The sequence below is a fragment of the Muntiacus reevesi genome, chromosome 5 (assembly GCF_963930625.1).
Source record: "Muntiacus reevesi chromosome 5, mMunRee1.1, whole genome shotgun sequence".
In the NCBI taxonomy this organism is placed as follows: domain Eukaryota; kingdom Metazoa; phylum Chordata; class Mammalia; order Artiodactyla; family Cervidae; genus Muntiacus; species Muntiacus reevesi.
In genome coordinates, this window is record NC_089253.1 from 115728825 (window position 1) to 115800913 (window position 72089).

General features: G+C 38.7%; 2 protein-coding genes across 3 annotated transcripts; one reads left to right on the top strand and one right to left on the bottom strand.

The window, feature by feature from the left end:
- Positions 1-1698: 1698 nt before the first annotated feature.
- On the bottom strand, positions 1699-14847 carry TATDN3 (TatD DNase domain containing 3). 2 transcript variants are annotated; one of them, XM_065936242.1, is made up of 10 exons: positions 14714-14847; positions 13313-13345; positions 12330-12403; positions 12017-12101; positions 9337-9399; positions 8322-8431; positions 8096-8151; positions 6610-6722; positions 3680-3760; positions 1699-1978 (listed from the first exon to the last, which is right to left on the bottom strand). In XM_065936242.1, the coding sequence occupies exons 1-10, from the start codon at positions 14777-14779 to the stop codon at positions 1835-1837; spliced, it is 825 nt and encodes a 274-aa protein (XP_065792314.1). In that variant the 5' UTR covers positions 14780-14847; the 3' UTR covers positions 1699-1834. The 2 variants fall into 2 exon arrangements, with proteins under 2 accessions (XP_065792314.1, XP_065792315.1); XM_065936243.1 differs by having other exon boundaries at positions 3680-3757; positions 14714-14846.
- Positions 14848-14923: 76 nt separating this feature from the next.
- Positions 14924-54688, top strand: NSL1 (NSL1 component of MIS12 kinetochore complex). Its single transcript, XM_065936241.1, has 6 exons — positions 14924-15170; positions 20901-20979; positions 31255-31385; positions 33020-33074; positions 50589-50656; positions 53192-54688. Exons 1-6 carry the CDS (start codon positions 14937-14939, stop codon positions 53468-53470), a joined length of 846 nt encoding a protein of 281 aa, XP_065792313.1. The 5' UTR covers positions 14924-14936; the 3' UTR covers positions 53471-54688.
- Positions 54689-72089: the final 17401 nt, after the last annotated feature.

Below are 72089 nucleotides of genomic sequence, written 5' to 3' on the forward strand. Positions count from 1 at the left end.
CTTTCTCCTCAATACTTGCTCTGTGAATAGTTGTAATCTGTGTGCCTTTGAGAGGAGATAAGCTCCGAGTCTTCCTATTCTGCCATCCTGCCCTCTCGTTGACCGTCTCTGTTCACTTATTTAAAATAAGTATGTGAGAACATATGATATTGCAAACCTTGCTTCAGGACACATAGAAGATGCAAAGACAAAAAAAGTAGTTTGCCGTCAAAAGGCTTACAATCTCTGGAGGTGAAAAACATAAAGTAACCCTAACAAAAAGGATTCACGTGTTAAATATCATCAGACTGGTTTTCGTAGCGTTTCATTTTTCCTTTATTATAGTACTTCTCACATTGCTTTGACATTTGTCCACTTGTCAATCTTTACTAAACTGAGAGCTGAAGACAAGAACTGTACTGTGATTTTCTCTGTAGCCTACTGACCTAAGACTAGTGGGCAACCTATAGGAAGAGCTCAGTAACTGTGTAACAAATGAAAGAAACTGATGAATAAGTGAAGAAAATGACTACACAGTTTAGAGGGCAAAGACATGTCTAGCTGGGGTGACTGTGTAGGCTAAAGTCATGTAAGTTGGATGCTAAAGGATTTAGAGGTAAGAAGACGTTTGACAAAGGGATTGTGAGCAGATGTCAGTAGGAAACGGGCAAAAGAGATAGAGTTAAAACAGAACTCAGAAATCTAGTTTTAATACAACCTCCCACTAAATGTAGGAATTTCATCTGTCATCATGGTGATAAGTGACTGAATATCTCATAAAGGGTCCTGTTCTGCTTCTTAAGATGGTCTAACTTGATTGGGGACCCTTTATCCTCATGCCTCCATAAATGAATTCATTTCAAAATATTGAAGATTATATAAAATCTCTTTGATTTTAGGAAGTTGTTTCTCTGGCAGGTACTTTTTCCAGTGTTTGCTGCTTATAAAATTTAACAAAATTAAATACTCAGGTTTTGGTATGAATCACAATACTTTATAAACTACATTTAAGATTTTTTTTTTTAAATTGTAGCAAAGTACACATAACAAAATTTACCATCTTAATAATTTTTACCAGTATAGTTTATTGGCATTAAGTATATTCATATTGTTGTGCTACCATCACCACTATGTACAAGACTCTTCACTCCTGAGATTTTCAAAATTTAAGAATGTAAAATATTACTGTATGCAAAAATGTCAGATACATTTTTAATGAAGTCACATTTAAAATATGTGAAAAAATTCAGACTGGAACTTAAAATGAAGTAACTAAACTTTGGGGCTTGGGTGTTTAATGATGATTGTACAAACCACTGGCTTCACAAGTCAGAATCAATATAAAAACCTCGATCATTTTTCCCTTAAAGAGAGAGAGAATTCAAAACGCAAAGTTCAGTTTTGCAAACCCAGAAAAGATAGGACTTTTGCCAGGAGAAGAATCTAGCTACTCTCCTGTCACTGGATAAATCCTGTGGGATGTCAGAGAGGTGGGAGAGAATCAAACGGCGGCCTGTTCCACGCCATCACGGTAGCGCTGATTTCTTATCTGTGGGAGCCCCCCTCGCCAGAAGAAACGGCTTCAGTTCATTGGGTGGTCGCTCTCAGCAGGCAAAGTAAGAGGCAGCAGTGTCCCCATCTCCTGCTAAGAGTTCATGAACTGAAAAGCTGTGCAAGGCAGAATCTGAACCCAGGGTTTCAGGATCTAAGCCCAGTTTTCCTTCTGAGAGAAACTTCTCTCTAAAATTATAATCTTCTCTATCTTGATACTTCTCCAGTGGCTTCTCCAGTTGAGATGCGTCAGGACACTTATTTTTCTCAAACACTGCCCTCTGCAGGTGGTTTGGTTCAGAGGCTATTTTGGGAGCAGCCGCTGAAGCTTGGGAAACAGTTTCAATGCGTTCTGTGTTGTCACATCTATAACTTCTTCCACTGAGGCCCCTTTCACCTGGGCAATATATTCTGCTGAAATGGAAATGTTCCGGGGCTCGTTCCGGACCTGAAACAGAACAAAGAGACACTGAGTCAACCGTGACACTTGACGGAAGCAATCCTTGGACACCGTGGATAAAAGAGATGAAAGTGAGTATGTAACACCTCATGGGTTCTTTCTTTTTAAAATGGGGGTGGGGAGAAGGCCCTGAACTTCAGTCTGAAAGCTAAGGCGACAACACTGACTGTAAGGCTATGCTGCTCTTGAAACACAGGGCTCACAATACCCCAGGGCTGGGTGTTAACAGCTGAGGTCCCAGAACCTAGCGCGTGACGCAGTCTGCACACTGGACACTGGGGACCTGCTCCTCAGGCAAGTGCCTGTAAAGGTGGAGTTCTGCTGCGTGGCCACGACCCCCCACAGGCCGCAGTGGTGTGATTCAAGTCATGCCATCGAGTGTCTCAGGAATAAACAGATTATGCACCCATATTTCACTGATTCTACGACGCATTTCTCCCCTATCCTAACGTCTCTGAAACTGGTAAATATTTTATTGACATTCAATGGCATGTCAAAGTATAATTGCTAGTGTTTTCTCCCTTAAGGGTCACAAAATAGTGGTACATCTACAATCACCGGCATTTAGATTTGATGAAATATATTACTGTTATTATTATTTACTCAGGATGATAATGTTCAGAGGAATAAGATAACTGTTAAGAGTAAAAAAAAAATAACCTTGATAATATAGGCTGCTAAAAAAACAATGAAAAACGTACACCCAGATTTAGGTTCAAGGACATTCTTTATATTGTTAACAACACGATTTGAACTGGGTAGGTCCACTTATACATAGGTTTTTCCCAATAAAAATTACAGTACTGTACAATCCAAACTTGGGTTGAATCTGTGGATGCAGAACCATGTGAACGAGGGCTGGATCCAGGGATGTAAAACTAAAGACATGGAGAGCGGATAGATGCGGATTTTCATGGTATGGAGCAGGGCTGGAGAAGGCGTCAGTATCCCAACCACTTCGCTATTCAAGAGTCAACTGTACTCTGTTGGATACAAACAACCTACATGGCAATATCCAGTTAAATATACTCACGCTAAAATTTATAGTTATTAACCAGAATGAGGAAAAGTGTTTATTTATTGACTAACACACATGTTCACCGCATAAAAGCAAGATATGAGATGATGTGTTAAGGCTAATTCTATTTTTATGAGAAATATATTATGTGTACATATATGGATATAAAAAAGTGTGGGAAAAAAAGTGTGGAAGGGCCTAAGAACTTGCATTTATTTAGTGCTTATCATAGGCAAGGTTTTGTTCTAAGTTTTTCATGGAATTTCTCATTTAATCCTCAAAATAACTCTATGAGATAGGTACTATGATTATTACCATCCCTTTTTTACAGATAAGAAGGGATCCTAAACAGCTAGTAAACAGCCCAATTTAGGTTTCAACCTGAGCAATCTGTTGTGGTAGTTTCAGGTGTAGACACTAAGCTTTTCTACTATACTGGCCTAGATTTCAATATTACATAAATTAGGTTGTGACCCATAGCAAATAATATTCTTTGGAGCACTACAGCCATATTTGGAAAAGACCTGATGAAATTCAAGTCAATATAACCTTTCAACCTAGCACTAAAGTAAAATTCCATTGTATTTATACTGTAATGAGAAACGCAGTTAAATCGAAAATATTTCAAATGAAAGATACACTAAATAATGTAGAAATAGGAAATCATTTACCTGTTTTTCTGGTCCCAGTGCAGGGGAATCCGTTTCTAAGCAAATTGAAGTTAAAGGCAACTGTTTCACAAGTTTCTGCTTCTTAGAGAAAAGAGAAAGCTAGTAAGTTTAAAACATGAGAAGTAAAGATTAAATAAGGAGCATTAAACCTACCTGTCAATGCATTCTACTCTGCAAGAATCTAAACTTCACGCCTGAATATTCAACTAATAAATGTCCACTATGTTCTCACCATTCTACACTAACAGATTTAAAAAGAAACATTTTTGGGAATTCTCTGGTGGTCCAGTTGTTAGAACTCTGTGCTTCTACTGCAGGGGGCCCAGGTTTGATCCCTGGATGAAAAACTAAAGATTTCACAAGCACTGCAGTGTGGCCAAAAAAAAAAAAAAAAAACCACCACATAGTTTGCCAAAAATTATCTGAAGCCTCTAGGGACTCCAAGAGTACCAACCAAGAGTGAAAAATGAGGTACATCCAGCAAGAACCAAACATCTGGTATCACATGCTCACTGAAAGATCCATGGAAGAGATGTCTGTTGCTTCTCCACCGCTACCATACTCAGGGTTTCTTCCTGCTCTTCACTTTAAGGCAGTCAAGGTTTCATGTTTATAAATCCAAGTTCATATGCATATTTTGAATTTTAGATTAGGAAATACATGGTTTTATATTCTGTTTATGATCTTGCCTGGATATAAGGACTTCAATTAACTCAGTGAGTTTTACACCACGAGAAATTCTCTTGTTGCCACTGCACTTTTTAAGGTAAAAAATGGAAAGGTGATACATGATGCACAGTGGAACAATGATAAAATAAATTATTTTAAGAGTAAAAATTTCAGGCCTTCCCTGGTGGCTCAGTGGTAAAGAACCACCTGCCAATGCAGAAGACACGGTTCGATCCCTGGTCCGGTAGGATCCCACATCCAAGGAGCAGCTCAGCCCGCCCACCACAACCAGGAGCCTGTGCTCTAGGGCCCGGGACCTGCAACTACTGAGCCCGCGCACCCTAAAGCCTATGCTCCCCAACAAGACAAGCCCCGCGAGGGGGAGCCCACACACTGTAACAAAGAGAAGTCCCCCGCTCACAACCAGAGAAAAGCCAGCACAGCAATGAAGACCCAGCACAGCCAAAAAAAAGAGTAAAAGTTCAAAAGCACAGGAATATGTATGCTTATGCACTGCTGGCAGACAAAAATTAAACTGGTGTAAACTTCCTCAAAGGAAATGTGACAATTTAACCACATATTTAATGGTTAATATTTTTCTTAATGGTTCCATTTATACACAGTAACTGCAAAAGTTATGTGAACAACTGTGGACTTACAAAGCTATTCACTGAAGTGCTATTTTTAACAGTGAAAACTAGAAACAACGTAACCTTTACTTAAGGTAATGCTTAATTAAATTAAATTTCCCTGGTGGCTCAGATGGTAAAGTGTCTATCTACAATGCAGGAGACCCGGGTTCGATCCCTGGGTGGGGAAGATCCCCTGGAGAAGGAAATGGCAAGTCACTCCAGTACTCTTGCCTGGAAAATCCCATGGATGGAGGAGCCTGGTGGGCTACAGTCCCTGGAGTCGCAAAGAGTCGGACACGACTGAGCGACTTCACTTTCACTTAACTAAATTACAGTACATCCATATTGTAAAATATTATATAATCACTTTAAAGAAGAAATAGGTCTATGTTTATAGATACAAAAAGCACCCATGAAGCTAACTCAAAACAAAACAAAAAGGATATGACATCTTCATATTTTATATGAATCAGATGTTAACAATGATTGTCACAGTGGTAGGATGGGTTGGGTTGACCTGAAATTTGTCTTTTTCTGAAGTGCCTCAATTTTCTATAATGCACAAATATTATCTTTAAACTTAGAAAAAATAATAGCATTTTAGTTTTCAAAAAGAAATGATACCACTGCTAAAAAGTACTACTAAATAAGAAATTTTCCATGAATGATAAAAGTAGGAAAAATAAAAATAATCTTCGATCAACTATACTTCAATAAAAATTAAAAAAAAAACTAAGCTAAATTGGTAAATAAAAAATAATTTTGGGATTATTAATTAACTTGACCTAATTGACATTTCTAGAACATCCCACCTGAAACTCTAGAACACTCCACCTGAAAATAAAGTCCAGTGTCCCAGTATTTTGAAATAAAGTGCTTCAGCTTTACTCTTCCAGGCCTCCCCTGAGTCTCAGAAGGCTGGTTCAAGAGTTAATGATAAGGAAAACTGGTAACAACTTAAACTACAAATCAGTCATATAGGAGAGTCACCAAATTTCCAGTTTCCTGAAAGATACAGACGGAGGTCTGACACACATTCCTAAGTTGTTTTTACAGGAAGCAGACCGTCACCAGATGAAAACTGCTGACCTCAAGCATGTAGATCTCAGACCATTTGAAACTAGAAGATTGACTGACGATGCTTAAAACTTTATCTTGATGTCAACCAATTTGAGAACTGAGTACAAGCTGATGACATGCCCTGCAGCCTTCTCCCTCACACAGCCTTTAAAAACACTTTTCTGAAAGCTATCAGGGAGTTCAGGTCTTTTGAGCATGAGCTGCCCAATTTTTTGTGTGTGGATTCAATTTATCTATTTTTTTCTTTGGTGTCATGGCAAAGAAAACCACTGCCTAATTTATGGTCACAAAGACTTAGATCTGTTTTCTTCTAAAAGTTTTGTAATTTCAGCTCTTACATTTAGGTCTCTGATCCATTTATGAGTTACTCTTGATTTAAGTATGAGGTAGGGACCTAGGATTAACTTTTGTAATGAAACCAGAATAGTACACAACAGTACAGTAACGTAAACAGTACTGAACAGTAAAAGTTCACGACAGCAAAGTAAAAGTTCATATTTTAAAGTGTTATTTCACAAGTGTAGAACGAAATTTAATGAAATATTTTACCTGCCCACTTCTTACGATAGAAGGAGGAATTGAGAAGAAGTACCCAGCCTTTACTCCTTCCATGGCGACAGATGGCCGACCGTCAAACGCGTGCAGCAACACTTTGTCAGCACCTCTCAAAAATGAAGTCAGAGTTCATTTTATTTCCTTAAGGAAAGGTTTTCCCACAAATCAAATTAAACAACACAGATTTTAAGTAAATGTTGGTCACTAGAAGGTTCTGTGGTTTCTAAAGGGTAGATAAACGTACAGTGTTCAACCAGTAGAATAAAAATATAGTAAATTCTTAATCTGCAGAATAAGTAAATAAAATTGAAACAAATTTTAAACAATTATTTAAACGTCTCATACCAAACCTTCTTGAAGTTTGTGAACTCTCAAATTATTGTTCCTAACAGGTTTTTAAGTGGTCAAACTGTCCTTAAGAAGGATGCTACTGGAAATGAGGAATTGAATGATTCACAAATTCAACAGCCAGAGTAGCTTTCCCAAAAACTACTTCCAGTTCTCAAAGCAAGGCTGCTCAGCCTTCATAAAAATCATGCTCTCAGTGATCCCAAGGGATTCAGTACTCCCCACTGAGAAGTACAATGCTTTCAAGTTGTAGGCAATTACCTTTACCTCACTATTTGATATTGTTTTTTCAAATAGCAGGTGTGACATTTAGTGGGTTAGAACCGTGAGTTATGAAATCAACTTTGTGGGTCATGACTGGCCAGTGTGTGCTTATATTCAATATATACATACACATGCACACACACACACATATACCTATACACACATACATACAGATGTACTGCTACTTAAACTTCTGTCAGTTTTCTATACGAGTCTATACCGAGTTTCAAAATAAACTTCATTTCAAAATAAACTTTCAAGTTGAAAGTTTGAAACTTACAGTTTCAAAATAAACTTCTTACTGTAAGAAGAAATTTAAGAAGAAATTTTAAAAATTTCACTTTAAAATTTGAAAAGTAATCCTATGAGAAGTGTTTTTCCTTTAGGAACAATTGGTGAAGATGACAGTGCATTTTATGTATAATGGCCACAATCTGAATAATGCCACTTTCTGAAGCAGCAGCTACAAAACAGGCAAAACAGTAACCCCAATGCGATCACCCTTCTTTGCTGTGTGTTTTCCTCTTTCTCATCAATCAGCTGGTTAAGCTGCTTAAAAAACTGGAGCTGCTAATTTTTAAATGAAGGGACTAAAGATTACTTGATCCAATTTTAAAAAATTTTTATTTATTTATTTTACTTGATCTAATTTTTCATTCGGTTTATCCTGGCCTGATGAACATTACACACTGAAAACCTTGTAAATAGTAGGCTGACTTGCAAAACCATCTTAATTGATTTCCATCTCTACCCATGACCCTTTCCCTTCCCTTTAAGAAAAGAAATAAAGATGGCTTGTTCTATGAGAACATAGACTGGAATTGTCAAGTTTAAACATTAGGAACATTTTTCTCAGGAACCTACATACCTTGCTCATTTAAGAGGCTGATGGTAGGTCTTCCGGCTGAGCGTGAGTGAACATTTCTGTTTAACAACAAAAAAATTCCTTTTAAGTATTTACTATGAACATGTTATTTTTGACCTGTTAAAGTAGTTAAGAAAAAAAGAAAAATAGACCTCCATTTCAGGAGAATCATTATTTATCAATAATGTGCTTTAAAACTATTAATATAGAAAGATGACAATTAACCTACAAAGGCAAATTTAGTCTTTTGGCTAACTGGACCTGTCTGATTAGGACTTGTCTTTGCTCTTCTTTCTGTTCATCAGTGCCAGCAAATCTGGGGGAGAAATCCAGTCCAACCTATAACAGAAAAATAAAACAGAATCACGTTTATGGTTTAATGAATCCCAAAGGACAGATGATGGAGTAGTACTATCCAAGAGAAATATGAGTCATATATACAAGCCACATACACTTTACAGTTTCCAGCAGCCATATTAAAAACACTAACAAGACTGGTGAAATTCATTTTAATAATATACTTTAATTCACTATTCCTAAAACATTATCAATATTATTATAGTCATTCATATTATTATCTCAACACATAACCAATGTAAAATTATTGAGTTATTTTACATTCTTTTTTTTGAGATGCTGAGACTTTGAAATCCTCTGTGCAGTTTAACCTGACAGCACACATGAGTTTGCGCCAGTCACAATTCAAGGGCTCAGTAGCTGCATGTGGTCACCATGCTGGACAGTCATGATTATAAAGGACTGCTTCCCTTGATGCTATTTTGGCATGCACTGCTATAAGCTATATTCTGAATGTGTTACTCTTATCTTTTATCTTTACAAGTGGAATTACCAAGTGATAAAATGTTTCACAACTGTAAATTATTTAATACAAAGGTTTTAAAATTATAAACTCTAACCTATTAATATTTAAAGTATGCTTGTACATACTATTTCAACTAACCAGAGAGATGCCCTTATTTAAGCAAAAGAAAAAAAGCAAAGTATATTGAAATGTTAATAAAGCAGTTTTCTCCCATTAACAAGCCCATGGGGAGGTGTTCTATTGTTTTATCCCTAAGTGCTTTTGCTTACTGAGGAAGTACTGACAAGTTACTATTCAGTTGAGCAGGGTGAACATAATTATCTAAGTCTGTTATAATCACCAACACTGAATTAAGGACTGCTTTCATGTATCACATGGAGGTCTGGATTAGAAATCACTTGACCAGCTAGTGGATATTTACCTCTCCAATTGCCAATAACTGATCCTTATAATTCTCGATAATGGGCAAAGCTACATCCAAATCCTGGGATGGAAAAAAAAAAAAAATTCATTCAAATAGAAGGCGAGGAATTTCATAGGTTTTGTACCAACACCTATTATATGCCAGGCACTATGCTATGCTGGGGCCTTTACATACAAATCCTTTACCCAGTTGAGGAACTAGGAATGGTAATCCTATAATGGTGAGTAATTCTAGCTGGAAATTTGAGCAGAAATGTCCCATACCCAATTAGTTTCAAGAACATTACTTCTCATGAAGATTCCCACTTAAACACTTCCTTCTGTTTAGGAGGCATTACCTGGTATTTAGGAGGAGTGATCTGGATTTCCTGGAATAGCTGAGCAAGAAAGAATAAAGCCACCAGGTGGTCACCTTGGTGAGTCTGGGAGTGCACTGTTATATTCTCCTCTTAGGGTATGAATGAATGACTTGTGAATTTTAATAGTGATAATCCCAAACATCTTTTCCACTATTTTCACTGATTTCATCTTTATACTTCTATATACCCTATTTTTGTCTTAAAGTTTCAACAATATAAATACTAAATATCATGTATATGGCTGTTTGTCAACTACTGAAGTAACTGTGTACTACTAGTTTCCGTATCACTATTTCCACTTAAAGAGAATTTCCTTCAGAAAGATGGTAATGATAACCCCATATACAAGACAGGAAAAGAGACACAGATGTATAGAACAGACTTTTGGACTCTATGGGAGAAGGCGAGGGTGGGATGATCTAAGAGAATAGCATTGGAACATGTATCTTATCAAGGGTGAAAGAGATCAGTCCAGGTTGGATGCATGAGACAAGTGCCCAGGACTGGTGCACTGGGAAGACCCAGAGGGGTGGGATAGGGAGGGGGGATCGGCATGGGGAACACATGTAAATCCATGGCTGATTAATATCAGTGTATGGCAAAAACCACTACAATATTGTAAAGTAATTAGCCTCCAACTAATAAAAAATAAAGAAAAAATTTTTAAAATTTAAAAAAAGAGAGAGAGAATTTCCCCTGTAAGGGTTTTCTTGTAAGGCAAGGGAAAAACAAATATGTGGAAAATTTGCTTCTAGATATTTTAAATTACTTTGAGGATTTCAGTCTCAGAGTATATAAAGTCAAAGTACTTCTAGTGAGAATAATCAGAAAAAGAAGAATTAAGAAAAGGGAGGTAAAACAGAATTGAGGAACAGGAGAAGATGTTATAATTATGCCTCAAGAGAGAGAAAAGAAGATGAGGGAGGATAAATCAAGGCCTTACAATTCCAGTAGACTCAATGAAGAAGAAATAATATTGTCAAGAGGAGCTAAGCGTATATAACCCTAGTTACCTGTCTGACAACAGCTGAGTAGGTCAGTGTCAGGAAAAGATCTTTGGTATCAAACGTTCAAACTAATCTGTGTGTCTGGGACGTCAAAGGGTCTGGAGAAGTTGGAGAGATTACCCAGGAAATGTAGCACACTTAGAAAATCTTAAGACAAAGAAATTACACATTTGGATGAAGACCAGATATAGGGAAAAAATCTTTCTGAGGGTATATGTATTATCTATAAAAACAGGAAAACAAACTTACAATGAGACTATTTCAATTCTTCATGAAATAATTTGGAAGTTTCTGGCAAGTCAAGGATAGTAAATTATTAATAGAAATACTAATTCATATCACTAATATGTATAAATATATGTGGTCTTTAACATTTTAATACATGTAAAAATATTTCAAAAGACATCCATAGGTCTATTTCTGACTTTAGCTCTATTCCTACTTCCTCCATAAGATCTCAAGTCCCTTAATAGCTAATGGTTCTATTATGGGGTTTTTAAATAATCTATACCTTTATACTCTATGACTGGGAATACTGCAAATAATTATTTAGCATTTACACATGAGGAAACGGAAACCTGGCAAAGCTAAGTGCCATAGGTTGCAGGAGGCAGCAGGCCAAGTCTCTCTGACTTCAAAGTTTATGATGTTTCCACTATGTTGCTCAAAGAAGAGGGAGAGAGAAGGGAAGGAAGGGCAAAGGGGAGGGAGGAGAGATTTATTCTGACTGATTTAAAATAATTAGAATTGATTTTTTATTAAAGAAAATATTTAGTCTTTAGAACAGGGGTCAGGCTTTCAACAGAAATGAGTGAAGTGGGTTAAGTAGGGACAGGAGCCAATGCATGGCTCAGTGGGTAAACAGTCTGCCCAAAATGCAGGAGACGCAGAAGATGCGGGTCCGATCCCTGGGCTGGGGAAGATCCCCTGGAGGAAGGCATGGCAACCCACTCCAGGATTCTTGCTTGGAGAATCCCATGGACAGAGGAGCCTGGCGGGCTACAGCCCATAGGGTCACAGAGAGTTGAACACAATTGAAGTGACCTAGCACTCATGCACATATACCTTTAACCACATTTTCTGTAAAGTTATATTTAACATTGTAGCATCACATCTAACACTGTATAATTAACTTTATTTATGAACTGCTAGGCTGTTCCTACAAATAATGCTGTAATAAACCTCTTTGTGAAAGATGACAGAATTTCTTTCTTTTGGATTATTGCTTTAGAATAAAAATCAGAAAGAGGAGGATTACTGAGTCAAAGGGTAATACCATTTTTTTATGGCTCCTGTTTTATAAGACTATTACCTTTAATGTGACACTTCTTTGGTCTTCTGGTGAAACTCCTTGAACTGGGTGAACACCCAAGCATGGCAGGACAAACCCCTTATACCTAAAAATGTAGAATGAATTAAGAAAGCAGGATTATTAGACTAGGAGACAATGTTACTCAGAAGAACAAGTAGGAAAGGATTTTTTTTTTGGAAAGGATTTTTTTTAGGCTGTTAATGTAATTTTTTTCTTCTCATTCTCTTCAAATATGGATGATCTTTGATATTATAAACATGGCACCATAAATGCATCCTTATTAGCAATTCTATTTCCTAATGAGAAGTAGCACCTTTCTGAAAGCTGCATAATCTTTTCAAATTCTCCTGAATGTTCAGCGACCACCACAAGAGCCATAACATTGGCCTGAAACAAAAATGAATAGAAGTTAGAATCTCAAACAATATACATCCACTACAGTTAAATAAAAATTTAAAGTTTTCTGTGTTTTTAGTTATCCTTGCTCACTCACACTCCATCAATATAATCATAATGGCTATCACTAATTAGCTACTATGTTTTGGGCACTATGTTCAGTGAATATAAATATTACCCCATTTAATCTGCACACCCTTTTGACATAGGCATTGCTGTAATCCATTGTATGGATCAAGAGGCATTTGGATGGAGTCAAATAACTTGCCCAAGATCATTAGGCCTATGTTACTCCAAATACCACACTCATAATTAAATTGCAGTAGTGAAAGATGGCTATATATAAAAATGGCAACCATTTCTATAACTTTCAAGGAAGACCACAAAATGCTAGCTTTAATGAATTTCATAAATGCTTCCAAAAATTAACAATTTCCCCCAAACAACTCAAAATGTTTCAGAAAACTTTTATACTTTTTCCAAGATCTTCAGAATAAGGCTAATTTAAGAACTGACAGATGGACCAACCTGTTCTATATAGCTGGCATGCCTGGTGGCTGTGGGCGTGAGTTCTGGATTCAGACTATCTTGTCTGTATCACTTTACTAATGATGCGTCTTTGGACAAGTTAATCTAGACCTTAGTTTCCTCATCTATAAAACAGGTAACGGCTGGCTATAAAATAGTAGCTTCTTTAGAAGGTTGTTGAAAAACATTAAATGAGATAATGTACAGAGTGGGCTTAGTTCAGGGCCTGGCAAATGGCAAACAATAGATGCTGGTTATTGTTAATGTGTTTTTTTACTGAAGCAACATCAACATATTATATCTAAATTTCAAGCTATCTTAGATCAAAATTAGTAGGAACATAAAAAAGAGCATGTATAGCTATTGGCTTACTTTCTTGGCTTTCTCCAGCACATCATCCAGATCCTAAAATAAACATAAGTAATCATGATTATTTTAGATGCAACCAATGCAGTTGAGGCACCATAAAGATGACAATGATGGCAAGGAACAGGGTGGTGTGATGTGCCTAGCTGACCCACCTTCCATTTACTCTCTCAGTAAATTCTGGCTTATGTTCCAAATTTACTGGAACAGAAACTGTTATTGGTTGTTGTTTTGTTGTTGTTGTTGTTGTTATTGTTAAATATAAAAGACACTTGTCTGTCCTACTCTACCCTTCAGCAGCATTAGAAACTTCTCACTTGTCTACTCTTTTCTTCCCCAAATATTTTCTACTCTTGGCTTCTGCAAATACTTCTCTCTAGCTATCTGCTACTTATCAAGCCTCCTCGACTGGCTCTCCCTCCTCTGATTTCAGCACCGTAGGCTTCTCTCTGTGTACTTCCCGTTAGGTGATCTCATTACTATACTCATTATGCTAGTGAGTCCCCAATTTTTATCTCCAGTCTGTAATTCTCTCCTGAACCCAAGATTCACGTTTTAAAATGACCATATGACATCTCCACTTGGATGGACATTAGGTTTCAACATGTGCCAAGCATAACTATTTTCTCCCCAACAAATCTATTCCTTCTGCCTTCTCCAATCTGTTTTCCCTCATCTCAGTAAACAGCACCACCATCTCTCTGCAGCATCCTCAAGTTCTTCCTCTCCCTCTCTGCACATCCAATGCTTCTCAGTATGTACTTTAGAATCGATCTCCAAAATATAACTGAATCCATCTGCTTCTCTCCCTTGCAACTCTCCTGCAACCTCTATCATCTTTAGTCTGCAAAAGCCTCCAAACCGGTTTTCTAACTTCTAACCCTTGCTCTCCTCTATCCATTTACCCACACATCAGCAGGAAGGTTTTTAGATGGATTATCAGATCATGTCTCTCTCCTTCAACCACCCTACCGTCCGACAAACCATTTTACAGGATCCCCATTGTGATTCTAATAAAATGTGAATTCGTGCCTCACCGTTCCTACGCACACTTCTTCAGTGCGATTTTATGCTTCTCTCTTTTTAGCTCATCGGACACCACCCAGCCTTTCGAGAGCTTGAATGTGCCAAATTCTGTCCTGTCTGGAGGCCTGCGACCCGCCTGCTTTCCTCATCACCGTGCACCCACCGCTTTGTCCTTCTTCCCCAACTTAAGGGTCACCTCTTGAGAGGTGTCCGCCAAAACAGAACCCCCTCTTCTTTCTCTAATACTAGCCTCTGGCTTCCAATGTAGCAGGTAAAGCACGTTGACATTACGCGTGGAACTTCGCCCCACGGGAGGATAACTCGAAGGGTAAAGGACGGAGGCCGCCCCGCTCCCACGGGCCCGACCTCGCCCTCACGTACGTGGTCAAAGTCCGGGGCGGAGAGGTGGCAGTGACAGTCCACCATCCCTACGCCCACCGCCCCCATCTTCGCAGCCACCAAAACCCGTGGACTCGCCAGCGGAGCCTCAGCCGGAACGCTAATGCCTCGTTGCGCTAAGTTTCCGGCCGGACGGGTGCTCCTTCCTCCCGGGGAACCCGCCCTTCCGCCCTCCGAGTTCCCGCCCACAGTTTAAGTTGGAAAGATGGAGCGGGCCTTTGGGTCGGTGGCTCGTTCCCCTTCGCGGGACGTGGGGAGAGTGGCCGGGACAGAAGACAGGGCCTCGGTCCCTGCCACACACCGAAAAGACTTCCGTGTGCGCTGCACCTCGAAGCGAGCCGTGACGGAAATGCTAGAACTGTGCAGCAGCTTCGTGCAAAAACTCGGGGACGCGCTGCCTGAGGAGATTCGGGAGCCAGCGCTGCGAGATGCGCAGTGGGTACGGGCCCAGTAGCCATCTCTTGTCTTTTCACCCGCTTTCTCCACACCCCGGTCTCAGTGGTCAGGAGGAGCCCCCGGCCGGCTTGGGCAGAGTTTAACGTGCCCGGGAAACGCGAGGGAACGAGATAGATGCTGGAGGTAGCTGGGTGTTGTTAGTTAACTTAGACCAGTGCTGTCCGACCGAAAAATGCAAGGCGAGCCATGTATGTTACTTGAAATTAAAAGGAAGAAAATAGGTGAAATTAATTTTTATGATATTTATTTAACGGACTGTGTCCAAGATACCATTTTAACTTGTAATAATTTTAAAAAAGTAACAGCTAGTTTACATTCTTTGGTTCATACCAAGCTTTTCACGTTTGTCTTAAAGTTAACACCTCATGTCCTTTTCCACTAGCTACATTTTAAGGCTTCAACAGCCACAAAGGGGCTGGATTGTCCCCTGTTGGACGGTGTAGACAGACACTCAGTAAGGAGAATCCTGGAAGCCAGTCACCAGGCTAGCTTTTGGTCTTTCTTTTTGCTTGCTTTTAGAATATCTTGTAAAGAGCGAAAACATTTTCCCTACGAGTCTAAAATAGGTAAGGAAGCTTTCCATTATAAACTTACTAAGATCACACTGAGCCTTATAATCCATTTCCCCTTCCTTTCTCAGGTATTTTGCAAAGCTCTGTAGAAGATGAGGGGTGGGGGAAGACACAACAAATTGAGGGATTTGTGCCAGTCTGAAGAAAGCACACAACCTATTTATATCCAGGGGAAAATGTTAAAATGTTTGTAATGAAGTACAGTTTTACTGACCACAGTGCAAACAAAGGTTAAGTGGGTGGAGAATGTAGGAACACTCCCTGGGTTGTGATCCTCTGTTCAGTGTTGTATGCATTGACTTTTATATCATTCCCCACTTGCTAGCAAGAGAAGGATAGAGACATACCTGAGGACATTTGTAGTAGTAATTTCATGGGAGAAGACTTGTTTTCTTTGTGTAATAATCTTAGAATTTACCCCTTTCCAGGAAGTGCTAAGGTACTTAGAACATTAATTCCCCTTACAGGAAAAGAGGAACTTGGCTTAACCAAGTTATTAAAGTATTAATAATACTTTATTAATGGTGAGAAAGTAAATTTGAAGATAAAAGATGTGAAGACTTAAACTACCAAGGGAATTCACTTGTGTTTTAATTAAGAAAACAGATAAAAGGTGGAGGCTTCAGTAATGTTGACATCTCTATCTAGAACCACTTAATATAGTAACATTTTTTGTGATAGTTTTTTTTTTTAATTTATTGAAGTATAGTTGATTTACAATGTTGTGTTGATTTCTACTGTATAGCAAAATGATTCAGTTATACATATGTATGCTTTCTTTTCCATTATGGTTTATCACAGAATATTGAATATAGTTCTCTGTGATGTACATGAGGACCTTGTTGTTTATCCATTTTACACGTAAAAGTTTGCATCTGCTAATCTTAAATTTCTAATCCACCCTTCTCCCACCCACCTCCTGCTTTGTACCCACACATCTCTTCTCAATGTCTGTGACTCTGTTTCATAGACATGTTCTTCTGTGTCATATTTTAGATTCTACATATAAATGATATCATATATCTTTCTCTATCGGACTTCCTTCACTTTAATATGATAATCTACAAGTCCATCCATGTTGTGGCAGACGACTTTCTTTCCTCTTTTCTACGGTTGAGGAATATTCCATTGTATATGTGTACCACGTCTTTGTGCTTCATCTGTCGATGGACATTTCGGTTGTTTCCATGTCTTGGTGGTTGTAAATAGTGCTTCAGTGAACCCTGGGATGCGTATCTTTTTTTTTTTTAATTTTTAAGTTATTTATTTTTGTATTTGGCTGGATCTTCGTTTCTGTGCAGGGACTTTCTTTACTTGCGGTGAGTGGTAGCTACGCTTTTGTTGCTATGCTCGGAGTTCTCTTTGTGGTGACTTCTCTTGTGGAGCACTGGCTCTGGGGCACGCAGGCTCCAGTAGCTGTGGTGTGTGGTCTCAGGAGTTGCAGTTCCTCGATTCTAGAGCACAAGCTCAGTGGCTCTGGTGCATGGCATGTGGGATCTTCCCAGACCAGGGGTTGAGCTCATGTCCCCTGCATTGGTGGGCAGATTTTTAACCACCGGACCACCAGGGAAGTCCTTCATATCTTTTCAAATTTTATTTAGTACTTTTCTCCAGATATATGCCCAGGAGTAGGATGCAGATCATATGGCAACTGTTAATTTTTTGAAGAAATTCCATACTGTTTTCCATAGTGGCTATATCAATTTACATTCCCACCAATCATGAAAGAGAGTAGCATTTATAATTTGTAGACTTATTTATTTAAGGCTTTCAAAAATTAATTGGTTAATTTTGGCTGCACTGAGTCTTCATTGCTGTGTTCAGGCTTTCTCTAGTTGTGGCAGGAGGGTTTCTCGTGGCAGTGGCTTTTCTTGTCGCAGAACACAGACTTGAGGTACACCGGGTTAGTTAACCCATAGCGTGTGGAATCTTCCCAGACCAGGAATCAAATCTGTGTCCCCTGAATTGGCAGGCGGATTCTTATCCACTGGACCACTAGGAAAGTCCTGTGTATTTTTTTCTTTTAAGATTTTAATTTATTTATGCTGGGTGTGGGTAGTGGGCTGGGGACAGAGATTGAAAATAACAATCCAAAAACAACAGAGATAGAGGATGTGGACAGTGTATTCATTTCCTATTGTTGAGGTAACAAGTTCCCACACTGGGTGGCTTACAACAACAGAAAGGTATTCTCTGACAGTTCTGGAGGGCAGAAGTCCTAAAGTCAGGGTGCTGGCAGGGCTGCATTTCTTCTGCAGGCTCTAGGGTGTATCCCTGCCCTTGCCTTTCCCAGCTCCTGGAGGCTGCCCTTCTTGACTCATGGCTCCTTCCTTCATCTTCTGAGCACATCACTCTGACTTCTGCTCACACACCCCTTCCCTCTGATTTGGACACTCCTCCACCCCCCCCCCCTTTTTTTTTTCTGGTATGGACCCTTGTGATTACATTGGGCCCACCTGAATAATCAAAACACACTGTCCACATCTCATGATCCTTCATCACATCCAGCAAAATCTCCCTTTTTTTTCTGTATAAGATGACATATTCAGAAGTTCTGGGAACTAGAATGCAGACATCTCTGGGGGCCATTATTCAGCTACCATGGAATTTATTTTTTATTTGGAGGATAATTGGTTTACAATGTGGTGTTGGTTTCTGCTGTTCAACAACGTGAATCAGCCCCGAGTATACATATACCCCCTCCCTCTCGACTCTCTCTCCCAACCCCTACCCCACCAGACCACTCCCCTGCCTTCCCACCCCTCTCGGTAGTCACAGAGCACTAGGCTGAACTCTGTGTATTATATAGCAGCTTCCAGGGCATGTGAGCTCTTCCCAGACCAGGGATTGAACCCACGTTCCCTGCATTGGCAGGTGGATTTTTAACCAGCTGTTTTACACGTGGTAGGTTATGCGTGTCAGTGCTACTCTCTCAATCCATCCCATCCCCGCCTTCCCTTGCTGTGTGCACAGGTCCGTTCCTGCCCTGCAGATAGGTTCATCAGTACCATTTTTCTAGATTCCATATATATGCATTAATATATGACATTTATTTTTCTTTTCTGACTCGCTTCACTTGTATAACGAGCTCTAGGTTCATCCACCTCAGTTCAGCTGACTCGTCTGTTTGGTTTTATGGCTGAGTAATGTTCCATTGTATGTATGTACCATAACTTCGTCATCCTTTGGTCTGAAGATGGACACCTAGGTTGTTTCCCTGTCCTGGCTGTTGTAAATAATGCTACAGTGAATATTGAGGTACATGTGTCATTTTGAATTATGGTTTACTCAGAGTATATGCCCAGTAGTGGGATTGCTGGGTCATATGGTAGTTTTATTCCTAGTTGTTTAAGGAACCTCCATATTGTTCTCCACAGTATCTGTATTAATTTGCACTCCCACCAACAGTACAGTGAATTCTCTCCAGAATTTATTGTTTGTAGACTTTTTAATGATGGCCATTCTGACTGGTGTGAGGTGATACCTCACTGTAGTTTTGATTTGCATTTCTCTAGTAATTAATAAAGTAACATTTAAAAAAAAATTGATACAACTATGCAATGAATATTAAAAAGACAATTTATATTATTGGATAATTCTTGAATAGAGTTGGATAGAGTAAGGATTTTACTTTATAAAAATCTTTAAAGTATAGAATACATAACTCTAACTCATAATTATATCAGTCATCATTTGATTTAAGCTTATTTTTTCCTTTTTTAAAAATTTATTTTTAAATTGAAGGATAATTTTAAGCTTATTTTTAATTACATAAAATGTATTCTCACTATGAAAAATAGCATAAAGCAAAAATCTTTCAATTCCTCTCCACTATCCCTGTTCCTTCTTGGAAATCACTGTTTTGGAGGGTATAATCCTTCTCTTTTTTGGCTTTAAAGCTATCTCTCTGTTTTAAAAAGTGTTTTGTTTTTTTTTTTTTAATACTAATAGTGTCATGCTGATATATTGTTAACATCCTGCTTTTTGTTTAAAAAACCGAATATGTCTTTGATTATTTGTTAATATTATATAGAGATGTACTTTGTTCTTTTAGTATTGTATGATATGGGTATATTGTGTATTTAGCCATCCTCCTAGTTTTGAATTTAAATATTTTTCCCTCAATATTTCAAAATTTCAAACTGAAATAAGCATTCTCAGTTTATTTTATGTTTTTATGAGAATGGTCCTTTAGGTTATATTGATAGACATGAAATTGTTAGACTATAGGGAATGTGCATTTAAAATTTGGATGATACCATCAAATTTCTTTAGTTTTTTACTTTTTAATGTATTATGAACATTTTTAACATTACAAAAAATAGACAAGCACAGTGAGCACCCATATGTCTATCACCAAATTTAGCAGTTATCAAAAATATGTTATACTTCTGTTTTAAAGCAAATTGCATCTCTTATGTCATTTCATCATTACCTACTTCAAAGTACATCTCAAAAAAAAAAGAGTCCTAGTACTTCCCTGGTGGTCCAGTGGTTAAGAATCTGCCTTGTAATGCAAGGGATGTGGGTTCAACCCCAAGTCTGGGAAGAACTCACATGCTGTAGAGTAACTAAGCCCGAGCACCGAAACCCTGATCCCAAGTGCCACAGCTAGAGAGTCTGTGTAAGTCCGTCTGCCGTAGTGAAAGATCTCCAGTGATGCAGCGAAGATCCCACGTGCTGCAACTAAGACCCAACGCAGTCCGCCCCCCAAAAAAATACAGTCTGTTGTAAAGTAGAAATTAATTTCACTTTCTTTTAAGCCTGTGTATTTTCCCACTTGTTAACACTGACCTCATTCAGCAGCAAATGTATTACTTATACCCTTGAGATTCATTTGAGCCCAGTTTGTTAGCTTGTTTTCCTTTCATTTAAGAAGTTAATTTTTTTTTTTTTTGCACCAGTATTCTAAAACTTTTCCTCACATTTTCTTATGGGTAGCTTAATGGCTGTTGTAACTAAAATGTAGGTAGAATAATTGATTGAAATGGAATCTCACTTCATTGAAAAGCATAAGCATGCTAGTAATCTAGTCGTCTACTTTTTTATATATTCTCTATCACAAATCTGAATTGTTCAAATGTTTGAATTCAGCATTTAAAGTTATTTTCAGTGACTTGATTTTTGTGACTTTATTGCAGACTTTTGAGTCAGCTGTGCAAGAGAACGTCAGCATTAATGGGCAAGCATGGCAGGAAGCTTCAGACAGTGGCTTTATGGGTATGTGACTTCACTTTGTCCCTCTGTCATTCATTGCTGAGTTATTTTTGTAGCCATTCCATTTCATTTTCTGCCATGTCACTTCCAGGATCTTAGTTCCCCAACCAGGGATCAAGACCTATGCCCCCTGTAGTGGAAGCTCGAAGTCCTAACCATTGGACTGCTAGGGAATTCCTGCCTGTTTTCAGTGTCACCTCTTTACTGGCAGAGTTCCTTTACTGGAAGAAAAGAGAAAACTAATCTAGAAGACTATTAAGGTCATACATTGAGGCAAACAGTGTAGTGGTTACCATGATCCTTTGTATATGCTATCTGGCATTCCCACAAGACTTTCATCTCGTACCCTCATCAGTAGCTTATTGGAAGATACTATAGAACTATCGTGAGATGAAGAAGCAGGCCCAGAGAATTCCTATGCTTAATAATTTATAAGTCAAATTATATTTTTATAAATAATCCTTTGAGTAGATAGTGAAATACTCTTAGAAATGTGAAGTTAAACTGTATGAGTACCATATAAAGGAGGAGTTTAATATTTGCAGAAACCTCCTTTAAAAGACAGAATATTTTGCTGGTCCAGGCAGACTACATTGCACCCTATCTAATGAAGGTGACATATTTAAAGAAATTGAAGTTTTAATAGAAAGAAAATGGTCAGTGTAGGAAGGAAAAAAATGTAGGAGAAAAAGAATAATCAGTGTGGGAAGAGAGACAGAATTCTCCAGCAACGTCCAGGAAGAGAGCTGTCCTGACAAGAGGACTGGAGTGCCTTGCTGGTCCCCATGGTGATAGTGCAGAGATCTGACCAGCGTAGATTGATGTCACTGCTAGCCGTTAAGTTTAACCACTTATACTTCTGAGCTTATTATAAGCCCTGTAATATCTCTGTGGCTATAATTTTTCTTCTCAGCGTTAAGACAATTCTTTGCCCAGAAGACTTTACTCTCTACTCCTTGGCATTATTATAATTATCTCTTCAAAGACACCAGAGTTCACTTTGTGGTTTACATATTAAAATGAAAAAAACAACAACAGATTTTTCAACTATTATCGGAGTGATTGCCAATTAGTGGGGAAAGGCAGCATATCAGAATCACCTAGGAGTATTTTCAAACTAGACAGACTTTACTGAGTGTTTATGTGACTCTTGTTCTGTGAAGTCAGTTTGGAACTGCTGTATTGTTTGGTCCAGACTGCCTTTAGCATATGATTCATCAGTTTATAGATCAACACGTGTGTTTTATGACAGGTTGGCAGCCTTGCTGGATGGCTGAAAACTGGATATTCTTTGTCCCTCCCCGCCCCCCTCCCCCTTTTAACTCTGAGGGGAAATAGTTGAGAATACTACACTTCTACCTTCTTCCATGGGCCCTTGGTAAATGTCAGACACCATACCAAGTTCCAGGAAATAAATGAAAAGATATGATTCTTACCATTCATTAGAGGAAGGAAATAGACAAAAACACATTACTCTTCAGGAAGTGGGAGAAGACATGACAGAGTAGCTTGCTGTTAAATGCATTTAATAAATAAAAGTGTAGACAGAAAGGAGGTTGGAAGGATGTTTGAAAAACAAAGAAAAAAGCATGTGCAAAGGCATAAAGTGAAAGTCGCACAGTTGTGTCCAACTCTTTGCAACCCCATGGAATTCTCCAGGCCAGAATACTGGAGTGGGTAGCCTATCCCTTCTCCAGCAGATCTTCCCGACTCAGGAATCAAATTGGGTCTCCTGCATTGCAGGCGGATTCTTTACCAACTGAGCTATCAGGAAAGCCCTAAAGGCACAAAGGAGTGATATGTTTGGAAAATGTCAGAAGTGGATTGAGATAGATGAGGCCAAGTTGGGAGCAAATCACATAAAGCCCTGTAGCATATGCAGAGGAATCTGTACTTTGTCCTGTAGGTCAAGGGTCCCCAACCTCTGATGATCTGAGGTGGAACTGATGTAATAATAATGTGAATGAAGTGCACAGTAAATGTAATGCTTTTGAATCATCCCGAAACTAGTTCCCCACACCGTTCAGGAGTATGTATCCAGGATGTTCAGTCGATACCTGAAATCTCAGATAGTACCAAACCCTGTGTATACTATTTTTTAAAAAATTTTATTGAAGTATAGTTGGTTTACGATGTTGCTGTTCTTCTGTACAGCAAAGTGACTCAATAAGATACATATATATATTATTTTTTATTATGGTTTGTCACAGAATATTGAATATAGTTCCCAGTGCTAGTAGGACTTTGTTTATCCTATATATAATTATGATAAAGTTTAGAAATTAGGCTTAATGAAATTAACAACAATAACTAATAATAAAATAGAATGATTATAATAATATTGTGTAATAAAAGTTACGTGAATGTGGTCTCTTTCCCTCATTCTCAGAATATCTTACTGTATAAATTTAATGCCTTTTCTGTCTGAACTAAAGACTTACCATCCACTGTGGCTGTAACCTTTGCAGTTTGAGGGATGACAACAAAGGTAACACAAATTTCTATTTCCTTCTTCACAATTTCATGGAGAGAAGATTTATTCTTACTGTAGATCTTAGCAACCTCAGCCTACATTTTTTTTCCTTATTAAGTTGCAGACTTCTGCCTTTTCACTTAATGGAAGCACCTTACAGCTTTTCTTTGCCATATTTGATTTTTTTTTTTAATTCATTTATTATTTTTGGCTGTGTTGCGTCTCTGTTGCTCACAGGTTTTTCTCTATTAATGGTTGCAGTGAGCAGGGGCTGCTCTCAAGGTGTGGTGTACGGGCTTCTCCGTGAGGTGGCTTCCCTCATTGCAGAGCGTGGGCTCAGGGCTCACAGGCTTCTAGAGCTGTGGCTTGTGGGCTCTAGAGCACAGGCTCAGTAGCAGTGGGCTTAGTTGCTCTGCAGCATGTGGGGTCTTCCCAGACAAGTCATTGAATCTGTGTCGCCTGCATCGGCAGGCAGATTCTTTACCACTGAGCCACCAGGGAAGCCCTTCTTTGCCCTGTTTGAATTGCCAGCATCACAGCTCTTGTGCTCTGGAGCCGTTATTAAGTAAAATAAGGGTTACTTGAACACAGACACAGAGATACTGCAACAGTGGATCTGATAACCAAGGTGGTTACCAAATGACTAATGGGCAGGATAGGTTGGACAAAGAGATGATTTATGACTTGAGTGGGATGGAGCAGGATCGCCTGAGATTTCATCATGCTACTCAGAATGGCACACAATTTAAAACTTAGGAATTGTTTATTTCTGGAATTTTTCATTTAATATTTTCAGACTGTGGTTGACCATAGGTAACTGAAACTGCAGAAAGTGAAACCACAGATAAGGGTGCACTACTGTAACAAGAAAAAGTTTATGTTTTAGAATCTAACTGCTGGGTGTGTCAGGGACGGATTGGAGAAGGGAGAAATTGAAGGGAGAACCTCTCAGACCTTAGGAAGTTATTGCAGTAATACAGCCAAAGACGGTGAAGACCACCCTAAGAAAGAGGAAATAAAGATGGGTTTGAGAGATGTTCAGAAGATAGAATTAATAGGGTTTGTAGCTGATCTAATACATAGAAACAGTAAGTTTCACGAGGGCAGAGGCTTTTGTGTTTTGTTCACAAGCTTATTGTGCAAATGAGTGAACAAATGAAAAAATGAATATACAAGCGAAACCAACTTTCTCCCTGCCCCTCTATTCTGAGAGGGCTATCCCCCGTGCCCCAATGAAGATCAAAGAACTCTCACGCTGCAGCTGTGCCCTGGTGCAGCCAAATAAATAAATAACATTTTTTAAAAAAGAACTAAAAAGTAAGTTCGTTGAGAGCAAGGAATATATATACTTTCCTCATCACTGTGTTTTCAGTACTTGGCTTGGCACATAGTATGTTGTTGGCCAAAAGTTCCTTTGGTTTTTTAAGTAAAAAATAAAGACAGTCTTTCATTTTCACCAAGAGCTTCACTGAACAACATATTTACTGTTTTGTTCCACTACCTTCTGCCATTTTTCAGGCAACTTCATAATTCCATCTTCCCAAAACTTTTTATATTTTCAAGCAAAGAACTGTTCAGGTGCCTTTTATAGTCTTCCAGGAAACTGAAATTTTTTCCATTAAGAGAATTTTGTAAAGGCTAAAATAAATGGACACCTGGAGGTGCAGTGTCTGGTGAATATAGTGGATGAAATCAGGACTTCCCGGCCAAGCTGTAACGGTTTTTGTCTGGTCATCAAAGAAGCATGTGGTCTTGTGTTATCTTGATGGAAGATGATGTGTTTTCTGTTGACTGATTACAGACATTTTTTACCTATTACTGCCTCCAGTTGGTTTACTTGGAAGCAGCACTTGTTGGAATGAATCGTTTGGTTTTCTGGAAGGAACTCATAATAGAGGACTCCCTTTCAGTCCCACTATATATACAACATAACCTTCTTTGGATGAAGACCAACCTTCGGTGTGATTGGTGGTGTTTCATTTCACTTGCCTCATAATCTCTTCTATTCCACACTATTGTACAATATCCACTTTTCATCTCCCGTCACAATTTGTTTTAAAAACAGGACATTTTTCATTATGTTTCATTAGAGAATTGCATATGGAAATATGCTCAATAAGGTTTTTTTCGCTTAACTTATGTGGAACCTAAACATTAAGTGAAGAACATAACCAGGCTGGTACAAATGATTTTCAGTGCTAGATTTGGATATTTTGAGTATGTTGACTATCTTCTGCATGGTGTAACGTTGACTGTTCTCGATTAGTGTCTCAGTTTGATCGCTCTCAACTTCAGTTGGTCTGCCCACCCGCGGAGCATTGTCCCTTTAGAAAACTCCAGCATGAACCTTCACAAACTACTTTTGACAGGTTCAGTTGGTCACAGCATCTTCTCCATACACTGCACACATTTTTCTTTTTGTGTTTCAAGTGCGTTTTTATGTTCCTTGAAATAATAAAGTATAATATGCCGAAAATGTTGCTTTTTTTCTTCCATGGTCAGTGTTAAAATGGCTACTCAAAAATTCACCAATTGATAAGCTTTTTTAAAAAATACACACTGATATGACAACTGTCACAGTACGCTCTTAACAAAATTGTTTTGAATGAAATTAAAGACAGTTAAGCACTACTAGAGCCAGTTATGAAAAAAACCAAACAAACCTTTTGGCCAACCCAGTACACACTTGTTGAGTCACTAAGTCGTGTCCAACTTTTTTATGACCCTATAGACTGCAGTCTGCCAGGTTCCTCTGTCATGGGATTTTCCAGGCAAGAATACTGCAGTGGGTTGCCATTTCCTTCTCCAGGGGATCTTCCTGACCCAGGGATTAAACCCACATCTCCCGCATTAAGGTGAATTCCTTACCCCTGAACCAGTGGGGATGCCAGAGTAATGACAAATTCTTCCCTGCTTAAATTTATGCCATCAAATTTAGAAAACTCAGCAGTGGCCACAGGACTGGAAAAGGTCAGTTTTCATTCCAATCCCAAAGAAAGGCAATGCCAAAGAATGTTCAAACTACTACACAATTGCACTCATCTCACACGATAGCAAAGTAATGCTCAAAATTCTCCAAGCCAGGCTTCAGCAGTACATGAACCATGAACTTCCAGATGTTCATGCTGGATTTAGAAATGGCAGAGGAACCAGAGATCAAATTGCCAACATCTGTTGGATCATCGAAAAAGCAAGAGAGTTCCAGAAAAACATCTATTTCTGCTTTATTGGCTATGCCAAAGCCTTTGTGTGGATCACAGCAAACTGGAAAATTCTTCAAGAGATGGGAATACCAGACCACCTGACCTGCCTCTTGAGAAATCTGTATGCAGGTCAGGAAGCAACAGTTAGAATTGGACATGGAACAAAAGACTGGTTCCAAATTGGGAAAGGAGTACGTCAAGGCTGTATATTGTCACCCTGCTTATTTAACTTCTGTGCAGAGTACATCATGAGAAACGCTGGACTGGATGAAGCACAAGCTGGAATCGAGATTGCCGGGAGAAATATCAGTAACCTCAGATATGCAGATGACACCACCCTTATGGCAGAAAGTGAAGAAGAACTAAAGAGCCTCTTGATGAAAGTGAAAGAGGAGAGTGAAAAAGTTGCTTAAAACTCAACATTCAGAAAACTAAGATCATGGCATCTAGTCCCATTACTTCATGGCAAATAGATGGGGAAACAGTGACTTTTATTTTCTGGGGCTCCAAAATCACTGCAGATGGTGATTGCAGCCATGAAATTAAAAGATGCTTGCTCCTTGAAAGAAAAGTTATGACCAACCTAGACAACATATTAAAAAGCAGAGACATTATTTTGCCAGCAAAGGTCTGTCTAGTCAAAGCTATGGTTTTTCCAGTAGTCATGTATGGATGTGAGAGTTGGACTATAAAGAAAGCTGAGTGCCGAAGAATTGATACTTTTGAACTGTGGAGTTGGAGAAGACTCTTGAGAGTCCCTTGGACTGCAAGGAGATCCAACCAGTCCATCCTAAAGGAGATCAGTCCTGAATATTCATTGGAAGGACTGATGCTGAAGCTGAAACTCCAATATTTTGGCCACCTGATTCGAAGAACTGACTCATTGGAAAAGACCCTGATGCTGGGAAAGATTGAAAGCAGGAGCAGAAGGGGACGACAGAGGATGAGATGGGTGGCATCACTGACTCAATGGACATGAGTTTGAGTAAACTCTGGGAGTTGGTGATGGACAGAGAGGCCTGGCGTGCTGCAGTCCATGGGGTCACAAAGAGTCGGACAGGACTGAGTGACTGATCTGAATTGAAATAAATTTATACATTTCAGCTTTTAGCTTTATCATTAGGTGGTGCTAAGAAACCATTTTCTTCTCTACACAGGATTTAGCTGGGAGACTTGTTTTTGATAGCTGATTGTGAAATAGTAACAGTATTCCTTTCAGCCTAGTGATTGAGGTTTTTATTTTTTTGTGTGCGATTGAGCTTTTTAAATAGATGAATTAAAATATAGGGAAGGCTGCTCATTTAAATGAGTATTCAAAGTAATAATGACTATACTTCATAATACTCTCAGAAGAAGTAATTTAGTTGGACTTAGTGAATATTTGTTTGATGAATGAAAGGTCACACATGACCTCATTGATCTTCACCTGATATGTATGTTTATGCTGATGTATGTCAGCAGTGTCTCAAAATGTTCCCCAGTATGTATTTAACATGTTTCAGACTTGTCCGTAATGAAGCTCTCTACTCAGTAAGATAAATAGATCTATTTGTGCCATAGACTTTGACATAGCAGAACACACAGGTTGCAAAACCAGTTAAGCTGAGGACATAGCTTTTTAGTATTTTTAACTACTTAATGTTTGCTACTTTAAAAAATAATTTCCAGGAGAAGGAAATGGCAACCCACTCCAGTATTCTTGCCTGGAGAATCCCATGGACGGAGGAGCCTGGTGGGCTACAGTCCACGGGATCGCAAAGAGTTGGATACGACTGAGCGACTTCACTTTCATTTTCAACCCTCAGTTGAGACTTTCAGCTCTTGTGTTTGCTATTTTCTTGAGTTCTCAAAGACCTGTGATCATATTTTTTTTAAGTTGCCTGTTTTCTAATTGCATCACTTTACACACTGTTGTCTAATAATATGTGGTATTTAGAATGCCTTCTTAATTATTTTGAGCAGCCATTGCCTGTATTTTCTTAGCACCTCCTTGGTTTTCTTACGTGAACTCATCTGACAGGGAAATGCAGCTTTTTTGTTTGCCCTTTCTGCATACTGGACCGTCTGAGTCAGTGTTCTAACTAATCCCTGATGGTCTCTGAGCTACTGTTCTACCAGACTCAGTAGTTATGTGCTTCAGGAGTTTTTCGGTAGAGTTGGTCCTATTAGGAGACTCTTGGTGTCACCTTTGTTATCTTAAAAGCTGGTCCCTTCGCTGAGGCTCTTAATTTTTTGAAAGCCTGATGCTATTTCAGCTGAAAAAATTGGCAAGGCTATTTAAAAAATTGAGGGAAACCATTTAAGAAATTGAAAAGTAATCGCAAACAACATTGGGTAGTTGTGACTTTCAGTTCTGTATCAGTTGAATTTTTGTGCTCTTTTTCCTGTGTATGTGGTGGTTCTATTTTTCTCCAATAAAACTTTTTATTTAAAAAAAAAAATGAAAATAAATAAAAAATAATTTCCAGGGACTTCCCTGGTAGTTTAGTGATAAGAATGAGGCTTGCAATGCAGGGGCCCAGGGTTCCTTCCCTGGTCAGGAACTTAGATCCCACATGCCCTGGGGTAACTAAGCCACAACTGGAGAGCCCCCATGCCATCCTATACAGCCAAATAAATAAGTAAAAATAAAAAAATAATTTTCAAAATAAGGTTAATGTATTCCCTGCATTCATTTCATCTGAGGTGCTTAATTTCTGGACCTGATTCCAGAGACCTCTGTTGAGAATCAAAATTTCTGCCCTTCTCCTTACAAAAGAATGTGTACTGTATAATTTCATTTATATAAAATTCTAGGAAACGAAAACTAGAATATAGTGATGAAAATTTGGCGAGTGGTTGCCTGGAATAGAGAGCAGTTTGGAAGGAGCTGGAGGGGGGCATTACAGGAGAACATAAGGAAGCTTTGAGGGTGATGGTTATGTTCATTATCTTGACTGGTGGTGGTTTCAAGGGTATACACATGTCAAAACTTATCAAATTGTATATTTTAAATATGTGCAGTTCACTGTATGACAGTTATGCCTCAATATAGCTGTTTTTTTACTTCTGACAAGTCCTCCAGGTGATTATTCATCCTCCAGGAGTTTGAGAATCAGTAAAGTTGACTTTTGAACAACACAGATTTGAACTGTAAGGATCCGCTTATTTAGGGCTTTTTTTTTTTTTTTTTCTTTTTTTTACCATATATATACTACAGTACTACACGATTTGTAGTTGGTTGAATCCATAGATGTGGAAACTATAAAGTTATGTTTGGATTTTTGATGGTGTGGAGGGTCAGTGCCCCTACCTCCCACGTTGTTTAAGGGTGTACTGTATTTTAAAACATAGGAAAGCAACTGATAAGATAGCTTTAGCCAAATCAAAGAAATATTAAAATCAGATGTTAAATGCTTTCAGTGTGGCTCTTTCGTTATATTATCACCCTTCTTTCCTTATAGTTTATCCTGCAGCCATTTAGAACTTTTTCCTAAAGACTCTTGATCTTGCTGATGCTGTTTTCTCTGCCTCAGGTGCTTCTCCGTATTATTTTTCCCTACCTTTTTTTTTATGCAGTGGATTTACACTTATATCAATATTTCAAGATCCAACTCATGTTATTTCTCTTTAAAGTCTCAGATTCCCAAGGCATAGTTATTGTTCGAGTTGTTCTTTGTCCTGGTAGCATTTTGTTCATACCTCTGTTGCATTTGTGAAGTTGTTTTGCAGTTATCCGTCAGTTTCTTCCAGTGAACCATAAGCTCTTAGAGAACAGGGGTTGTGTTATGTTCATCTTTGTATTTCTCTTTTTTTCTTTTAAGTTACTTTTCTGTCTTGTCATTAAATTTTACTCTTACAGGGTTAGTTTTATGTCATTTCTTATTTGATACATATTTTTAAATTGTATTTTTATTTTTAATTTCATATTTACTAAACTTGACATTATAAACTGATAAGGCTTCAAGATACTATATTTTTCATTTTTAATCAGTAGTTCTTCAGAATATATTATTACTATATTGTTTGGAACTGACACATGTAATATTGTTATATATTCTCATTTAATATGACTTCATGAAAATTTATTTAACATAATCATAACCTTATTAATTTGTCTTAGTTTTTTACCATGATAGAAAATTCTAGATTTTTCCTTTTTGTATTTGCACAGAGAGTGCATGCTTTAAATTATTCTGTAGATTTTAGCCCACATATATTTTTGTGTGTCTTCTTTAGGCATTAGATTCTTGGATTTTGTTTTGATGCCAATCAGTATGCTGTGCTTTATACTAGAGTTTAGTTCATTTGCTTTGTACACTATAATTGATAACTTTCTTCTAATTCCTTTGTCCTGTAAGTTTTTCCTCATTGTGTCTTTTTTTTTTCTTTTTTTAATCATCTTTGTATTTCTCTGATTTGGGCTTGGATTCCCACCGGGGCCCAGTAATGATTGACTGTTAAATGAATAGATGAGTCAGTCACCAAAGTGAGGCATCCATTAACTTGCCATATTTGTTTTCCTTAAATTTTTTTAAATTTAGTTTATTTATGTTACATTTTCATATATAATATAAACTGTGTTTTAAGGAATTTTTGATATTATTTTTTCACTTGAAATAGATTCTGATATCAAAGTCCTTGAAGACCAGTTTGATGAAATCATAGTTGATTTAGCCACAAAACGTAAGCAGTATCCCAGAAAGATCCTTGAATGTGTCATCAAAATCATAAAGGCACAACAAGAGATTCTGGTAAGATGATTTACCTTTAAAATAGTAAATTTTATGTAATGTCTGTTTTACTACAGTAAAAAAGTTAAAGTGTAAGATCAAGTGGAGATAAATGACATTTTGTTTTCTTTGTTTTTCCTGCCTGAATTACTCCTGTTTGTCTGTTATAAAACTTCACCCTTCTGAGTCACACTAGGTTTTGAATACAGCTGATAATAAAATAAAGTAGAATTTGAAGATGGAAGACTGACGATAACTTATTTCTGAGTCCAGGAAGGAGAAAGAAGTTTATTTTTTAAGCCTCTTCCTTCTATTTGTGATTTGTATTTGGCACATTATTTGTATATAGGTATGTATTTTGTGAGATCCTTGTCTTCGTTATGTATTTTGGTGATGAAGATTGAGATTACCTGTTTATAACGCCAAAATTTGCTTTATGAATTGTGTGTAATTTCTTTTGCTCCAAAAATCATGACGAGGCAGGAGGTTTGCTGGAATGGCATTGCCTCTGGAGTGAGACATATATGTGGCTTTCAGCTTTGCTTAACTGTTTGTCCCTACTTTTTAAAATTAGCATACTTTCAAATATAAATTTTCCAATTGCTTCCTTTTCAGGAATTGTTTCAGAGAGTGAAAGCAGGTACTTTATCTAAAATATTTTACTTATCATTCTATGAGAAAAAAATAGTTATAAGCAAAACTTTTCTTTTTTTTTTTTTCTGTGGAAATGTCAGTTCTCCAAGAAATACTCTACTCCCATCTCCCTCATCTACTTTTAAAGTTTCCTCAGGAAAAACATTCAAAATGTATTTATTTTCCATGGATTTTATTTTATTTTATTTTATTTATTTTATTTTATTTCCATTTATTTTCCATCTACTTTAAAAGTAGATGAGGGAGATGGGAGTAGATAAAAAAGAAAAGTTTTAGTATCTTTCTCCCTATTACTACCCTTCCTCCCTGCTCCCACCTGCCCACCAAAAAACCTATAGTCATTATTACATAAAAGAAGGTTTGCTGACCTAGGTGGGGGTTGCTGTGGAAGTTTAAAAATTGATGCAGAAATGAATGGGGTGAGGATACTAAAGATAGCTTTAAAACAAACAAACCAAAAACCTTTTTGGCTCCTGCTGCTTTGAGAAAGGACACGAGAAAGGACATTTTCCACTTCCTTTTTGCCTGAATTATGGACCCTGTTCTTAGAGTTCTACTGCAGTCCCAGTGTATCACAGGTAGGCATTTGTGGGCTGGAGACTTTTAAAAACAGATTTCTGTGTGAATATGAGTTCTGAGTTCTAACCACTTGTCTTAAAATGAACTTTTCAAAAACAGTCCGTTAATAGTTTGAAAACTACTTAATACTTTATATAAACACAAGATTCTGTCACTATGCCTTTAATTTGCTTTTGCTTCTTTATGTTGCTGCATCTTAGTGTATGCAGTAGGTGGCAGTACTCTAAAAGGTATAATTCAGACTTAATTTTATCTGTTCTTTTCTCCTTCTTTCCCTACAGGATCTAATTTGGATGTTTTGTTTCATTTTTTTTGGCAAAAGAATGATACTGCTGACTAATTTTGTTTATATTAGCCAAAGAAAATGTTTCTTTAAGTCACCTAGTTGTTAATTTAAATGTTTTAATTTATTTTATATTTAGAAGCAGTACCACCCTGTTGTACATCCATTGGACCTAAAGTATGACCCTGATCCAGGTGAGCCAGTATTCATTTGTGGTAAAAATGAAGTATGAGCTTGTAATTTTTAGGAGTTCCTGATACTCCTTTAAAGGTTTTAGCATCAGGGGTATCGTCCCTTTGATGTTCTCACTCACTCCCAGTCATAAGTGTTTAGGTCTTTTTCTCACGTAGGTTTATGAGAACTAGCTCTAAACCTACCATCTCAGAATTTCTAGGATCAGGACCCAGGAATCTGGACTTCTGTTAAGCAGTCTCCTGTCCTAGAGTATTACACCTTCTCCATCTCTACCTTCTCCTATAACATCCTCCTGTCTTTAATACTATTATATTATCCATTCTTTGCATTACAGCCAAAGTTTTACTATTAAAGCACTCAGTATCTTTTCTTCGTGTGATAACCATCATTGGTTTTTCATCATTTACAGAATAAAATCCAATAAAAATATAATATTGAACTTAAGAGATATGTACACTTGTTACGCCTTTGAATTCAATTCTGTTTTCCACTTAGGTGCGTCTTGTAAAACACAAAGAAATAAAAAGGATATAAACTTTGTAAATCCAGCAACAGAACTAACATTGCTAAAAATGTGGATCATGCCTATTTTTAAATAGCTCTATTCTTACCTTTAAAAATTTGTAACAATTTTCCTAAGAGACATTTTGGAATTTACCTTTGGCACTTTAAAGTACCAATTTTGAAGTATTTGTGAAATAGTTAAGATCTTGATTTATTTTTATGGGATTTCTATACCTATGGCTTTGAATACCTCACCCTTGTTGAATTCTGGTTTACCTTCTAACATGTCCCCTGCCCTTCCAAAGTGTCCCAAGCCAATGGGATAAACAGAAAGGGAAGCAAATGTAGGCTGAAGTTGGTTAAAATCATAGCAGTCACTGTATTTGATAATAAACATTAACCTAGTAACACTTAATTTGTCATCAGTTTGGTTTGGTTCAGGTCAGTCGCTCAGTTGCGTCTGAATCTTTGCAACCCCATGGACTGCAGTACACCAGGCTTGCCTGTCCATCACCAACTCCCAGAGCTTGCTTAAACTCATGTCCATCGAGTCGGTGATGCCATCTAACCATCTCATCCTCTGTCGTCCTCTTCTCCTCCTTCCTTCAGTCTTTCCCAGCATCAGGGTCTTTACCAGTGAGTCAGTTTTTCTCATCAGTTGGCCAAAGTTTTGGAGCTTCAGCTTCAGCATCAGTCTGTCCAATGAATATTCCGGACTGATTTCCTTTAGGATGAACTGTTTTGATCTCCTTGCATTCCAAGGGACTCTCAAGAGTCTTCTCCAGCACCACAGTTCAAAAGCTTCAATTCTTCAGTGCTCGGCTTTCTTTATGGTCCAAATCTCACATGCAGTCATAACTACTGGAAAAACCATAGCTTTGACTAGACGGACCTTTGTCAGTAAAGTAATGTCTTTGCTTTTTAATACATATGTTCTAGGTTTGTCATAGCTTTTCTTCCAAGAAGCAAGTGTCTTAATTTCATGGCTGTGGTCACCATCCGCAGTGATTTTAGAGCCCAAGAAAATAAAGTCTCTCACTGTTTCCATTGTTTCCCTATCTTTTTGCCATGAAATGATGGGACCAGATGCCATGATCTTAGTTTTTTGAATGTTGAGTTTTTAGCCAGCTTTTTCACTTTTCTTCTTTCTGACGTATGTAGAGTATAATAAATCAGAGAGAATGCATACCCATGTGTACGGCAATGACTTGGCATAGTTATGTTAGGAACTTTGAGGGATATGGAGATAAACAGGACAGATTCTCCTCATAAAGAGCTTACGTCTGAGTAGAAATAAGAGATGAACATAAAGCAATATTCCTTTATGTCCTCGAGCTGATTCCTTTCCTGGTTTTCCCTATCTGAGTAAATAACACCTTCACCTCTGTATTGCTTTAGTCAGAAGTCAGCCTTGAATCTTTCCTCTCCTGAACTCTTCATATATAGTCCATCAAGAAGTCCTACAAATTATTACGTTGAAAAACAACCTCACATTCATCCACTTTGCTATTATTACCTCTAATCTAGGTCACCATCACTCTAGCTAAGATTTCTAGACATGCTTCCCTTAAGGTCTTCTGTTTCACTCTTGTTCTCTTCCAGTTCGTTGCATATCCATCAGGCAGAGTTGATTTTTTAAAAAAAACCCTTTGCAATATTTCAAACATATAGAAAATAAGGAGAATAACATAATGAACATCTTTGTACCTACCACTAATTTTTAGTCAGTTCAGTTGCTCAGTCTTGTCCAACTCTTTGCAGTCCCATGGACTGTAGCGCCCCAGGCCTACCTGTCCATCACCAACTCCCGGAGTTTACCCAAACTCATCTCCATTGAGTTGGTGATGCCATCCAACCATCTCATCCTCTGTTGTCCCCTTCTCCTGCCTTCAATCTTTCCCAGTATCACAGTCTTTTCCAGTGAGTCAGTTCTTCACATGAAGTGGCGAAAGTACTGGAGCTTCAGTTTCAGCATCAGTCCTTGCAGTGAACATTCCGGACTGATCTCCTTTAGGATGGACTGGTTGGATCTCCTTGCAGTCCAAGGGACTCTCAAGAGTCTTCTCCAACATCACAGTTCAAAAGCATCAATTCTTTGGAGCTCAGCTTTCTTTATAGTCCAACTCTCACATCCATACATGACTACTGGAAAAATCATAGCCTTGACTAGACCTTTGTTGAAAGGTAATGTCTCTGCTTTTTAACATGCTGTTTAGGTTGGCCATAACTTTCCTTCCAAGGAGCAAGCATCTTTTAATTTCATGGCTGCAATCACCATCTGCAGTGATTTTGGAGCCCAAAAGAATAAAGTCTGTCACTGTGTCCACTGCTTACCCATCTATTTGCCATGAAATGATGGGACCAGATGCCATGATTTTAGTTTTCTGAATGTTGAGTTTTAAGCAACTTTTTCACTCTCCTCTTTCACTTTCATCAAGAGGCTCTTTAGTTTTTCCTCACTTTCTGCCATAAGGGTGGTGTCATCTGCATATCTGAGGTTATTGATATTTCTCCCAGCAATCTCGATTCCAGCTTGTGCTTCATCCAGCCCAGCATTTCTCATGATGTACTCTGCACAGAAGTTAAATAAGCAGGGTGACAATAAAGAGCCTTGACGTACTCCTTTCCCAATTTGGAACCAGTCTGTTGTTCCATGTCCAATTCTAACTGTTCCTTCCTGACCTGCATACAGATTTCTCAAGAGGCAGGTCAGGTGGTCTGGTATTCCCATCTCTTGAAGAATTTTCCAGTTTGTTGTGATCCATACAGTCAAAGGCTTTGGCATAGCCAATAAAGTAGAAGTAAATGTTTTTCTGAAACTCTTGCTTTTTCAATGATCCAACGAATGTTGGCAATTTGATCTCTAGTTCCTCTGCCTTTTCTAAAACCAGCTTGAATATTTGGAAGTTCATGGTTCACATATTGTTGAAACCTGGCTTGAAGAATTTACTTACTTTTAAGGGCTATTCATATTTTGTCAAACTTGGGTCAGATCTTCTTAGGAATTAAAAGATATGGATACAGTTGAAACTTTGTTTTTACCCTTTTACCATCCCGTTCCACTCCGTCTTACTTCAGAAGTAACTACTATGCTCAAGTTGAGAGGATCCTTCCTATCCATGTTTTTATGCTTTTACTTTATATATGTATATCCATAAAGGTTGTGTGGCATTTGTTTTAAAAGTTTTACATAAGCTGTATCATACCAGTCGTATCATTCTGCAACTTTTTTTTCCCCATCAGTATTGTATACACATTATCTGCATTCATTTCATTTCTATATAATATTCTGAGCATGAATACTTCTCTGTAAGTCCATTCCTCTACTGAGGGACACTTCGTTTCTTTTTCTTTTTTTTTTTTTGGCTATTATGAGCAGTTTTACAATGAATAATTTTACACCTGTGTCCTTGTAAACTGTGGCACATTTAATGCCACAGATTTTCTGAGATAGATTTCCAGAAGCAGAATTTCTAGGTCCAGAGAGCTTGTCTGTTTTCAGGTTTATTACATTGGAGCTTTACTACTCCTCCAAAGTAGTCATATCAGTTTATGGTTCCACCACCAGGGTTTGAAAGTTCTTGCTTCTCTGCAGTTTGCCAAAAATTAATTGTCATCAGGTTTTCTGCACTTTTTTAATTTTGTCGCCAATGTGATGGGCACGTAGAAGTTTTTAAAGTGAGGTTGTTCGTCTTGAGTTACCTATTTATATTCTTTGCCTGTTCTTTGGTTGGGTTATTTGAACTTTTCCTTATTCATTTCTAAGAGTCATATACACAGGCACATGAAGATAGAAGCATGCATACACACATTATAGACATTAGTGTTATAAGCACTGTAAATATTTGCTCTCAGTTTTTGGCTTGTCTTATAACTACTTATAATGACCTTATATATACGTTTTTTTAAAAAAATAGAATTTTCTTGTGGTATAATTTACATATAATAAAAGTACGTCCATTTTACGCATACAGTTTGAGTTTTGGCAAACGTATACAACTCTGTAACCATGACCACAATTGAGATACAGAAGTTTTCATCATTCATGAAGTTCCCTTATGCCCCTAAATTTTATGCTTTTTGTCTCTTAACTCTGCTAATGTGGTAAATTAATGTTGACAGATTTTTCTGATGGTTATCTTTGCATTCACAGAGAAAACCCCACTTACTCTTTAGTATATTTTTTCTTTTATATTCTTGAATTAAATTTACCTGTATTTTATTTTTATTTGTATACTGTGTTAAACTATAGTATATTTGCATCTGTAGTCACACAAAAAATAAACGTGTTTTAAAACATACTGTCCCTTTCCAATTTTGTCACCAAGGTTATGCTGCCCTCATAAAACAGTTTCTAAATGTTAGAGGATTTTTGGTCTTTGAAGAGTTGGTAAGATTCATGTATAAAACTGTCTGAGCCTAGTTATAAACTGACTTAGTATATCTAATGGTTATTGGTTTCTTCAGGTTTTTTATTTTTTCTTAAATTAATTTTGGTAATATTTGTTTGAAAAACAGTCTGTTTCATCCATGTATTCAGTATATTGGCATGAAACTTTATGGTAGTTACTTATATAATTTTAAAAATTTCTGTTCCACATATACTTATTTCTTAATGTTGTTTTTGCTTTCTCTTTTTTCTTGATATCTTGCTCTAGATTTCTTTGTTTTTAATTGGTCTTTTCAGAGAGTCATCTTTTTAGTTTTGCTGAGTTTCTCTATTGTTTTTCACTTTTCTGGTTCCTTGAGTTCTGATCTTATCTTTAGTGTGGTCTTCCTGCTTTCTTGAGTTTTATGTGTTATTTTTAACTTCTTGAATTAAACAGTTCATTAGTTTACTTCAGTCTTTAGTAAATAAGTCTACAGATGTATCTCCAGGTCCTGTGTTAACCATATCGTCAAGACTCAATATGTAGAACTCTCATACCCCAAATATTTTTTCATTTCCAAATGTAGGAGTCTTACTTATTTTCCTCTTTTTTGCCATCTGCCATGTTGATAGATTTTTCTTTGTCTCTTATTTTCCTTTTTTTCTGGTTTGAAAGCTATCTGCTATGCTGCTTTTCCTTTAGTGTTACCTGTTAAAATTTTAGCATACTGTAGTTCTAAAATTATCTAACATAGTCAGGAGTTATACAATATTTCAGGTTCCCTCCTAGGCAAGAAAAGGACTTTATTATACTTTACCCACTGAATAAGCACATCCCTCCCTCAATTTTCCTTCTTATTTGTGTCTAGAACTTTATAGCACTCATCTGCTTTTTGTCTCTACAGATTTGACTATTCTAGACATTTCATATAAATTAAATCATGTAATATGTCATCCTTTAAGAATGGCTTCTTTGAATTGGCATAATGTTAAAAGGTCCATGTTATAGCATGTATCAGTATTTTGTTGCTGATGTAAATGGAGTTAAAAAATAGTTTGTTTGTTTATTGCTACTGTATAGAAATTGGATTGATGTGTATATCTTGATCTTGTATCTTTCAACCTTGCTGATCTCATTTATTAGTTCTAATAGTTTTTTAGTGGGTTCTTTAGAGTTCTCTACATAAAAGATTATATCATGTGATCGACAGATCAGATAGTTTTACTTCTTCCTTTCCAGTCTGGAGGCCTGGTACTCATAGTTATTGATAAGTCTTCTCAGAGACTAATTGTCATTCTTTAATGGATAATCTGTATTTTCTCTCCTGATTTTTCATAATTTTTTGTGTGTATTCTTAATGTTCTACAGTTTTAGCACAATATGGTTAGGTGTTTATTTTTTATTTATCTAACATGGTGCTTAGGGTGCACTCTTTTTAACAATAAATAACTTTCTTGCTTTTTCTCCATTATATCAAAATGCATTCACATTCCAAAAGTATTAAGAGCATAAGAAATGAGTTTAAATCACATGGAATCATGTACTCTAGATAACCACTATTAACATGTTTATAACCAGTGACTAGTATTATAATATATTGCTTATTGCTACCTCTTCAGTCCACCTGCAGTTCTCGCTGCCTTGACCTTGCAAACATTTCAATTTCAACTACTTCCTATCAGATCCATCTCTGCCACTGCTGTCATTGTCTCTGTACTCTCTTAGTGGGGCTGCTGCAGTAGTCTGCTGGTCACCTTCCGTTTCAGTTTGCCACATGGCATCCAGGGGATTCTTTCTGAAGCGTAATCAGGGTGCATCAGTCCCTGCTCAATACTCTCCAGTGGCTCCCCATCATACTTCCCTTGGTCTGCAGGTTCTCTCTGACCTGGTCCCTGGCTGCTCCTCAGGTTTCATCTCTGACCCTCGTTTCTCAGCTCTCTCACCTTTGTCTGCTGAGCTCCACCCGCACCGGCATGCTTTCTGTTTCACCCAGGATGTGCCAGACACGCGCTGGCCCTGTGGTTTTCACACTTGTTGCTCCCTGGTTCCTATCTGAAACTACCTGCCTGATTCTCACTTCATTCAGCTCTGTTCAAAGCATAACCTCATCAGAGAGGTCTTCCCTGACACTCTGTGTCAAATCCTTCCTGACCCTCTTGGTCATACTCTGTCACCCTAATCTGCTTTATTTCCCCCACTACTTACCTACATTATGTAATTTCTGTTTATTTTATTTTCATCCCTTCCGTCACTGTATTATAAACTCCCTGTGAACAAGGGCTTTGTTTTGTCCACTTCTGTATCCCTTAGCTTTAAGATCATTATCTGACATAGTACATACACTCAGGAAATATTTATGAAATAAGTACATAATTATACATGTTCTTTTAAAAATTTTAAAAATAAGGGTAGCGTTTAACTTTTTGTTTTTGGCCTCCTTCCTGCTTTCCCATCCACTGCTCCTTCAGAGATACAGCACTAATCTGGTGTGAATCATTTATCCATTTTTCTCTTTTCATATAATCATATTGAAATACATTCATACTAGACATTTGGGGAGCATAATTTATTTTACAGAAAAATGATTTATGTATTCAGATTGTCTATATCTTACTCTTATATATGGGAGAATTCTCTAATTCAGCTACCATAGATCTCACATTATATTTTAAATTATGTTATGTTTTTATAACTAGTTTTTGTTTTGTGCTCTTAATAAATGTAAACTTAATATTAACTTGTAAATAATCAATGGTGGATATATAGTAGAAAATGAAAATCCAACCTACTTGTCTTCCCAAGTCTATCTGATATCACACACTGTCAAATAGACAATTACTGTAACTGCTTGATATGTCTAATCTTAGATCTTTATCAGTACATTTGTATGTGGGCAGATAGGCATAGGGAGTTTTGAGTTGTTTATATATATATACAATATATATAATATATTTTATTCTGTGATTTTATTTTCATTCAACTATGTAACATATGGTTCATCTCTGCTTATTGGTGATTTTTTTATGCTTTTGTACACATACACACAACTTTTTTTTTTTGGTTTTGGGTAGGGGGTATTTTTTTATTTGTTTTGCTTGCTTCCTCTTCTCATCTTCCACTCACAACTCCATGTATACTTTGTCTGAGGACTCCCATCTAGAAAATCTTTAACTTAATCTTTCAACTTTGCTTCTTTATCATTTCTTCTATTTTTGTACTATTCTTGTTTTATTTCATGATTTATTTTTCTTCTGTAATGTCTGTTATGATTTCCTTTAGCTATTGCATGCATGCTAAGTGGCGTCAATTGTGTCCGACTTTTTGTGATTCTCTGGACTGTAGCCCGCCAGGCTCCTCTGTCCATGGATTCTCCAGGCAGGAATACTGGAGTGGGTTGCCATGCCCTCCTCCAGGGGATCTCCCTGACCCAGGGATCGGAACCACGTCTCTCAAGTTTCCCTGCATTGGCAAGCAGGTTCTTTACTGGTAGCGCCTGGGAAGCCTTTCTTTAGCTATTGGAGGATCCTAAACCTTTAAAAATCATTTTCAGATTGCTCTATTTTTATTTTATCTGCAGCAAATTCCTCTCCTTGACTTTGGTTATATTGGCTGTCTTTAATGGTTGTAATTTCTTTATATATTTAAGAATTTTGCTTAGCAAGTATTTCTTGACTAAGTTTTTCATGTGCTTATTTTCTTATTGCTGCTTTCCCCTCTTCCTGTCTAGTAGTTTTGTGGTTGCCTTATGTCTGGCCCTTGAACAGTCCCAGGCAGGAACCACATCTTAAATTGACACTGGGAGGGCCCCTGTCCCACTGTAGTATTGGCGATAGTGGATCTAGTCACTAAGTCAGCAGGCGGCTTAATATAGGCCCTGGCTTTGAGGCATTTTCTCCTTCCCATCAACTAGTGTAGTTTTAAGTATGCTGCAGCTCAGTAGCTCAGTTTTTTTCCCCCACCCCAGCCTCCGTTTCAGGATAGGAAAACTCCATTCGAGCCCTTGGTTACATGTATGAGGCCAGCTCTCCCCATTTCCTGCCCCTCTGTTGCATGTTGATACCTTTTTATCTTGTGGGGAGCAAATTCCCGGTTATTTACTGCCTACCTTCCATCTGCCCTCCAGTGGATCTGTAACTTTAGCCTGACTTAACAGCTTTTTCTCTTCTACTTTTTTCTGATTCATAGAAATTTGCTTTGTATATGCTTTGAATTTGTCTTTAAAATTTTTCTGTATTTATCCAGTGGTACTTTGGACAAAAGTGGGGAGTTTATGAACTTCTAAGACCAGCTTGACTAGAAATTTAGGATACTCTTAAAAACACAAATCAACTTTCATTCCTCTCTGCTTAAAATCCTAGAGTCTTCCAATTTTAAAGAACACATAATAGACTTCAACCTTCTCAGCATTCCTTTATGTGACCTGGCCCTTCCAGATTTATTGCAAAAGCTTTCCTTTTTGTTCTAGCTCTCTGTAGACCCCCTCTTTCAGCAAAGTGGCTCAGCTGTGTGTGTATATGTATGTGTGTGTGTGTTTTAGTTACTTTTCCATTGTAGGTTATTACAAGATATTGAGTAGAGTTCCCTATGCTATTAATATGTAGGAAGTAGGTCCTTGTTGGCTATCCCTTTTACATCTAGTAGTGTGTATATTTTGACCTCAGGCTCCTGATTTGTCCGTCTTACCCTTTGGTAACCATACATTTGTTATTTATGGCTGTGAGTCTATTTCTCTTTTGTCAGTAAGTTCATTTGCATCATTTTTTAAGATTCCACTTCAAGCAGTGTCGCATGATATCTGTCTTTCTCTGTCTGACTTGGCTCAGTGTGACAATCTCTAGGTCGCTGTTGCTGCAGATGGCGTCTCACTCTTCGCTGAGGTTGAGGAGCGTTCCATTGTCTGCATGTACCACACCTCTGTGATTGGTTTGTCAGCAGACACCTGGTTTGTGTCCATGTCTTGATTAGCTATTGTAAATAATGCTGCTGTGAACATAGTGTTGACTGTGTGTCTTTTTGAATTGCAGTTTTCTCCAGATAAATGCCCAGGAGTGGAATTGCTGAGAGATCTGTTATTAGTTTTTTAAGAATTGCTGTGAAAGTTGCTCAGTCGTGTCCAACTCTTTGTGATCCCATGAGTATACAGTCCTTGGAATTCTCTAGGCCAGAATACTGGAGTGGGTAGTCTCTTCCCTTCTCCCGGGGATCTTCCTGACCCAGGGATCGAACCCAGGTCTCCTGCATTACAGGCGGATTCATTACAACCTGAGCCACAAGGGAAACCCAAGAATACTGGAGTGTGGGTATCCTATCCCTTCTCCAGGGAATCTTCCTGACCCAAGGATCGAACCAGAGTCTCCTGCAATGTAGGCGGATTCTTTTCCAACTGAGCTACCAGAGACGCCCCAAGGAATTGCCATACCGTTCTCCGTAGTGGCTGCACCAGTCAGTAGAGTAGGAGGTTTCCCTTTTCTCCACCTGCTCTCCAGGGTTTATCATTTGTAGCCTTTTTGACGATGGCCATTCTGACGGTTATGAGGTAATACCTCACTGTAGTTTTGATTTGCATTTCTTGAATAATTAGCAGTGTTGAGCATCTTTTCTTGTGCCTGGTGGCCTTCTGTATGTCTTCTTTGGAGGAATATCTATTTAGGTATTCTGCCGGTTTTTTTAAATTTTTTTCTTTTTTATTGAGCTATGTGAGCTGATGGTGTATTTTGGAAATTAATCCTGTAAGTAACATAATTTGCAAGTATTTTTTCCTCAGGTTGTCTTTTTTTTGCTGATGATCTTCTTTGCTGTGCAAAAGCTTTTAAGTTTAATTATGTCCCATTTGTTTATTTTGTTTTTGTTTCCATCACTCTAGGAGACAAATCCAAAAAAAACAATACTGCTATGGTTTATGTCAGAGTGTTCTGCCTGGTTTTCTCTGGGAGTTTCATAGTATCCAGTCTTACATTTAGATTTTTAATCCATTTTAACAAAGTTTGTTTTTGTATATGGTGTTAGAGAATGTTCAAATTTCATTCTTTTACATTGTAGCTGTCCAGTTTTCCCAGTACTACTTGTTGAAGAGACTATCTTTTATTCAATGTGTGTTTTTGCCTCCTTTGTCATAGATAAATTGATTATAAGTGTATGAGTTTACTTCCCCCAGTACTTCTAAGGTTGACATCTTCTCAATTTTTCTTATTTAAATGCTGCCTCCACAGAGAGCTCTTTCCTACCCACACTGGTAAAAGTAATCTCTCCAATTCTCTATCATAATACTTGTTTATTTCCATAATATCATCTGTTACGACATGTGCTTGTTTGTTTCTTTATGGTTTCTCACAAAACTGAGAGCTTCATGAGCTTTTTACTTTGCATTTTTGTTTGCATTATATGAAGCCAACATATAGCATCATGCTCAGTAAATGCTTACCGCATGACTACTATTCACTCATGCATTCAACATATTTATTGAATGTCTACTGTTTGCCAGAACTAGTCTCACTGTGGAGGATGTAATGGTGAACGACACAGACAGGATCCTTGCTCTGTGGAGCTTATGTTCTAGTGGGAGAAGGAAAGTATCAACAAATAGAAAAATAAATAACAGTGCTAGGGTGATGTGTTTAGGTGATGGGAAACACTTTTCTGAGGAAGTAGCAAAAAGGAATTTATCTTGTGACGATCAAGAGGAAGAACTTTTCAGTTAGAAGAGCTAGAACAAGGTTCCTAAGAATGAGCTTGAGTATTTATAGAACAAGAGACTACTGAGACTGTAATGGAAGGAATAGAGGGAAAGAGCATTATAGGAGGTTAGAGTCTTGACTGAGACCAGATAACACAAGCTTGGAGTTTGAAAATATGTGGTACCTTAAGACAGATGCAGTTCTTGAGTACTGAGGGAGCTGGTGAGGTGTAGGCGGGAGTGGATGCCAAGGATCCTAGCACGTGTGTTAAACGGATGGGTTTAAATTGTGGCAGAGCGTTATCTTCCAGAAAGTCATAAATCACTGCTTAGTTTTTGGTTTCCTTTTCACCAGGGATGCTACTTTTTAAGTCACGGTTCTTAATCATGCCTTTAGTTACCCTTTTTAGAAACTAGTACAAGCCAAACATCCTATGTTATGCATTCTTGCTCATACATGTTCATAAAATACGGTGGAAATGGAAAGGAAACACTCAATCAGTTAATGCTTTTTTTTTCTTTCTGAATTTGTGGAGGCTTTTGGAATTTCATGTTTCCTAGTTTAGTCAGTGCAATGACCTAAAAGCAAAACAAGGTTGATTACCCAATCTTTCATTTCCACTTTTTCATTTCCCTGTGTTTTAGAAAGCAAGTGACTAGGGAAGGCAGTGTACTCAAGGGTGCCTAACTTCCACATTTTTAAGAGCAAACTTATATATCTTTGCAGCAGTCTTCTAATTAACTCCCTACCAATAGGATGAGTTTTCGTTCGTCATTTATAACCTTTTGTGATCCTGTTAGTGAAACTAATAATTTCTTCCATATCATCAACTTTTTAAAAAAGTTGTTTGAAATTCATCAACGAGACACCCTTTTTATTATTTCCTGTCCTTCACTAAACATGTAGTGATGACAAGGATCTATTTTAAGTTTCTCTGTAGTAGACTTTATGATAGTTCTTTTGCTGACCCTACAGGCAAAGGACTTACAGGCAGTTCCTCTTTTTTCCTAGTAATGACGGCTTGCTTAAGCCGTTGTTAGAATATTTACAGGTAGTCGCCCACTTACAAATGGTTCCGTTTCAGACATTTATACTTAATCTGAACTTTGAAATTTGAACTGTATTTCCCCCCTGAAAAAATTTGCAAATGGTTTCTAGGCTACCCTTTAAAGACCTATGTAAACCTATGTGTGCTTGGTCACTCAGCTGTGTCCGATTCTTTGCGACCCTATGGACTGTAGCCTGCCAGGGCCTTCTGTCCATGGGATTCTCTAGGCATGGAGTGGGTTGCCATGCCCTCCTCTGGGGAATCTTCTCAACCCAGGGATTGAACCCATGTCTCCTACATTGCAGAATTCTTTACCACTGAGCCACCAGGGAAGCCCCATGTAACATATAGTGTAGCTGAAATACTACACATTTATGATGAAAAATATTAGAATCACACTTCAGATGTACATTAGTCCCACTATGTGACATTTAAATAGAATTTGGAGGTAATCATTTGGGTTCAGTGATATCTTGGTTTGTGGTGAGACCATGAATAATGGTGCCATGAAGGTGTTCCCATTAAGGTGATGGAGAGAGCCGTTGGGAATGCTTCTGCAGGAAGCCCAGCCATCTCCTGCATGTCAGGGACCAGCCATCTGGATGTGAGACATTCCTAAGTCAGATGTTTGTTTATCAGGAGTACCTGTATGCTCTTACTAGTTATAGCAAGTGAAAGATTGATTTAAAATAATCTTAAGTGAGGAATTGAAAAGTTTGTGTGTTTTGAATTCCTCAGCAGATGTTAATGTTGGTGAATGCTTTTCTGATACATTTACAGATGACATATTTCATTTTTAGTGATCATATTTGTGTGTTTATTTTTCCCCCATTTTTGAATTTTTTAAAATCTGTGTGTTTTTGGTTTTATTCCTAAAATTATTGATGCTCCTTAGTTTTCAAAGAAAGGAATTTAATTTACTTAACTAAAAACAAAACAAAACAGTACTTAAATGTTAATAGTTGAAAAAATTTAAGTCTAGACTTTAAAAAATTCTTTGCTAGGTGTAATTTATTTTTATTTTAAGAGATTTTTATTGTAGCAAAATTTTTGACCGTTTGTTAACTTATATTCATATGAGTATCGTATAATTCCTGGCAAAGTGGTAGTTTGGAAAGTTACATATAGAATATAGAAGAATGTGTGCTGTGAGTTTCTAACTCTATTTAGTGTTTATTCAGCTATTCGTTTAGTTCAGATACATTTCTCAGCTTTCACAGCTGCTTTTTTCCCATCTAAAAAAAAGAGGCTGATGAAACCTGCTTCTGTCATAGAGTTGCTAAAAGTTAATATGTAAGATTGATTGGCATTGTATGATAGCCCATAATACTACAGAGATGCACTATCAGAAGATCATGCGTAGGGAAAACTTTCATTCCTTTTGTTTCTTTTACTTGAACTGTCCTTTTCACAGCCAAATTTCTCAAAAGAATAAGCTGCACTCATCAGCTTCACTTTTAATCTTTCATTTTTGTCAAAAATCATCAGTAGTATTAAGCATTGATATTGTTATGACTATGTAAATCTTCTTCAATATGAGTCAGGTCATCATACTATGAGTGTATTTTCCTTCTTGAACATCTTTCTCTCCCCCACTTCGGAATGGTTTATTTTTCTGTTTGCCTTGTTTGCTGATGTTTCTTTCCCAAACACTTCAGTAGAACTGTAAAATTCCTCTCAGTATAGTAAACACTTCCATTAAATCCACTTTTAAAACCCTTTCCTTGTTTCTTGGAGGTATTCTCTGGGAGCCTTTTGTCTTCCTGTGCTAATCTGGACTGTTTGCTCCTTAGGCCTGCTGAAAAGCTTTCATTCCGTCTGTTTCTTTCCTCATCCTGGGAATCTCCTTTACTCCTTTATGGTTTGGATCATGTTTCCTGGTTCCTGTGTTTTCTTCCTTTTTGATTTATTCTCTTGTTTTGGTACAGCACATCCTCTACCACCCACCTCCTATTTCCACTCACCCCCAGCCACCCAGCTTGAAATCTAATTCTTAGTCTAGGCAGCTCTTAGAACATCTATGAAGCTTTTACTCTCCTTTCAACCCCCTGTTTGGATTGACCTCACCTCTGTGCCTCCATTGCAAGCTTAGTCATGGCCTTCATGCATCATACTTCTCAAGCACCTACTGCACAAGCCAGGCGCTGTGTTCAGCAGGAGGGAGTCCAAGACTAAGAGAATGAGGTTCTTGTTCCCAAGGAAATTCTGAAAAATAGGAGCACCATGGCTCTCACTGGGGGGCCATACTGCCCCCTAGTGGTCCTTTGAAAAATAGGGGGAAATTTTTAGTTACAGCACTAACGGGAGGGCATAGCTGGCATTTTATAATCGGGCCAAGAATACTAAACATACTATAAGTCCAGCTCATCTTTAGAATGTTCCACCAAACATTCATGTATGAAATTCTGTTCATAGTTATTCAAGCCTGGGACCTGACTCCATTTTACATACAGCCCCAAACTACTTGGCACTTTTTACATTGTTACTACTTGTGTAACAGATGGAAACAGCTGTTGTCCATCCCTGTGGGCTTATAGAGGAAAGTTTTTTGTTAAGTTGCATGTGTTACTGTGTGCTGAGTGACTGAACTGAAGACAACTCTTTAGAGTGTTGGAAAAGATTTTGTTCATTATTATGTGTATGTTTGTATATACTGAGCTATAATATACAGCGCACAGCTTGGTGCATTTGTGCACATACATACATATTAAAGCAGTAGCTGCCACTTGGATCTAGATATTGTCTGCAGAGTTGGGAAACAGAGGATACACCTATTTTTATGTTTTCTTTTTTTATATATATGTATTTTTTTAATTTATTCATTTTTTAATTGAAGGATAATTGCTTACAGAATTTTGCAGTTTTTTGTCAAACCGCAACCTGAATCAGCCACAAGTATACATATCCCTTTCCTCTTGACCCTCCCTCCCACCCTCCTCCCCATCCCACCCCTCTAGATTGATACAGAACCCCTGTTTGAGTTTCCTGAGCCACACAGCAAATTCCCATTGACTGTCTATTTTACATAGGGTAATGTAAGTTTCCATGTTACTTTCTCCATATCTCTCACCCTCTCTTCCCCTCTCTCCATGTACATAAGTCTATTCTCTGTTTCTCCACTGCTGCCCTGCAAATAAATTCTTCAGCAGTATCATTTTTCTAGATTCCATATATATACATTAATATGTGATATTTATCTTTCTCTTTCTGACTTACTTCACTCTGTATAATAGGCTTTAGGTTCATCCACCTCATTAGAATTGACTTAAATGTGTTCCTTTTTATGGCTGAGTAATATTCCATTGTGTATATGTACCACAATTTCTTCAACATAGGATAAACCTATTTTTAAATAGTACATTACATTTTCAAATAATATGCCCATTGTGTTTTCATATGTACAATAAATATAGTCACAGTGTCCAAAAATCTGGAAACATCAGGAAAATGTCCTATTTATTTCATTTTTTACATTTTAACAGTTAGATCCATTGCTTTAAATTTTACTTGAAAAAGTAATTTGAAGTTGAAGAAGATATTGACTATATTATTTGCAAATGTAACTAACACATATTTATCCTGCTTCCCAACTTTACAGACACTCTGTACCCAAAAAAGTTTCCTTACATCCCTTACTGGTTAATATTCTGCTGCTCTTAGAGGTAGCCACCATTCTGACTTAATCATCATATGTCTTCATATGTTCTCTCTCTATTAATTTACATATGTAGGAAAGGTAAATTGAACTAAAAAGAAGTCTTTGCAACCAGAGTTGCATTTTATCAGTCTGATTATGAAATGTTTTAGATCCACTTACAACTTTCATGCGCCCTTATTTCAAAAGATGAATTACTTAGAAATTTCCAACAACGTTTTTACTTGCAGAAGGTTTTGGTACACTGTGTAGATCAAAGCTAATGGGAAATATGTAATGGAAGATTTGTCTTTTTATTAAAACTAGATGTTACTGAATTAATAGAAGCACATAAAATGTAGGAATCTCATTTTTATTAATAAAAATTATTTTTGAATACTTCCTATTATTGCCACACTGTATATTAAAAACTTTTTGTACAGTGATAAGAAATGATGTATTAAATTTTTAATTAGATTGCTTGTCTTTATTCTTACTCTGAATCTATCCACAAAGGTCAACCACATATGTTCTCTTTGGGGAGTCACTGAGTTGTGTCTGACTCTTTGCAACTGCGTGGACTGTAGCTCGCCAGGCTCCTCTGTCCATGGGATTCTCTAGGCAAGAATACTGGAGTGGGTTGTCATTGTCTCCTCCAGGGGATCTTCCTGACCCAGGGATGGAACCCATATCTCTTGCACTGGCAGGTGGATTCTTTACCACTCTGCCACCTGGGAAACGCCATCTTCTCTATAGTTCTCATGTTTCTGTTTTTGTCTTATCCATTCTTTATTCTCCGTCACCTTTCAACAGTATGACTGTATGGTCTCTGAATTCTTTTTAAGTAGATATAATTACTGACTGTAATCTGAATTACGGTGGCGTTTCAGAGTAGGAGATACTGTTTTCTATGGGCTTTAATCCCTGCACTTTCCAGTGTTTCAGTGCAGGGAATTGTTTTGACGTAACACTTTTCATAAAGCCATCTCATTTGTAGATATATTGTGCTTCCTGATTTTCATCATTTCAACATCCTGTACTTTGTCTTGGTATATTATCCACACTCGTTTAAGATTATTTCCTCCCCCCTTGTCATATTCAAATACATAGAGTATGTTATTTCACTGATCTTCTGTATTCTATATAGAATAACCTCTGATTTTTCTTTGTTAAGTAAAGGTGAAGAGTCCTCACAGATTATTGTCCAGATAGCACCTGTTTGTCTTTTATGACTTGGTATTAGATTAAAAAGCCTGAAATATTGTTTGGTGGTTTCTTTGCAGCCCCTCGGGTGGAAAACTTGAGATGCAGAGGAGAAACAGTAGCTAAGGAGATCAGTGAAGCCATGAAGGTAACTACTACTAAATTATAAGTGAATAACATTTGTAGCTAGGTATTTGCTTTTAGCATTCATATGTGTCTCAGTCTGTTGTAATAGGAATTCTCAGTAGTCTTTTAAATAGATCTGTAATGAAGTTATTAAATGACTGTAACATTCAGAATAATTACCATTTTTTAGGTACCTACTGTGTGCCAGTGTTATACCTGTCTTCTTTAAAGGTTGGGCTTCCCTGGTGACCCAGACGGTAAAGAATCTGCCTGCAATGCAGGAGACCTGGGTTTGATCCCTGAATTCAGGGAAGATCCCTGAATTGGGAGAAGGGAATGGCTAGCCACTGCAGTATTTTTGCTTGGAGAATTACATGGATGGAGGAGCCTGGCAGGCTACAGTCCATGGGGTTGCAAAGAGTTGGACACGACTGAGTGACTAACACTTTCACTTAACTTTCTTTAAAGGTTGGTTATATTTTTTGAGTTCTGAGAGTTAGAAATCCATCAAACAATTTTGGATAATACTACTAACATTTAGTCAGCATTTAGTATGGATTAGACCCCGTCTAACTGTTTTACATATATTGTATAACCCCCTTTAATCCTTACTCTATCCCTCTGAGAGAAGTACTGCTACTTCCTTGTTTTACAGATAAGGAAACAAGAGGGGCTAAGTAGATTGCCCAGATAAATAATTGTGCCAGGATTTAAACCCTGGATGTTTAGCTCCAGAACATGTACTCTTAACCACTGTATTATACTGTATTGATGCAAATAGTCAGTAAATAATATATAATAGAAATAGCAGAAGAGGTTTATTAGAGCCAAACTGAGAACTATAGCCCAGGAAAGAGCTTCTCAGTAGATTCGATGGGACTGCTCCAACGGGGTAGAGGAGGATCCAGTATATATGAATTTTTTGGCTGGGAAAAAAATGTTGTCAAGATTGCAATGTGGTGAAAGATTACTGCCAAGCACAAAGAACAGATATCTCAAGTTAATGATTTTAGTGTTTTTTCCATGTATGGGAAGATGCAAGAATCTGGGGTCATTGAAATCTGTCCTTAAATGTGCATCTTAACTCTCTGGGAGCCTGCGTATCCAAAGCACAGAATGCTCATCTTGGCCGTCCCATCCTGATTCCCCTCGGGGCTCCCCGTCTTGGGTGACTACAGGGGATCGCGCCCTAGCCCTTTGTGTAACTGGATGATGAGCACATTCTTTTCTTTAATGGTGAAAGCAGAAGTACAAGGTATGTTTGACAGGCCATAAGACAGGCTGTTTGAGTTAGCATACAGTTCAAACTAAATCATGTATAAACCAGAGTGACTTCCCCATACCTCAGTATGTGAAAATTTCTTCCATCAACTGCATATCCAACTTGGAGTTTTAATATTATTATAATAAAATTGTCTATGATCTTGACATGTATTTTGCTCAAACAAAAAACATTAAGATTTCTAGTACATGAAAATTATTTTTAAATTCCTTCAGAATCTCCTCTGGCTTGATTACTTTCTGTAACCTTCCTTTGTGATGTGTATTGATCCCATGATTTTCTGGTACTCACACTTCTCTCACAGCGTGCTCCTAATCAGACGTTGGTGAACTGTGGTGGGCCAGGCTAAAACCCAGCCTGCCACCTTTTTTTGTAAATAAAATTGTTTTGGAACCGAGCCATGTACTTTCATTTACTTATTGTTTATGGCCTCTTTGGGGCTTCTTAGATGGGGCGGTGGTAAAGAATCTGCCTGCCAATGCAGGAGACACGGGTTCAATCCCTGGGTCTGGCAGATCCCTAGTGTAGGAAATGGCAACTCATTCCAGTATTTTTGCCTGGAAAGTTCCATGGACAGAGAAACCTGGTGGGCTTCAGTCCAAGGGGTCGCAAAAAGTGGGATGTGACTGAGCATGCATGCTTGCATGGCCTCTTAACACTACAACGGGAAAGTTGAATAATTGTGACAAATGTAAAGGCCCTCACAGCCTAAAATGTTTAGTCTATAGGCCTTTATAGGAAAAATGCACTGATGCCTCCTCTAAGATTTCTAAGATACATACTATCCTAAAATATGGGATTTCAGACATTAGATTTTTTAACTCTGAAATTCTGTTACCTCCTGTGTGTGTGTGTGTGTTTTAATCTTTTCTCCTCACTGTGAGGCATTGTGGGATCTTCGTTCCCCTACTAGGGATCGAACCTGCGCCTCCTGCATTGGAAGGACAAAGTCTTAACCACTGAACTGCCAGGGAAGTCCCTGTTACCTCCTGTTTTACTAGTTTTATTTTACTACCAGGCATTATAAAATAGGAATAGAGTATATCTTTTTAGCTTTAGCTTTTGGTTAAAATTCCTCAACTAAAATTGGTATTTTATTTTATTTTTTTTTTTAATTGGTATTTTAAAGTAATGTCATTATCTATGACCTAAAAAATTAGGTTTTGGAAAAAGGCTTGACCTGAAGAGTTTAAATACTTGAGTGTTGTACTTATCTCTGTGTTTGTGTTTCAGCCTGAGATTAATGTTAAATATTACTGTTGTTTGTTTTTTAAGTCCTTACCTGCATTAATTGAACAAGGAGATGGATTTTCCCAAGTTTTAAAGATGCAGCCTCTCATCCAGCTCCAGAGAGTCCACCAGGAGGTCTTCTCCAGTTGCTGTAGGAAACCAGATGTTAAACCCGAGAGCTTAATAGCACAAATAGAAACCACACCCGCAGAGACTTCTACTAGGACAACTACTGACTTGGTCTTGAGAAGAAAGCAAACTAAAGACTGCCCCCAGAGAAAATGGTATCCATTGCGGCCAAAGAGAATTAACCTTGATACATAAGCCCGTTTTGTTCATCTTAAGAGGTGAAATTAGGCACTGTCAACATTTAGATTACAGCCTAATGCCTGGACAGGACTTTGTTTAAAGCAGCAGATAACTAGTGATTCCTTAATACAAATATAGTGGCACTGTGCTGGGGTATGATGTAATATTTTCATCTGTAGTCCATGAAAAGCATGTTGTTTGAATATTGGCACAAAGCCTGTCAACAGTCATTAAGAGTGCAAACTTTTACTGTCCTTAAATACCATCAACACTTGGCTGCCTTACAGCTTTTGTGGAATTTCAGAAGTAACATATTCCACTGGGTTTCCCAGATACACATCTTTGTTTAAAAAAGAGCTGTAGCAGTTATCTTTATTTAAGGGCTGAAAGTCATCATCATTTCTGCACAGTAGCAGATGCAGTTGTTTTCTTGGGTACCTCCCCCAGTGCAGTTTGATTTATCAAATTAACATGCAGATGACAAGACTGGCTTTGACTTTGTTACTCTAAGTTCCACTAATTTGAATTTGTGGGATTAATTTTAGAATTTTTTTGTTTTTGTTTTGTAAGACAAAGAAGATGATTATTTGTGTAAGAATTTCTCTTAGAAATAAAACTTGCCATGTAGCTGGTGTTTCTTACCCACACTTCTGTTTTCCATAGGTTAACTTTTAAGTATAAGTTGACTTGGAATGAATAATTTCTTTTCAGGATTTCTCATTATTTTTTGTAGATCAATCCAGTTCAAAAATATATATCAGATTAATACATTAAGCAAATTGTCACTGTGGAAGAAATACAGATGCAACCATATTGAACTATATTTTACATTTGAGAGTGTTTACATATCAAGTATATAATCATTGGTAGAAAGAAGTCTGAGAGAGCAGTATTGCCTATACTTCTGAACATTTAAGTAGAGTTTCTCTAGTTCTTATTGTTTCTCTTACTCACATTAACACAGTGTAGGCATGGCCATCTAATTTGCCAGCTGTTTTCTTACAAATGATTGTATACCTTCATTCCTTTACAGAGGAACTTACTAATCACGAGGTTGGAAAATAATGTACTTCTCTTGTTCATTTTGTCTTAATAATCATGAATGAGAAAGTCTGTCTCAGTGAAGAAAACTTACAAAGCTACTTTATTGCATTCTGAATTTGAGTGTTACAACCTGAGATCTGTATATTTGTATGCAATAGTGTATTTTTATTAAAATGTACAAAGACTGCAGCCTTGATCCTGTGTATTTTTAAGACTTGTCTCAGGCCTTCTGGAGCTCAGCTTTAGTTGGATGGTAGGTCAACACCTTGCACATAACTAAATTTCACTGTAAAACTGTTTGGAGTCTACAGAATATTGCTATTCTAATGTTGTGCTTTTTCATAATATCAGTACAAAAGTCTGTATGAATAGCTTCACTCAAAAGCATGCAAACAAAAGCATTATTGTTAATTCTTCTAGATTAGATAACTAAATTGTATTTCTGTAAAAAAATGTCTCCTTTTTAAGAGATTCATCTTGAGATACATAGAGTTTAATAACTTGATGTCTTAGATTTGCTTGCAATATGTTAGCCAAGAAAAAAGGAGAGGAATAGATGAAGTGAGTATGGCAAAAATCTTGATAATGTTGGATCTGTGTGAAGCTATAATCTTTCTACTTCTGGGTCTGGAAATTTTTATAATTAGTTTGTTCTTTTTAAAGCCCTCAGACAAACAGCTGACACTTGAAATCTTTTAGAGAGCTTGAAGTATTACTCCACAGTTATAGCAGAGTTCTAAATGAAATGCCATTAGGAAAGAAAATATATGAGCATTATTAACTAAGGTAAACATGGCTGATATCAGTAATTTATTATTGATAAGTATTTTTAAGAAGAGAAATTGAGGGACTTCCCTGGTGGTCCAGTGGCTGAGACTCGAGTACTCCCAGTGTAGGGGGCCCAGGTTTGATCCCTGGTCAGGGAGCTAGATCCCATATACCACAACTAAAAAGATCCACCATGCTGCAACTAAGACCTGGTACAGCCAAATACATATTTTTTAAAAAAGTAGAGAAATTGGATTTCTGCATAGACTGAGAATTAGCTTGCTCAGGTGATGAAAAGTCAAAAAGTCTGTAGTTGCAAGGAATATTGAAGGAAAAAAATAGAATATCAAATAGTGACATACCTATGGTAAAAGAAGGCCAGATTGGACGGAGTCTTAAAATTTCCTTTCAACAAAAACCACAATCAGACAAACAAGCAAAACACAGGAAGGTCAAATCCAGTTTCAAGGGAGAGAGAACATTTAAAGCAGCTGGTTCCTGAAAACGCTGAAGGGATATCTGTGTTTTCCAAACGTCAGGCATTAGAAACTGTATTAGTCAGCTTGAGTTGCTGTAACAGAATACCACAGACTGGGTGACCTAAACAACAGAAATTTAATTTCTCACAGTTCTGGAGATTTGAAGCCCACGATCAAGGCAAATTCAGTTTCTGTTCTTCATGCATGCATTGGTGGTTGGGGAGGTATTGGTGTCTTTTCTTATAAGAACATTAATCCTGTTAGAAAGCTATACCTATGACTTCATTTAACCTTAATTACCTCCTTGGAGGTCCTGTCTCCAAATACAGCCACACTTGGGGCAAGGTTATGGGCTTCCCTGGTGGCTCAGACGGTAAAGAATCCACCTGCAATGCAGGAGACTTGGGTTCAATCTTTGGGTTGGGAAGATCCCCTGCAGAAGGGAATGGCTGCCCACTACAGTATTCTGGCCTGGAGAATTTGTCCATGGGTTTGCAAAGAATCGGATTTGATGGAGCGACTTTCACTTTAGAGCTTATGGATTTTGAGGGGATGCAAATGTTTGGTTCATAACACTAGACAACAGAAATCTTTTCCTAGACCTCTTTCCTTGGGCCTTCATGGCTTGGGCTGCATAGAGAACAAAGTCAATGAAATCAGACTTTTACTTTGCTTCAGAATGCAGCTATCTGTAAAACCGAGCTTGTCTGACTTCTATTGAAGGCCTTTGTTTTCCCCTATATACTTTCATTCATTCATTCATTCATTCATCCACTCAACAGATACCTGGTAGTCACTACTTAGTTCAAAAGTCAGGTTCAGAGCATAGACTCAGCCAGATCACTTGGATTCAGATTTCTGCTCTACTGTTATTAAATAGAATTGAGCAGGATACTTCTCTGTACCACAGTGTTCTCATATATAACATGGGGGTGACGGTAATACCAACCTTATAGTGTTATGAGAAGTGAGTTCATCATATTAAGTCTGTAGTACTTGGCACATAGTATACATAGCGTTCCGTAAGCATTATTAATACTTGGTTTGTCAAAGGAAGTGAAAACACTCAGGATAAAACTTTAAGAGTCATATATTCTAGTGAGGAGAACAGTGATCATGCACTGCAGCAAATGCTACATAGATGTATGTGGGGGAACTTTGGTGAGAAGCCATGGAAGTCTTTGTGGAGGAGGCAACATTTGTGCAATCTTGACTATTTTAGGGAGATAATGAGGGAGGAAGATGGCCGGCAGTGAGAGAATTCAACAGGCGGGTGGCTGGGAGGCAGCTCTGCACAGGAGGACTCTCAGCTAAGTCTCTGTGTGGGTCTTGTCTAGAGAGGCTTGCTACAGGTGAACCAGAAGAGAGAAACAGGAGCGACTCTTAAGAATTTTGTCCTCCTCAGAATTGGTGGTGAGGCGCCATTAACGTCAACACAGGAGGGGCCAGGAGGTGGGAAATCCATTGAATCTGTGGTCCCCCTTTTGTGTCATTTAACCCAAAATAGCAAGAACAAGAAAGAGAAACAGACTCATCTTTTGAGGAAGGTTGCCCCAAACCATAGCATATGAAGAAGGAAAGTGTATCGAGGAAAGAGAAATGAATTAACACGTCAGAGGAATATCAAACCTACGTGTCTGCAGAGTGATACGTTGATAAAGAGAAACCCAGTTTTCCCCCCGCCCCCCGCCCCCCAGAATCACTTGACAGCTGAATGGAGGACACCACAGAGACTGAGGTGAGATGGAGGAGCCTGCAAATGAGGTGCTGACTTATCCCCTTCACTCACTGTTGGTAATTATGCCAAAGGAGTTTGTCTTCTGAGAAAACTGAAAGACCTGGAGAGAAGCGTGAAGCTCAGAACCAAAAATGGGCAGAGTGAAGTTCCGTCCTGGAGTGGTAAGACTTGAAGTCCCAGGATACTGGCAGCCTGGTTCACACATCTTAGCTGGGCATTCTTTAGAAAACCCCCAGAGAAAAGCGCTCCAGACAACGATGCTTGGAGGTCCCAAGCCACATTTCCAGCTGACCAGTCCAATTGCTCTACTGTGGAGACATTTCGTCTCTTAAGACCCATTCACACAGGGCTTCTAGGAACATTTTTGTATATATTTTACTCTCAAAAATGAATAAGAGAGTTCCCTTACAGTTCAATGGTTGTGACTTGACACATTTCACTGCCAGGACCCAGGTTTGATTCCTGGTCAGGGAACTAAGATCCCGCAACCTGCGCGGTGTGGAAAAAGAGAACAGGAAGTAACCCAGATACCCATCAATAGTCAAAAAACAAGCTGTGGCATATACACGTAATGAAATATTACACAGGAATTTTAAACTGTAATTACTGATACATGTACAGTAAGTCCCCTACACATGAACAAGTTCCCTTCTGAGAGCATGCTAGAAAGTCCAGTATGTTCATGAGACCAACAAAGTTAGCCTAGGTACCCAACTAATGCAACTGGTTATAAAGTGCTAGTCTGTAGTAGGTTCATAATAACTTTCATACCAAAAATACATAACAAACAAAAAACAAAACATTTGAAGTCTTACAGTACAGTACCTAGAAAAGTCCAGCTGTACAGTTTAATAGCTGGCATACGGGACTGGCATCAAAGGAACAGGCAAGAAGAGTCCTAACTGGAGGAGGGAGAGGAGGTGGGAGATGGTGGAGCCGAAGGAGCCATGACAGTAAGAGGTGGAGGGTGAACTTCAATTTCACTCATACTTGACATTGATGGGACACATGTGTGCATCCTTGGAAGTTCGTATGTAGGGGACTTAACTGTAATATGGATAAATCCCAAAGACATTATATTGAATGAAAGAAGTCAGGCTCGAAAGAGTACATATAGCATGTGTGGAAATTACAGAAGAGGCAAAATGAATGTATGGTGGTTGCCTGTGGCGGGAGAGGAGATACTAACAAAATGGGCACAGGGAAGCTTTTTGGGTGACAGAAATGTTCTGTATATTGATCTTAGTGGTGCTCATATTGCTATATACACATGTAAAATTTCATTGAACTATGCACTTTAAATTTCTTCATTTTATTTTATATAAGTTTTATTTTAAAAAATAATAAGCACACAAGTGGAAATTGACCGGACATGTGAAGGAAGCCTCCAAATGCAGAGACCAGAAGACTGTAGGTCCCCCGAAGGCAGGAATCTTTGTTCTGGTGTACCAAAACTAGTGCCTGTAGAGCACATGGTTTTTTCTCAGTGCATATTGGTTAATTGAAAACAAGAACACAAAAACCAAAGGGAAATGAGGGTCTCAAAACAAACAAAAAACAGACAAATACAAGGCAGAGTTACAGAATACTGCTCTCCCAGAGATGAGAAGATACTGCTTCCATTAAGAAAATTCCATTGAAGAATTTAGTAAACAAGAATTCTGAAAAATTAACAGTTGAAGTGTAAAGGTCAAAATAAATTCAGGAGGAGGGCTGGAAGATAATATGAGTATTTCCCAAAAGTAAAACAAAAAGATTAGGAGATAGCAAATTAGGAAGAAAAAGTAAGAATAAAGAGAATAAATTTAGAGGGCTAATGTCTAGTTGATAGCCATTCCAGAAAGAAAGGGCAGAAAAAAAATAAGGAGTCAAAATTATTAAAGAGAAGATACAGTTACCATATGATCCAGCAGTTCAATTCTGAGGTCAAAACCTAAGAGAATGAAAGGCATGTCTTTGTAATAACAGCAGATGAATGTTTGTAGCAGCAAACTAAATGTCTATCAACTGACAAATGGATAAATAGAACATGGTATATCCAACTGGTGGAATATTATCTGGCAGTAAGAGGTACGGTACATGTTACAATGGGAATGAAACTTGAAAACATGCTAAGTGATAAATCACTCATAAGATTGTCTTTGGTATGATCCCATTTATATGAAATGGTATAACAGGCAGATCTATAGAAACAGAAAATAGATTAGTGGTGGCCCAGGACTACATTGAGAATGTGGGAAGAATGAGGAGTGACCACTAATGGGTATGAGGTTTCTCTCGGGGTGATGACAATGTTCTGAAATTGATAGTGGTGATGGTTTTTTGGTGAATATACTAAAACCCATTGAACTGTACACTTTGAGTGGGTGAATTGTATGGTTTGTGAAGTATATCTCAATTTTAAAAGACAGTAAAGAAGAAGAATACAAAAAAAAAAAAAAATTTCAGATCCCAAGACTCTGGAAGATAAAACCTGAGTATTCAACACAAGGAATGAAAAGACAAACTCATCTCTACCAAGGCAGATTACTGAGAAATGCTGGATAAAGAGAAATTCCTAAAAGCTTCCACGAGAGGAAAAGATAACAAAGAAAAGGAAATTGGAATGGCATCAAATCACTAAATAAGAGTCCTTGAAGCCACACAATTTGAAAATTCTTAGTATAAATGATTTGAAACCTAGGCATCTATACCCAAAAAGGTTATCCAAAAGTCATTCTCAGACATGCAAAATCTTAAAAAAAAAAAAAAAAATTTACTCCAAAGCATCCTGTTTGGGGACACTTCTAGAGCACGTGCTCCACTACAAAGTATAAACCAAAGAAGCCCGTGGGTCTAGGAAAGAGAAGCTCCAAGAGAGCGGCAAATTCAATTCCACAGGACACAGTTCAGTAGATCTGGAGAAGAGTGCAGTCAGGTCAGGTTGGAATATGAACATGTAAGACTCCAAAAGAGACACTATCGGGAGGAGAAAATATAACTGACAGCATGGAAAATTATATAGAGATACTTTATAGTATTTGGATGTTTAAAGAAACATATCAAAATACCAGGCAATTATTCACCACAATAAAAGCAGAAAGTTGTACAAGGAAGGAAATGTAATCATAGTTGGCCACACAGTGAACAATACTTACAAAGAAAAATTGAGACAGTTATATTGGGAGGGCAAGAGGACTGGAAATTAATGAGTACAGCCCTAGTACTGGACGCTCAGAACAGATGGTGGTCAGAGCATGGGAGTAGGGGCTCTGGAGGCCCCTGCAGCGGCTGGGTCCTGGGAAAGTCCAGGGTTTCCCAGGACAGGAACTGGAGCATCCAGGGTGACAAGGATGGGATGCTAAGAAAGCTCCTATACCAACCAGTATACCAAGAGTACTTTGCAGTATTGAAACAACTCATACGGTTTTCACTCTGACCATCTGAATATCAACCACGAAGTGGGAATGTTGGGGAGTGAAGTCTTTGCCACAACTGAAAGTAAATGCAAAGCGTCTGAAATAGCTGACTTGAGAGATAGCCCCAGAGGGATATTCAGTAAATGCCAGAAAAACGCAGCTAAGAGAATGGAAAGCATCCACCTTTGTGGATGCATCTAGTTGGGAAAAGTGGGCCAAGGGACTGATATTTTTTGGTATAAGTTTTGTAGATTTGATTCTTTAAATTATGTACATTTAATACTTGCATAAAAGTAGATCTGATTTTTAAATGACTTAAAAACTGGAACACAAATGCAAGTAAATATGAACTATCTTCGCCACTATCTTCTTTTCTTCATATCATTGAAAATTAAGAAATAAATTGTACTTCAGGGGTTTCTTTCAGTTGTTTCAGTTCCATTATCTCAGTATATTGCAGATAAGATTCTGTTTTAGTCTGAGAGTTTTAGTTTTGATTTCTCTGAAGTTTTTTTTTTTCTCTCCCTGACCATTTGTTTTGCAAATAGATTCTATTATCAAGTCTCTATGTACAAAAATGAAGAAAAAAATTTTTTCTAGAGAACCACTAAAAGGTTACTGGACATTTTATATGAGATAATTTGGGGAAATTAATACTATATTCATTTGAAGGCTCAAGTTCAAGGAGTCCTCCTATAACTCATCGCTGTATTCTAAGTTGTTTGTAGCCTGTCGGCCCTCTACTAATATTAGCCCTGTGAATGAATGATTTCACACTGCAAATTTCTAACATCAGTTTCCCTTGATCACAATCACAGGTGTTAACTTGAGGTATTCATCTTCTTTTTAAATGACTTTAAAAGATAGTCTTACTATTGCAGGAGGCAGAGGAGTATGGTGGGGATTTGGTTGGGTGGCTGGGGAATTTAAAGTCCTGAGGGCAAATCACTGGGAAACTCCCCTGAATTTGAACTCTGGAGTCTTCATGCTACTACTGTTGAAATCTAGTCCCTGTGTCCCTGGGAGTGTCAGAGCAGAGGAAGGCATTCACAGCCCTTAGACGGACTCCCTGGTGCTTGTTCGGTCGCTGAGTCGTGTCTGATGCTTTGTGACCCCACGGACTGCAGCACGCCAGGTTTCCCTGTCCTTCACTGTGTCCCGGAGTTTGCTCAGACTCATGTCCATTGAGTTGGTGATGTCATCCAACCATCTCACCCTCTGTTATCCCCTTCTCCTCCTGCCCTCAATATTTCCCAGCATTGGGGTCTTTTCCAATGAATCGGTTCTCCAAATCACGTGGCCAAAGTACTGGAGCTTCAGCTTCAGCGTCAGTCCTTCCAATGAATATTCAGGACTGATTTCCTTTAGGATGGACTGGTTTGATCTCCTTGCAGTCCAAGGGACTCTCAAAAGTCTTCTCTAGCACCACAGTTTGAAAGCATCAACTCTTCAGCGCTCAGCTTTCTTTGTGGTCCAGCTCTCACATCCATGGCTACTATGGAAAAGCTATAGCTTTGACTATGTGGTCCTTGGTTGGCAAAGTGTTGTCTCTGCTTTTTAATACGCTGACTAGCTTTGTCATAGCTTTCCTTCCAAGGAAAAAATGTCTTTTAATTTAGCAGATATATTTGCCCTCTGGTCCTCTTCTCCTTTGGCTACATTCCTTTGACTTCCAGGCGGCCTGGGTAAGAGAACCTGGCTCCTCTGGGTCCCTTGCTCCAGCTGATCCTGCACTTGTGAAGGCTCAGGCCGTCTGTATTACCACTTGGACTAGCTTCATTTCAGAGAATGGTTCCTATGGCTTTGGGCTCATACCTAGTCGTGGATTTTAAGGGCTCCTCTGTCGGCCCACATCTCCTGCCATGATGCCACTGGAGCTTTCTGTCCATCTCTGCCCCTGGCATGCCTGGATGGGACTCCCCTTCACCAGTCCGTAAGTATCTGAGGCTTGGACATCTCATTCTTTTGGTTCCTTCAAACTCGTCTGAGGTTTAGTTCCTCCAAGAAGCAGCCGGGGATTACCCTACCACTTCAGGGCTCTTGCTGCCTGCATCATACCAATAGCCCTGGGTTCTCCCATCCCTGTCCTTTGCAGCACCAGCTGGTTCAGTGACTTTTCCTGGGTTAGACTTCCTTTGTTCCTACATTTAAAGAAGAAATATTTATTTAATGTATTTATTTGACTGTGTCGGGCCTTAGAGGCGGCATGCAGGATCTTTTCCGTTGGGGTGTACAGACTCTTTAGTTGTAACATATGAACTTTGTTGCCCCAAGGCATGTGGGATCTTAGTTCCCCCTCCAGGGATGGCACCTGCGTCCCCTGCATTGCAAGGGGATGTGCTTAACCACTGGACCACCAGGGAAGTCCCCTGTTCCTATATTTGAAGCTCCTTTTTTTGGAGTCATTTAACACCTACGCATCTCCACCATAGGAGAAAGTGGGAAAGAAGAGTAGAAAGGAGGCTTTGACTTGCATATCTTGCTTCATTTTCTTCCCTGTTGATAAGAACGTGGTGGGAAGAAGGTTCAGATAAGTGTGGGTATGCATTCTCTCTGATTTATCATACTCTACATATGTCATGTCTGCTGACCTCTGATCCTGTGAGGGTGTGTGTGGACATTAGAGAATGAATGGTGGGTAGAATAATATTAATAACATCTGACCAGTTTGAAGGATACCTCGGGGCCAGGTTCAACATATTCCATTTCCAGAGCTTTGTGAGCTTTCCCAATCACATTCCAACAATATTTCAAAATCACTTTTCATAATCACACCTCCTTTTATCCTACAAATACTCAGTGAATCCAAACACTGTGCCAAGATGTGTGGCTACACACATGTAAGCGAGGCCCAGACCTTGCCCACAAGCAATCTGCCTTTGGTTCCCAGAGACGTCAGTGGCAGCCAGAAATTCAATAAGGTGACAAAGGGGAGCAGAAGGAAAGGGGCCCCCAAGTTTGGAGGCAAAAATTGTACTGTTACTGGGTTCCAGACTTCTAGAGGAAAGATGAAAGTAACACTCAAGGGTTTTGAGACTTCTGTGGAATTAGCTGCTTGCAAGACATTGCTTTCTCTGGCTTCAAAAGCCATGATGGAGTCCTAAGTAAGTCCTGTCATTTACAGGCAAATCTTAATACTTACTTTGATTTCTCTTTGTTAGAAGCCCAATCCAAGAATTCCTCTTGGGAATTTTTCAGATATGACAAACGATTGCTTCTCTAGAAATAGTCTGTACTAAAATGAATCCTCATTTCTTTTTGTCTCTCACACTCAGAAGGAACAAAAATCCAAAGACTGAAATCAGTACTGCATTCTCTCTGGGTGATGGACGTGTGGCTCCCTTACCGCCAACTTCCGACACTCCCGAGGTGGTCCTCCCTGAAACACAGGGCTTGGTCTGCTGGGCGCTCTGCCCCGGACCCCCTCCTGCCTCCCAGCTGTTGTCGGAGTCGGAGAGAGGGGAAACGGAGGAGGAACCAGATGAGGTGTGGCAACAGAGGGACCGGGACCAAGTGTGGCACGCGTTATCTGTGGCATCACACTCTCCAGAGACTTCCTCGAATGGTCTACGTGATGTGCAGATAAGCCCTGTGGTTCCCTGTGCTGTTTACTCCATCAGATCAGAGTCTCAGAATTCTCAGAAATCACTTTTCCCCCTAATACAACCCCTTTTATCTTTCATATCTCCCTTTAAATATGATTTGAAAGAATTGTGTAAACCAACCCACGAAGTAATAGTGCAGCGAAATCAGGTGAAAGGCCATTAATAGAATGAATTATGAAATTGTTTAAAGCAACGTATTTGTTTTTTAGTTTTTTAATTTTTTAAAAAATTTAGTTTGTTTTTAAAACAAGCACACAAAGAAACCACTTGAAAATTCCCTTGTGGGCCAGTGGTTAGGACTCTGTGCTTTCACTGCCGGAGCTGGGTTCAATCTCTGGTCGGGGAACTAAGATTCTGCAAGCTGCACCCCCAAAAAGCAAAACAAACAGAATTCACTATATGCCCAGAATGGTACAAAAATGCTTCCCTATAAGTGTTGAAATATAACTGTATCAACTTACTTGCAGAAGATAATAAAATACTAACAGTTACTTTGCCATTGAGTGCTTCCTGTGTGCCAACAACACGCTAAGAACTTCACGTGCATCGTCTCATTTAATCCTCAAAACCATGCATGAGGTGGGAGCTATTATCATCTCCATTCTCAGGATGCAGAGATAGAGGTAACACAATGTACAGGCCCAGCCACCTTCCTGGGGTTCTGTAGACAATACTCGGTGAAGCGAGGTGGTGTGACTGCAAACTCCACCTCCAGCCCCTCCCCATCAGTTCAGTTCAGTTCAGTCGCTCAGTCATGTCTGACTCTTTGTGACCCCCTGGACCCTGGAGCACGCCAGGCCTCCCTGTCCATCACCAACTCCTGGAGTTTACTCAAACTCATGGCCATCGAGTTGGTGATACCATCCAACCATCTCACCCTCTGTCGTCCCCTTCTCCTCCTGCCTTCAATCTTTCCCAGCATCAGGGTCTTTTCCAGTGAGTCAGTTCTTCGCATCAGGTGGCCAAAGTACTGGAGTTTCAGCTTCAACATCAGTCCTTCCAAAGAATATTCAGGACTGATTTCCTTTAGGATTGACTGGTTTGATCTCCTTGCAGTCCAAGGGACTCCTTGCAGTCCAAGAAGACTGGAGTCTTCTCCAACACCACAGTTCAAAAGCATCAATTCTTTGGAGCTCAGCTTTCTTTATAGTCCAACTCTCACATCCATATATGACTACTGGAAAAACCATAGCCTTGACTAGACGAACCTTTGTTGGCAAAGTAATGTCTCTGCTTTTTAATATGCTGTCTAGGTTGGTCATAACTTTTCTTCCAAGAGTAAGTGTCTTTTAATTTCATGGTTGCAATCAACCATCTGCAGTGATTTTGGAGCCCAAAAAATAAAGTGTGCCCCTCCCCATGACACAGAGCAAGGGCCCCTTGCCTTCGGTCGCAATGTCCTTGCCATTACACCACAGCTCCCTCGTGCACTTTTTTTTTAATGATATGTAGCAACATATAGTAACCGCAAACATTTCTAAATTTCCCAGGAGTTATGAGCAGCATCTAAGAAATTGTTCAAAGTGGTTTTAAAAAGTTGATTATCTTACGGAGATTGCGTGTGTATTTCTGCTGTTAATTACTTGAGAAATATAAATCATGATAGCCAACCATTACTTCATGGCAGGAAGTTAACAGTCCTGCCCATTCAAGATTACAGTTATAAATTCTGAATTGGCCAACTGTGAATTAATAAGCTTTCAAAGCAACTTCCAGACAATTGAGTAATCAAGTTTTTCAGAGAAGTATGTGGCACACATTTAAATCATTGTCCTCATTGGTGACATGTTTATGACATTAATTTAAATTATAAAAGAGGGATTCCCTGGGAGTGCAGTAGTTAGGACTCTGTGCTTCCATTGCAAGCTGCACGGGTTCAATCCCTGGTCAGGGAACTAAGATCTGACAAGCTGTGAATAATAATAATAAAAGAAATAATTTTAGTTGACTGCTGTTGAAAATGTGTCAGTTTTCCAAATACATGTAGCATCTGTACAAAGATAGTGTTTGGAAAATGTTAAACTTTGTTTCATTTTCCCAGTTAAACTTTATTGCCTCCTGGTCTTCCTCATCTAAGCCGAGCGCTGAGTCTTACTGCACCGCAGTAATGGGGCGGGGGGGTGGAGCACCAGCCCCACCTGGAACAAAGGACCATGGGACAGTTGCGCCTCTTTTTTTTGGCTGTTCTTGTCTTCTTTGCATCACTGGAATTTCTCTAGTGTGGCTCATGGGCTCCAGGATTCCCAGGCTCAGTAGGTGCAGCTCGTGGGCTTAGTTGCCCCAGGTATGTGGGATCTTAGGTCTCTGACAAGGGATCGAACCTCTGTCCCCTGCATTGCAAGGCAGATTCTTAACCACTGAACCACCAGGGAAGTCCCCAGCTTGAGTCACAAGGCAAGTCCTGAACACTATATTTTTTGGGTAGAGAAAAGGATTTTCTAATTCCATTAGCCTCCATATACCACATTAAGAGTCAGGTCTGGTGGGCTGGTTATAAGCACAGTCTAGGAGAGAAGGCAGGTGAGGAACCTTGGTCCATTCTGTCCCCAGTGAACTGTGGAAAGATGAGGAGGGTGAAGCTGGTAGGCTCAGAGCCTGACTTCTCACTTCGTGGTAGTCTCAGACTAGACTGACGGGACTCCAGGAGGGCAGAGCCTGGAAGACGCTGTCTCTGTGCCCCTCACCTACTGAGATAGGACAGAAGGCTGAACTCAGTGCCGAGGTGGTGCTGCGCAATCCAGCCCCTGACCTGTCGGCTCTGTCATCTCACGGAAGGCATTTGGAGCTCCCTACATGCCACATGAAGGGTTATCAGAGCAGCCAGCCAGTGGAGGCGGCTGGCAGCCTACTGGTGGATACCAGGCAGGCAGTCATAACAAACTGCCTTAATTTTTATAGTTTGATGATGCATTTATTTTCTATTGACTATTCCTCTGCCACTTATTTTTGCAGAAAGTTCTTGGCTACTTTTTTTCTTATCCCCACATGAACTTTAACATCAGATGCCCTCCTCCAAAAAAAAGAATCTTGTTGGTATTTTGTGGGAACTGCATCAATTTTATAGCTTATTTTTTTTTTTAAGGAAGATGGACAGATTAATTCTCATCTAAGATCTTGGTATGATCTTTTTTTTTTTAAAAGGCCTATTGCTACCATGACTCTGCTTGATTATTAGATTTCAAAGCCCTGGGCCTATTAATCTGTCTTGAAGCCACTTTGGAACACCATATACTCCTCTCTTCTTTTTAGGAATTACAGGATGTTATTGTGATTTACTTATTTGTTTATTTATGAGTTGCTATACAGTAAGTCCCCTACATATGAACCTTCAAGTTATGGACTTTCAAGGATTCAGACTTGTGTTCGCAAATCCAATCACATGAGTTAGTTCATGGGTCGGGCGTACATTGACGTGTGCGTGCATCCTTAGAGGTGGTTGTGATTTGTGTCCTTTATTATACTGTACTCTATAGACTGCAGTAGCACAGCGTCTTTATTTCAAGCTAGATCTGCAAAAAAATGACTTCTCTGTGCAATGTGAGAGCTTACTAACGAAGACCTGATGGAACTGGAGGCCCAGAGAAAGGATGAAGAGAGACCAAGAGGAAGAAGAAGCAACTGAAGAGCTGAAGAGATTCACCACGCAGGAAATGGAAGGGGGTTTTCCTGAAGGCACTGTTGGTTGTTGAATCACGGGATCCTAATGTAGAACAGCACACAGAGTTTGCAGCCACCGTTGAGAATGCAATCCAGTGCTACGGTGTCATCTATGACGGGGGAGACAGAGCTATTACCCAGACATCACTGGATGATTTTTTCAAGAGGATAGATAGAGTTGAATCCAGCAAGGAGCCAGAACTTGTGCCACCAACATCAAATGAGAGTGAAACTGCAGCCAGCCTGCCCTCTGCCTCCTATTGCTGCCGATCCTTCGGTTCTGCCATCTCCCACCTCCTCCCCGACCCAGTCAGTAACTCTTCTCGCCTCTTTCCTCCACGCCAGCTCCCGTGTGCCAGCAGGTGTACTGTACTCTGTACTTTTTAAGGTACTATACTGTAAGATTAAAAACATTTTATTTATTTATTTTTTTGCTTTTTAGGTATTATTTGTGTGAAAAGTATTACAAACCCATTACGGTACAGTAGTATATAGCCAAGTGTACTAGTTGGGTACTTAGGCTAACTTTCTTGAACTCAGGAACAAATTGGACTTAAGAACACACTCTCAGGATGGAACTCTTTCGTATGTAGGGACTTATTGTATAACAAATCATCCCCCAAATAGTGGCTTAAAATAACAACCAAATGGTTACTTGCTCACAGTTCTGCAATCTGAGCTGGGTTCAGCTAGATGGTTTTTCTGATCTTCATGCTGGTGATCACTCATGTGGCTGCATTTAGCCGGCAGGTTGGCTGGAGGCTGAGTTCCTCGGGACTTGGGATAGTCAGGCGTCTCTCTCTTCCCCTATAGGCTCAGTGCCTCTCTCTTTCCAAATGGACTTCCCATGTGATTTCTCCAGCAGGGTAGCTGATCTCTTTACACAGTAGCTCAAGGATCTTCAAACCACAAAAGCAGAAGTGTCCAGGTCTTCTTGGGCTTAAGCCTAGAACTGGCACAATATCACTTGTACTATATTCTTTTTTTTTTGATAGATATAGGGACCATTGCAATGGAATTTTCTTTTCTTTTACTTTACAGTCTACTAGACTGTACAGTACCATCTACTAGGCTGTACTACTACTAGACTACTGCTGCTAGACTGTACTGTAGGCGGGAGGAGAAGGGGCTGACAGAGGATGAGATGGTTGGATGGCATCACCGACTCAATGGACATGAGTTTGAGCAAGCTCTGGGAATTGGTGATGGACAGGGAAGCCTGGTGTGCTGCAGTCCATGGGGTCGCAAAGAGCCGGACACGACTGAGGAACTGAACTGAACTGAGACTACTCTGTATTCTACTAGTTAAAGTAGGTTCTGGGCCAAGTCAGGTTTAAGAAGGAGTTTAGGGGTGGGGGCTCTACAAGGTCATGAATGCTGGGAGACATGGCTCATGATGGGCCACCAAAATGATGGGCTACTACAATAGTCTTAAAATTCTTCAATGGGCCCTAAATCCCCAGGATCTAACCCAGTGCTTGGCGTCTGTTGAGTGAATACTGCTGAAGCATCTGGCTGATGCTGCATGTGTAAGTCACACCACTGGAATGTGGAAACTCAGGTTCTGAAGGCAAAGTCTGAGCAGCCACCTGCAAAATCACACTTACAGCATCACCACTTGTTTGCTGATGCGTTGGGGTGTGTGGGCCTCCCGCACATCTGTGAGACACCATCCTCCTTCTCAAAAGGCATCACTGATTAGTTTATCCTTCTTGAAAATCTATTCAAAACACACATGAGACAATAAATAAATTGCAGCACTTACATTCTGTGGAAACAAAGGGGAAGTTCTTTGAGGAGAGTGGTTAGCATGGAAGGAGGCCAGAGATTTCACTGTTCTGGTTAGTCAAGGAAGACTTCCTGGAAGAGGTGGTTTCAGGAACTCTACGAATAATGGGAAAAGATTGAGGTCAACTGGGGGATATTCTGAACAAGTGATGCGACCTTAAAATCCAAGACACCAGAGTAAGATGGATGAGAGGAGTGACGAACAGCTGTTTGCAAAGAGCGAAAGGCCAGTTCGGGAAGGAGTTTGGTGGAACAGTCCAGGAACTGCCTGCAAAAGTCAGGCAGTGCCTGGGACATTTCTGCAAAGGCTGAGTCTGAGACTTGCTGTCACTACACTGGGACCCTCTTCTGTCTGGCTTCCCCGTTACTTCTAGAAGGATTCAGGTCAGGGCACAGAGGGGAATATGGCTGGGTCTCTCAGGCTCATGGGTAGCAGGGTGCAGCAGGACACAGCCTCAAAGAGTGTGTAAAACCGGCTTCCCTGGAAAGAAGGAGACCAGGAGGAGGCAACATGGGAGAGCCCCCATTAGCTAGAACTCTGTGCCGTGTTGAGTAAAGCAGCCCCCGTGAAACCAGAGCTCCTTGAAGAACATAATCCTCTGGGCTGCCCGCCTGCCAGGAACACACAGTGAGGGCCACAGTGAGGTCCCTCAGGCCTGTTCTTGGGGACCCTTCCTTTCATGATGAATGTGGGGGGAAGGGACTGGGTAGTGGGCAGGCAACCTGTGTTAGTTTTTCTGCTCCATCCACCACCCCTGAGTAACCAGCCAATTCCTAGAACTGCCCTTGCCATTTGTGGCTCTTATTAGCAACCACACTCTTGAGTCAGACAACCAGTAATGCTGTCTGACAGCCAGTAAATATTTGCCATATGTAGAATCCTAAGCCAGGCTCCATGAGGAGGCACATAAAGTCAGAAGTGAGAGGAAGGCCCAAAGGTTATCTGATCTAGCCCTGTGCTCTCAGGAAGGAGAATAAGCAGGTCAACCAGTTGTCAGGAAAAATAGCCTCTCAGAAGGTTCCAGGGAGACCTCAACTCTTTGAGGTCTAAATAAAAGAACTGGAAACGAGACTCAATGCCAAAGAGAAAAAGCCTTATGATTCACTCCAGAGAAGAGCAGGTCGAGGGTGCAGTGGTTTGTTTAATCCTGTGGAAGATTCTCAGGCAGGGGAGACTTGCCAGCGCTTCTCTGCCTCTGCCGGGGAGAGAACAAGAGGAAATGAGTTTGAAGGACAGCATGTGGAACCGAAAATAAACATGCAGAACTGCTGACCATCAGCGGAATTAGGTCCTGGAACACTGAGGGTGGGTAGAGGCTCCTCCTTAAAAAAAAAAAAGAAATCTATCAGGTATACTTTGCCTAAACAGGAACCAAAAAGGATCTAGAACAATCTTGCCAAGGTCTTTCAATGCTACCAGCAGTTCTTACTGAGTAAAGAGATTAAGGACAAATTGATTACAATAAATTATTTTAATTAGTTATTAATTAAATATATAATAGTTTGTTATTGGTGAGTATTGCCATTGTTATTTTCTATGATAATTGTTTCATTTTGTAATGAGATAAGAATTTTTATTAAAATTTTATTAAAATTCTGATCTTCTGTGACTTAAACATTTATAGCTCAGTTTTAAATAAAAACTGGAATTGCTTGGTATGTGAAATTGCACACACATGAAATATAAAACTTCACAGTTATTTTTATGTAGGTAAGTGTCAAAACTTGCCTGGAACTTCCTACTTTAAAAATAGCATAGTATAGTATCTAGATATTTTTTAAAGTTCTTTTGTATTATATAGTCTACTGAAACTTCCACTTTGCCTGAAAAAATGAAAGGTTTTTTTCCTTCCAGTTTTCTTGAGGTATAATTGAAATACAGCACTGTATAAGTTTAACGTGTAAGAAATAAATGTTTGAAACTTAGTGGAGAGTTGTCCATTTCCATGCATAAGAAAGTGCATCAGAATTTTAAAAACACACTTCTCAGCTGTTTTGCTACTATGAGAATAGTTCATTTGTCATTGATGCAGAAATCACTTTGTAGCACGAGTTTATCAGTATTCTGAATAATTCGTCCTTCCAATCTGTTGTGTAGGGGATGTTTCTGCTCAACGAATTGGAAGTTTTTCTAATGTACCACTTTTGATGAATTTG

Coding starts and splice junctions, on each gene's coding strand:
- TATDN3 (XM_065936242.1), bottom strand. CDS start 14,779: ATGGGGGCGGTGGGCGTAGGGATGGTGGACTGTCACTGCCACCTCTCC. Junction 8,432..9,336: donor AGTTATTGGCAATTGGAGAG/GTAAATATCCAC, acceptor TTTCTGTTATAG/GTTGGACTGGATTTCTCCCC. Junction 1,979..3,679: donor CACTGGGACCAGAAAAACAG/GTAAATGATTTC, acceptor GTTCTGTTTCAG/GTCCGGAACGAGCCCCGGAA.
- NSL1 (XM_065936241.1), top strand. CDS start 14,937: ATGGAGCGGGCCTTTGGGTCGGTGGCTCGTTCCCCTTCGCGGGACGTG. Junction 31,386..33,019: donor AGGCACAACAAGAGATTCTG/GTAAGATGATTT, acceptor TTTTATATTTAG/AAGCAGTACCACCCTGTTGT. Junction 50,657..53,191: donor AGATCAGTGAAGCCATGAAG/GTAACTACTACT, acceptor TTGTTTTTTAAG/TCCTTACCTGCATTAATTGA.